At 43.2% G+C, this 72,089-nt stretch overlaps 2 protein-coding genes across 2 annotated transcripts; both read left to right on the top strand.

Annotated features, from left to right (window-relative positions):
* Nucleotides 1-7,677: 7,677 nt before the first annotated feature.
* atp6ap2 (ATPase H+ transporting accessory protein 2) lies at nt 7,678-13,243 on the top strand. The gene is made up of 9 exons (XM_036546074.1): nt 7,678-7,774; nt 8,761-8,891; nt 9,064-9,192; nt 9,991-10,086; nt 10,470-10,607; nt 11,568-11,621; nt 12,340-12,489; nt 12,605-12,724; nt 12,992-13,243. The coding sequence occupies exons 1-9, from the start codon at nt 7,699-7,701 to the stop codon at nt 13,184-13,186; spliced, it is 1,089 nt and encodes a 362-aa protein (XP_036401967.1). The 5' UTR covers nt 7,678-7,698; the 3' UTR covers nt 13,187-13,243.
* A 19,939-nt stretch (nt 13,244-33,182) lies between these two features.
* impg2a (interphotoreceptor matrix proteoglycan 2a) lies at nt 33,183-61,249 on the top strand. The gene is made up of 16 exons (XM_036545516.1): nt 33,183-33,356; nt 41,859-41,872; nt 42,004-42,119; nt 43,970-44,136; nt 46,153-46,209; nt 46,668-46,829; nt 47,908-47,966; nt 49,306-49,556; nt 51,115-51,176; nt 53,066-53,348; nt 53,885-54,975; nt 55,384-55,603; nt 57,033-57,243; nt 58,323-58,511; nt 60,350-60,551; nt 61,166-61,249. Exons 1-16 carry the CDS (start codon nt 33,183-33,185, stop codon nt 61,247-61,249), a joined length of 3,342 nt encoding a protein of 1,113 aa, XP_036401409.1.
* Nucleotides 61,250-72,089: the final 10,840 nt, after the last annotated feature.

Here is a 72,089-nt window from a genome sequence, read left to right as displayed (position 1 = left end):
TGTGCTGCCGTATTTAAAAATGTGGACGAGCCGTTGGTTTCCATGGAATAGCAGACACCACTGGAATTGCACGACTTTCCTGTGGCAGTCTGTGCCTAGTTCCTCCATTAATTTCACTCCCCGTCGCCCTTGTTAGTATTCGCGTACCTTCAGCTCACCGTTACACGAAATGGCAGCTTATTTGTGTTTGTCGTGCGAGAGCACCATCCCATTCTACTTGTCTTTATTACTAGCTCAGGATGAACTTGGCTCTACGTAGGCCACAGGTTAGTCAAATAAAATGCTTTTGGCTCAGAGGGTGGCAAGTGCGCAAATAGTTTGTTTTAGCCCATAGGCACATATAGCGCACGCTTCAGCAAGTTCCGTCTTCTCTCATATAACGAAGTCACGTTAATTAATTCCGATGATTGATGCTTGATTAATTTGACCGTGTTGGCTGTTACGTGCATAGGCCCGCTGCACCCGGACTAGTAATGACTTTCAGTTGATTTAGGCCCCTTAAGTCGGCCAACGTCTACACAGCAGCTGCGTGTTAGATGATTTTTGCCGGACTGAGAACAGGAATGAAGGCCGTGGGCTGAGACTGCAAAAACGCTTGTGAAGTCCTTGCAGTGTTCCCTTGCTGCCGACCTGATTATTCCCTGATTATTAAACTGTAAGATTTGGGTTGTATTTTATTCTTAATAAATAAACAACTTCAATTAAACATTATTTTTTTTATTGATAACTGATATTGACAATGGCAATGACAATAATAGGCCTAATAAAATCGCCTTTGTGAAGGCTACATAGAGTAGCTACAAAATATTTAGAAACATAGGCTATAATGGAGAGTGTGAAATCATTTACAGACATTTCTAATTAATTCTACATGGTTGCATCAACAGGAATACAATACTAATGTTTGGACGTCAAATTGCTGAAGAGAACGGGGTAAATCAATGTTTATCTAATAGTTTAAATAACTGCGTTAACTAATACTGTTTACCAGGCTTGTTAATACTTCCTGGTGGTAGCCCGTAGAAATCCCCCTTCCCCCCAGCGCCCCCATCCCCCGCAATCAAATTAGGGGGAAACACTTTAACTTGTATCTTAACCATCTGGCTATAAATCAGGTGTGTTCACAATACGTCTTACTAATACGTTCACAATAATCGAATCATTGCTTTCAGTCCTGCGGACACGTTGGACTTTTACATTATAACCATTGACCGAGCCGATGTTATTCATTTCTGTCAAAGCTGCACATTATTTTAAACAGACGAAACAAACTCTGCTGTTTAAATGCGTATTTAAAGAGCATCAGAAAAAAAGAGACTAATCTACTGAAATAATAAAAATGGTTTGATTGTGTTGGTGCGTGCATACGGAGGAGTTAATACTCGGTAATCCAAATCAAAATACAGAACAAAGGGTTCGAATTAATTAACTGCAACGTCATTATGACCTAAGGATACAAATCGAAGACAGACCGAGTACTGTTAATATTATCAAACGAATAAAGTACAACATAAAAAGAAAATCGCAGTATATCTGTGAACCATCAGAAAATGCATGGCGTAGGTTTTGGTGGTTCAGTGGTTAATTTGTTCTGACATGGCCGGACCCCCTCTCACCCCACCCCGACCCATATTGTATTGAAAGCCGGGGGCGGGGAGTGGTTGGCGGTACATTTCCCAGGAGAAGAACGCAAAAAAAGCTGCTGTAAGCCGTCCATCAGCGGCAGATCCCGGTCTGCCAGTGTTAATGTGCGATCAACGCGAAATCCCCAGCGGCAGGCGCGATCCATCCTTTCCGCAACGCAATGCTCGCGCTAAGACCGGACAAAGGAGTGACTGATGTGTGTGTGCGTGTGTGTGTGTGCGCGCCCGCCCGTGTTCGTGTGTCTCTAGGTGCGCCTGCAGACGAAGCAGAAACCATTTTAAGGAGGTTTTTTTTCCACAGTACGAGGAAACGAGCGGATATTTTTGTTGCTCAGCGCTCGCGCCAACACTTTTGATGACCAAAATGTGATGGGAATATAATGAAAGTGCAATTGCTCCCCCCGCCCCATTGAGTCGGGCACTAGCAACTTAACTCGTAAACAGCCCGGTCAATGCGATCCACTCATTTAAGACACCTGTGGCATACTGAGTGTTGGAAAGGAGCCTATTGTACAAATATTAGCCTACTGGCTAATCTCTGCTTGTAGGGACTTGCATTTTTATTAAAAACAAAACCCGCCGACCGCCTTTGTTGTGCTGTGTAAGAAGTAAAACCGTGTTAGTCAATCGTATAGGCTACTTATGAAGCAGGAATTGACCGGCAGAGCCCACGAGTCCTCAAGCAATTTTTGGACAGTCCACACAGATTTCCGAGTTGAACAACTTCAGGAAGGAGTTTCGCATTCTATATTCCATCGTTTATTTCCATCTGCCCTGAAATAAATACCTGAAATAATATATCTGCGAGACATTTTTAATTGTTCAGCTCGGAAATATACTATCTACACGTTCATTTTAACCAGCTGGTTTGTGTCGTCAGTTTGCTAAACATCCTTCTTGCATCATGACACCTGCATTATGTATTCATGCAGCGTACGTTAAGAAATGCGGGAATGTGGTTGCAACACTTTCGTAATTATGTTAGGCCTGCTGTGAAACTAAAGACAAACCCCACTTTTGAGTGTAGTTTGAGTCTGGGCCCATCTCTTTCAAATGCAAAGACAAATATGGATCGTGTTAATGGATTCATCTATCTGACTCCAGCTAGGCAACTGCTGATATGCGAAATTCTCTGCCATTTTATCCACAAATAAACACCGAACAAGTTATTTAACATGCTAAATTTAAAACGACTCGATATTATGGTTTGTGCACTGTAGTCTATACAGTCTCAAACGCAAAGAACAGGGCTCACCCGGTCCGCAATTAGCTGACTGCTAAATGAGAACCCATAGGCTGACAGGCCACTTGTTTCGAGGGTGTGTTAATTCCTCTCGGTCTACAGCTCGCCTTCGACCCGAGAGGAAATGAGTCTCATTCCTCCGCTCTGATGCGGCATGCCGATCGAGACAAGCCGCAGAAGACGCTTTCAGCCCGTGCTTCACTCTCCTGCACGACTAATGAACAAGGGGAATATCGCGGTCACCAAAATGAAACAAAGTAAACTAATCAGAATCTAATGTTAATAGTCACTTCGTTTGCGCCAGTGTTCCTAATAGCCTGAGTATACTGATTAAATGTTAAATGTCCCTAGCATTACAGGAGTGTGTCTAGATTTAGAGCAATCAAGAATAGGTAAATTGCTATTATATGAGCAGATTACGCAACGATGCGTTTATGTGTGGGCGCCATAAACAGGTCAGTACTACCATCTTATTGACATGTATGCGGTTGATAAGGAAGAGGGCATCACACCTTTTATGGAATACACACTCACCGAACCTAAGTCTTGAAAAACATAAAATGCCATCTGTCCAATATGATATTGCGTTCGATATCCATGTCCAAATTAATTAGGAACTAGCATAACGTGTATATTATTCAGACTGAAGTCAGTATAGCCTACACATGGTATCTAAAACAAAATACAAAATACAGCCTTTTCCCGACAAGAAAGTAGGCAACGGTGTATTCAGCAGAGTACGAAAATCACTTGGAGGGGCTAATTCGAATAGGGGGTTAGGTGTCCATTGAAAAATGATACCTTCTAAAGACACAGTTACACAGCTACTTCGTTCTGAGAGGGTGATTTGGTTTAACCAAAGATAGACCCTAACTCCGAAAACGTTATTATAAGGATCCCGTGCCCCGTGTACGGTCCAGCCGAAACAGAGAAAAACGAAACTCGCTGTACCCTCGCGTCCAAGTTGCCGACCTACGCCTCTTACACCGTGATCGTATATCCCCATCCAGTGGACATAATCGGTAATGCAGTTGACGAACCACAAAGTACGCGGAGTTATCCGGAGTCGTTGAAATTCCTCACCTGGCTTGTAGAGGCCGTTCCTTCGATTTCGCTTTTTTGTTCTTCTTCAGAGACTGAAGTAATTGACGCGAGACTTCTTAAAGTTTACACTGTTTACTGATGTTAAGAAAATATGAACATTACAGATACTATTCGCGAGAAATCCATGTAGTCACGGTCAAAGACTGTTGCGCTCTGCGCTTACCGTGTGACGTCAGAAATCTGCTTACGTTTCAAAGTATGCAATATCAAACTGAATATGCAATATTACAGAACACAACAACTATCATGTACTTCAGAATCATAGGCTACAAATGCTCTAAATATTAAAAAATAAAATAACCACTTATTTCCATTGTGGCTCTAACATGGCTAGTTGAAGGGTAGCCGGATTTGATGCGTCAGACAGATTGTGTAAACAATAAAGCGTAACTTTTAAGACTTGCTAAATTACATTACATTATTGTCATCTGGCAGACGCTCTTATCTAGAGCGACTTTCACAGTGCATGTAATTAAGTGGCATGAAAAGCTGCGCGACCAGGACACCAGTAACCACACACACATGTGCATGAGCTAGCGCAAACATAGTGCTGATATCACAGATATGTGCCTAGACTGACATGTAAGTGCTAAGCAGTATGCACAGCTTAAGACCTATATCAATCCAAATGTAATGCTAACACATACTACATGCATAAAAGTAAACCTCCACATACCCCATTACATACAAATCTGAAATACACTCCCACATATATAACTGCACATAAGAGAGACAAAAGATCACGCTTGGGTAAATCTGGTGGCTGCTTTCACACCTTTTTTTTTTTTTTTTTAAATTGTAATTCATTTTGTATTATGAATACATAATTTCTGCGATGAGCATGTCAGGCGCATGGAGTCTTCTGTGAGTTAAAATAAAAGCAGACACATCTGCAGCAGGTGCACACTGGATCTGGTCACACTGATCCCTCACCTCACAGTCTCTGCTTGGAGTAAATAACAGTTTTACAGCTAAGCCCCTCCATAATCTGTTTTGGGCATCGATCTCTTTGAGGCATGACAAGATTTGCTTGTTTCCAGGCTGTTATGCTCATTTCTCTCTGTTTTAAAATTCACGCTACAATTCACTTCAGTTAAATTCAATTTTTAGTTTATTACACTCCATATGGACATTATGTTGTCCTTTCACAGACATGAATTTTGTAGCATAAAACATAAAATGCATCACACAATACACAAACGGAACATACGTTAATAAATAAAAATGGTCATATTCTCATAGCAGCTGGGACACAAGAATTGCTTTTAGTTTTGGTTTTGATCTTTCATCCAAAAATCTTCCAGTAATTATTCTGCTCCAACAGTACTTCAATGAATGGGATGAGCGCCGTCATATTAAATGTTGTACATACTGTAAACTGACTACAGGCCACTGATAATCCCCATAGGTTTATATAAGTCTCGATAGTTGTTGTTATATCTCATTGTTAGTCTGTTTAATTATGCTCTAGTCTGTTTAATTATGCTCTAGTATGTCTTGTCCTGAACACAAAAAAACCAAAACTGCAGATCAAAATAGGCTCTGAAGTAATGTGACATACAGTATAATGTCACATTTCAAATGACAAATTACAGGACATGATGTGTTCTACATGTTCTTATCCCAGAAGACTTACATAGGTTTTACATATGTCCCTTTTGTAAAGGTGGAAGTTAGACATGTAGTGAATGTAGACTACGATCGAAAATAAAACAATCAAGCGTACATCATCAGAGTCCCATTAGCAATAAACACTTAGAATGCTCTGACCAACTGCCAAACCACTGTGGTACACTATTGCCAACAAGTGAAGTAGCAAGGTCTCACATATCTTTCTACTGAAGGTGTTGCTTTGCTCCTTATCAGCATCCCCTTGGTGTGTTTGGCTACGTTCCACTACAGACTGAAGACGCACCTCTTCAGACTGCACCTAGGCTACCATTACAGCACTTATATCTATATTTTTTTGTGTAGTACTTTAAGGTGGTGTTATTATTGCACTTTAAAACTATTTGCTCAAATTTAGACTATTGTCGCACTTGGTATATAGTATGGCACCAGTTGTTGTAGCGATGTAACGTATTTGTACATGTTTCAACTAAGTCTTTCTTCTTCTGTGGGTATCGCTGTTCATGTAGCCTTATTTGCACTTCTCTGCTTATGCTTTGTAAGTTGCTCTGGATGAGCAGCTCTGCCAAATGACTAAATGTAAATGTAAAGGTTGATTTGACTGTTTTCCCTGGACACATCTGCTTGCTTGACAAATTTGTCTTGCTTGCATTACTGTGTCCTTCCTCAACATACATTTGCTTCCTCTATCTTTAGTTACAGTAGATATTTTCCTACAGAAAAAGTGCTCAATCTGCTATATCAAATCGATGCTAAAATCTTGAGTGAACATAAGGCCATAGATACAGACACTCACCCACTTATTTTTCATAGCTTGCAGTTCAGGAAGAATTCTTAGCAGACCTCATGGATGAAGATCTAATTGAGGGAGAAAATAGCTCACTTTTACAAAATACATAGACATGCCTACAGTATTGTTGTATCAGTGACAACAAGCTCAGGGGGATATAACAGAGATGCACATCTCCTTTTTCGGAGACATATTTTTACATATTTTCGTAAACCAGACGTTTGAAGACCCCCCGCACCTCCACACAAGACAGGAGGTCAGTATCTCTGGATTATGGTTTTCAAACATTTCATAGTATCATAGTACCACTAACACGACAGTCACTTTCCAAGCGCATGATAACAAAACTAGCAGTGACTGTAGTTATTAAGCTGGCCGACTGTGTTCGTTAACGTGGTTGTGTGTGTGGCCGTAACCGTACAGCACATCTTACCTCAGCGTGATTCAATAACGCTAATGTCAATCTCTGCCGAGTTGTATCTGTGCGAATAATTTGCGGAAACTGCATTCAAAAATACAACTAGCCTTACACATATTAAGTACACTCTTTCTATTACCTAAAGTCTGTACTTAAACAAAAAAGCTAGAATTATATAGCAGTTTGTTTCGTTGAACGTCTGGGTGCACAACGCGGCGCTAGAAAACCAACCTTGCATCGGGCTGTGACTGCTTGGAAAAAATGCTGCACGCGGGCGGCGGGTGTGCCAGCTTGGTCACGTGTCACTTTGGGCGTTTTTTTTTTCCCCCGTTCGCAACACTGCGCTGCTGCAGCAATCTTTATACCATCTACATAACTATCCTGATCATTGGGCTTTGCTATTTTAGACGATCTCAACTTTTAAAGATCTGGGGATTTGTGCACCATCTGCGCGATAATTGAAGAAAAACAAATGATTCCACAGTCATACTGGGCGTATTTAGGACATAACGCTGTGGTGGTGTTGCGCTACGTCTGCGCGGATTCATGTGAGTTCGTATGAAATGGTGGTACGTGAAGCGGCTGAAATGGTGAATACGGTAAATGGGATGAAGCTGGGAAAAGTTCACCTCATTTACCCATTTATCGGCTAGGTCGGATTCTCGTCGCATCGGCGTCTGCGCAGCCTCCAAACATCATTACATGCTTTTATTGGTTAACATTTCTGTAGGTGCGTCACACCGGGTATTCATTATTGGCTGATTTGATGTCAATCTAGACTGGGGGCGGATCCAGCAGAGCTCTCTGTGGTCTGCGCCTACCCATAATGCCTTGTTGCTGTACTGTCAGGTGATCCGGTCGAAGGAGAGAGATGAGCTACGGTGGAAGTCAAAGAAGAATGTGTCGTCCATTGGCGTTATTCGTTGTTTGCGCTGCTTTTGCAGCAGGTGAGGAACAATTGAAAATCACAGTGTTTATGCTAACATTACTTTGATTAGTAAACCGGGCAGCTAGCTGTCTGATGCAGAGTGTTGAATTATGTGTGAAGCTCGCTAATGCTAGTGCGATGTAACGTTAAGTTAGTCTGATGTGATGGCGACGAGCTAACTAGCTAGCTAGTTTACCAGCTGTACTGTAATATGATAGCGATATGTTCACTAATTAGCAAGACATAACTAGCTAGCTAGTTGAATAGAGAGTAAGGCAGATCTGTCTTTAAAATCTCCAGCGTAAACCACTGGTTAGATTTGCGTTGTGGAGAGATAATCTAGCTGCCTTGTGGTTGCGGTTATAGCTAAGAAGCTAGCAAACGTTCGCTACGTCAACTAAACAGTATCAAAATTTAGGAAGCTACTGTTAGCAGTTTGAAGGTGAAGAGTATAAAATACGTTGTCTGGCGTAATATGGTCTTTATATAGCGGCTTCAAAACGCACTTCCTTATCCTATTCCAGGCCGGTGAAGACGGTGTCATGTGACAGGTCTTGTGAGAGCAGTTTAATCATTCCTCTTCTTTTGGACACAGAGGAACTGGCACATTATAGGAGCAGTGTCAGACGTGTAAACGCAATTAACATTTAACATACAATGATTAGGTTTGGGGCTTAACTGACATTTTCTGGTTTCAATTAACACCTTAGTGAGATAGTTGCACTGGTCATCTCTCGAGCCCTCCGTGGGCACACGACATGATACGGAATGCTCAAGCGCCAGCAACGAGAGCCCCGTGTCTTTTAACACACACACACACTTGCGCTCGCAGTTAAACCGATGAAAAGGTTGGTGAGAGAAAAATCCAACCGGTTGTGTAAGTTAAAAATTGTAAACAAGCGATTGTAAAACAATTAAATAAGGGAGTGTTACCAGTGAAAGAATTGGTGTTTGAGTTAAACAAATTTGCAACAAATTCTATTTCCAAATTTTGTTTTTTTGCAGGAGTTCTTGGGGACCGTCTGACAGTGTTGAAGGCACCCCAGTATGTGACCTTTCAAGAGGGAGACTGGCCTGTTTCTGGGGAGAAGGTCCCCGACCTGGTGGCCCTGACCATGGGGTTTTCCGTGGAGGATGTATGTGATTCACATCACTTTTGTCTTGCAACATTATACAGCCAAATGTAATACAGTCAAAGTTGCATGAAAGCTCTGAGTGAAGTATGTAGATACTGCTGAATGACTGCTGTAATGTACTCACACAGTGTGTGCGTGTGTGTGTGTGTGCGCGCGTGTGTGCGCTGTGCAGGAGCTCGGCTGGCCCGGCCTACAGGCAGGCTCTCTGTTCCAGCGACCTCAGGCCAGCATCCTGGTGGTGGTGAGAGGCGTGGACAGCCTGGATCTGCCCCAGAGCTCAGTGTCCTACCCGCTGGAGAATGTGAGTAACTCTGTCCGTTTGCACTGCCCGCTGTTGACCAGGATGGAGCCCCATCACTGGCTCTCCCCTTTGCCCACTCCACAACACATGTAACACACATGTTTGTGATGTGTATTATTATTAGATTAGATCAGATTCAACTTTATTGTCATTGTGCAGAGTACAGATTCAAAGCCAATGAAATGCAGTTAGCATCTAACCAGAAGTGCAAAAGAATAGCATTATTTACAGATAAGTGTAGGTAAAAGTAAGTACTACAGCATAAGTGATGCTATGTCTTACAGTATGTACAGTGTTATAGACAGTGGAGAGGAACATATGTACAGATTATTATATGTATAATATATTAAATATGTTATACATAGAAGTGAAGTGGACAGAATTGGAAAAGGGAGTGTATATACAAGGGTTGTATGTACTGTATAGACAAGATATGTACAGTTGGTTGTATGTACAATGTAAATAATAGTAATCTGAACAACTGAGACAGTGAAGTAATGAGTGCAGTTATCTAGTAGAAGGGGAATTTAGTTTTGATACAAGTATGTTGATATACTTCTCTTGTATCAGAAGTCGCTCTGAATAAGAGCGATCTGCTAAGTGAATGTAATGTAATGTGTGTTTATGACTTAAAGATATAATGGAGACAAGCGTATTCAAAGCACTTTTACATCTGAAGACTTTGACCTTGAAAATGGCTGTACGCCATTCGCGCTCATCTATTGAGGCGTTCTTCCCGTATTTGCCTGTTGCGAAGGATGAGGCTCACTTCCTGTTTCCTGTGCTGCTGTCTTTCAGCCAGTGCCGTTCACCCTGGACAGTGTGGCCAACACCATGCACACGCTCTTCCAGGAGGACACGCCTGTGGTCCTGCAGCTGGCACCCAGCGAAGAGGTAGGCTGAGAAGCTCCAGGGGTGGGTCTGTTGCTAATGGGACGGGCGTGGCATTTGATTGCATAGCTTTGATGATCGGTTGGTGTTTCTGTTCAAAGACGCTTGCAAAATTAGGTGGTCTTCAGCAAAAACGACAACAAGGCAATTCTGGAATTTACTAATTAATTTGCCAGATTAATCGCTCATCTGTGATGTTTAAAAAAAGTCCATGTTGATCAGAGATTTGGCTTGGGATTTTGTTAGTGGTGCTTCTCTAAGAGGTAGAGGATGTCAGTTCCATATAGCTAGGTGTATGCCCAAAATGTGCCTGAAACACCTCAGGTCCCAGTTTGCACCATGGTGCCAACGTGCTGTTCACCATCACCCTGTCCCCTTTGGTGCAGAGGCTGTACATGGTGGGGAAGGCCAACACGGTGTTCGAGGACCTCCCCGTCACCCTGCAGCAGATCCAGGGACGCCTGACTCAGGACGGCTCTATCCTCAAGTCCCTGCCCCACAGCTCCCTCAGGCGGAACAATGAGGTGAGGTGAAATACCCAGCCGCCCATCCGGCACGTGTCCTTGGTAACCCTCTTCCTCAGAAGGTTGTTCCAAATAATCAGTCTAACAGGACTTATTATTCATCCTAATCAGAATTACAGTCTGGTTAGACTGAATAATCAGTTTGGCTAGATTCAGTCACTCCAGTTGTGTTGAGTCCTTGGGGACAGGTCTCAGTCAAGTTGCAGTCAGTGACCCTTGACATGATGTCCATTTGAAATCGATTTGACACCGTAGGGGGACATCTTGGTTATTTAAATTATATCATCTGCAGTCCAGAGTGTGTTTTTGAAGCTAACTATGGCATAGTCTGCCTTGTCCAGGAGTAACAACAGATTCTGGCTACATGTACTCACTGGGAAATGATGACACTGCGCAGTACTGTTGTGACCTCTGGGCAGCTGCTTTCATTCAGCTGCGATGAGCAGAGACGTGCTCTGCAACCACATCAGTCTCATTGAGGCCTGTATTTGCCATCTGTCTGGGAGAAGTACACTTGCACACCGGAGAGGGAAGTCCTCAGAAGTGTATCTTTTAAGTCCGAATGTAACTGTTGTTAAAAAATGTTATACAAAAATAAATTGATACATAATTTAAATTGAGAAAGGTGTGTAGTTTAAATGTGGGATCTGTGTGATATGTTTTGTCATTCTACCCTCTTTGACTTTGGGCAAAAGGGAAATTTTAGAAGAGCTGAGCTTGTTGGGACACCTGATGGTTTCTGTTTGAGAGTGATCATAGATCATAGATCACGTGGTTTAGTTCCAAACGCCCGTGTGAGGTTTTTGTTTTCCCACTTGTATTAGACTGATATTACTTAGCAGTTGTCTCACGAGCAGGCTTCAAGCTGCCTTCCATCTGGGTAGCTTTTACTATGATGGCGCATATGGACACATGACTTGGGGCCCAAATAACCGTTCATCCCATGTCCGCTCTCTGCAGGCTGACCTGCTCTTCCTGTCCGAGTTGCAGGTGCTGCATGACATTGCTGCTTTGGTAAGTTCTCTCATGGTCCAGCACACCTCAGATACACACATACATGGTCTGTGACAACATGTTCGTTTCTCTCAAAGAACGCAAGGTTATGTTTCAGCTTCAGTCAAAACATGCTATTTGGTTAATGTTCTCATAACCTGTGTGTGTGGCTGGATTTGCTCTGCGTTTATTCATGTACCATTGGTGGTGAGGTAAAAGCAGCTGTTTTCTGCTGCAAGGATTAAGGTCCAGACTGAGGATCCCTGAGGATACTATTGAGTTGGTCATTGTGACATTTGAATGTCTGTGCCCTAAAAAACCTGTCTTGCTACTTTTGAAACAAAGTAATACTGAAGTCTGACTGGAACGCCAGACTTGTTGTCTCTGAGCTGGTGTTACTTGCATCCTTAGAGAATTCCTGTGTGAGAATACTTCTGTGAACTTGAAGTATAGGAGATGTAGTCATTGATGCAATGATTCAAATTTAAAACCTTTCAAAATTGTTGAAGGATTCAAATAAGTTCTCTGACAGAAAGTAATAGGTAAATATAAGTGAAAGATGGGACCTCCTACTAGAAGTGCTACATCATCTTCACATGCTTGGAGTTACTGATCACCTGTGGGCTGAGTGACATTTATATTGTGTGTACTGCTTTGTAAATCTCAGTTTTGGTGGTTATCTAAAGGTGTTGACGGTTCAGTGGCGGATACGTGAGGGTGTTGTCTTCTGTTGTTGTAGCTGCTGAGGCACAAGCACCTGGCCAGAGACCACTCCCCTGACCTTTTCTCCCTGGAGCTGGCTGGGCTGGAGGAGATCAGCCGTCGCTACGGCACGGACTCCCCGCAGTTCCGCGACGCCACCCAGATCCTGGCCGGTGTCCTGCAGAAGGTGAGGGGGGAGAAGCGGGGTGAATCAGGGTGTCCCCGTGACACCCACATGCCAGAGTAGTGTGCAGGACTGCTATCCCTCAGGTTTGACCAGTCATATGTCCTGTGCCCTGCAGTTCGCAGACGACATGTCCAGCATCTACAGCAACAACGCGGTGGTGGAGGTAGTGACGGTGAAGAGCTTTGAGGCACCCCTCACCAGGAAGTCCCGCTCCATTCTGGAGTCGAAGCAGATCGTGAGTGCTAAACTAGCCGGGTGAAACCAGACCCCATGTGCTCCTAGCTAGGTTCTCATTGTCTCACTCTAATTTGGTTTGGCATCAACATTTTTGGGGGGTGTTTTTTTTGTGTGCAATTTTTACATGAAAGATCAGTCTGTAAATATTTGAGGTAGCTGAATACCAGAGTCTGTGCATGATGGCAGTTACTACAGTTATTCCTGATGACAGTTCCAGCATCCTGTGACAGAAAGTACCTTAAACTCTCTTGGTTCTCTGTCACAGAGCAACCCCGGGAGCCCTTACAACCTGGCCTACAAGTACAACTTTGAATATGCTGTGGTGTTCAACATCGTGTTGTGGCTGATGATTGTCTTGGCCCTGGCTGTCATCGCCATCGCCTACAACCTGTGGAACATGGACCCGGGCTATGACAGCATCATCTACAGGATGACCAATCAAAAGATCCGCCTGGACTAAGAGCCGACCCCTTTACATTTCCATTGAGTTGTTGTTGCTCTTCTTTGTTGTTGTTGTTGTTGTATTTTCCCCAGCAGCGTGGGTTGCATGAGGCAGCCTTATGTCTTCACAGTTGTCATTCAGCAACCAATCAGATATAAGTTTACATGTAACTGTTAATTTTACAGAAGCATTTATTTTTCTCTTAACGTTGTATATTCTTGCTTTGCATCCGTTGGCATTTCTGTGTATATAATGAAATGTAAGTATGAAAAAGTCTATTCACTCCATGAAAAACTGAGACAAAGCTTTGTGTCTGATCACCAGTGATGCTGGTCCTGGAATGCTTTATAGAGTGTTACATCAGTACCTGCCCTCCAGATATAGCTTTGAACAGCTGCTTTCACTTGAGTCTTGACTGCCTACCGGAACACATGCCAGGGACCATCTTAATGTGGTTAGTCCTCCATTTAAACGTGCACTGAATTACAATATGTAACTTCTGTGAATGGGACGATTTTAGTTTTAATGGATTTTGTAAATGGCAGTTTGTTTTGAATTACTTTCTGTTTGCGGACGTGCAGTACATGAGAAAGGTAAGCCAGAGCTGCCTGCTGTAATGAAGTGTTCGGTCTCTGGGGGAGTTGTACTGAATACGCAACTAACCAATTGCAGAGTGTGAAAATACCAAAGCGTGATTGGTTAGTTTTGTACAAGGCTGTGCTGTTGTGCCAGGATCATTCCTTCTGAGACGTTTTCATTGGAGTTTGTGTGGAGATGATGTGCTTGCAGTATTGGTGCAGGGAGTGACCTTTTCCCAGTCCATGTCAACTATAGGGTAGTCTTAACTGGCAAATTTAAATAAGTTTCTCAAGTGTACTATAGATATCAAAGCCTAATCTTGTCTTGATGTCAGTTAATTTAACATGAATAGTAGATTACTATATACTGGGTACTTGGAAGGAGCTTCACTTCCCATGTGAAAACTGCACAATGTTAGACATCACAGCACAGTTTATGGACCAGTTGATGGAAGTATTGCATGTATACCACCAGAATATTCAGATAATTAGGAATTCCATTCATCAAACATTTTAGGATGGGTTTAAAATGGGAGGATCTCAGCTGCATACACAAGCTTGCTTTTGGACACTCACTTTCTCTTTGATCTCAGCTGGTTGGTACATGACAAATTAAGTTTTTAAATAGTGATCACTGTTGTGACGTATACGCAACTTAAGGGGTCAGATTCATGGTTTGAGTTAAGTCATGAATGTCTGTTTCATCCCCTCTCAACTGAATAACTGGCTCTTTTCATAACGCAGACAGTCCAATTGGATGAACGGTGATATTCTGCAGTGTGCTGTGGGAAATGTAGTTCCTTATGTCTGTAACCCATATGTGGAATTTTAAGTGTATTTATGGTGTAAATGTTTGTACTGGAATATGCAAATATGTTAATTTAAATCCCTATATATAAATACTGAGCTGAAGAGTTAGATTTGTAAAGGAATTTTGTGTTGTGTGTTTTTTTTTTTTTTTTTTTAATTCATAAATTTGTTGGAAGGCCTGTGAGGTGCTTTGTGGTTTGGCAATGAGTAACAAGTTCGAAGCACGGTTACTTTTTTAAAGGACGTGGTTACCTGTTAATTGAGACACACACAGAGAATATTCAAGTAATAAAAAACTAAATTAATTCGCCAAACTGCCAGGTCGGATGATGGCATTCCATTCTTACTTCGATTATGAATAATAAGTGACGTTTACCTGTCAGCACGTTGAAGGTTGGACTGTAAAATGTGATGTGATCAGTATAAAGATGTAAAGAGTAATCCCCTTATGTAATTAGGAATAGTATATGGAGCATATATTGTTTGACCAAATTGTTTCAGGCACCTTCTGTAAAAGTGTACAGAATATGATGGAATTGAAAGTGTTTTTTTTTTCTTTACAAAGTGGTGCATATGTCTGTCTGTGGCCATTACTGCTGATATGCCACAAAATGGGATTTGTGGCACTTTTAAAGTAATAGTTTAATTGAATCACTGCTGTAGTTTCTTCAGTTTGCTGAAATACATTAAACAAAGGGAAAATGTTTGGCTGGATTGTTATACCCTTGAAAACATCAGTTAAAATGTGATGCTGAATATGTAAAAACATTTTTGGCTGAATTGCTTACAAAGGTGAGACACATCTGTGGTGGTGATAGTTTCTCTGCATTTTTGATCATGTACAGCACACAATAAACCACTATTCATTCACCTAGTTTCATGATTTAAATGGCATTATTATGCATCCCTTTTTACCCAGAGCCTGATATTTCCAGAATTTTCCCTTTGGAATTCTAAAAATGCTCTGATTAGTCACTATGTTGAAGACAATGACGCAAGTCCAAGAAATACTTTAAAATAGATGAATAGATGAGAAATGTGTTTAGTATCAGGGTTGAGAGTAATGGACTCATGGTATTGTTCATTTTCCCCACAAAGGGGCGCTGTGTGAATTTTTCAAAGCCAACTAAGGTAAAGGAAACCCTCAGAAATGTAGTGTCAAGCACTTTGTTTAATCATTTGTGTTCTGTCAGTTCTTTTAGTGGTTTTGAATGAATGGACAAATTCCTTCATTTTATGTTCTGCGTTTTTGTTCGGAATGCTGGTGAGTTCTCTTTTATCACATTGTTATTATCATTTCATAGATGCTGTAATCCAGAGCTACTTGCATAGGTTTTACACGTTTTCCATTAGTACAGCTGGATATCTTCTGAGGCAATTATGGGTCATACGTGTAATCAAAGGGTACAGCAGCAGTTCCTCAGCGGAGAATTGAAACAGCAACCTATCATTTACAAACCCTGCTCCTTACCGCTTTTGCACCACACTGTTACCCTGGTGTCCACTATATACCGTGAATTCTGTTTAGCCCCCTGTGCACTAAATGGTTTACTGTAGGGGTGTGGTAATATAACTTGTCACACTTTGGAGAAGCAAAGATACCTTGGTAGCAGTGGAACTGTGACAGTATAGGCATAGATAAAGACATATTGAATGCAGGGAAGAGGGTTATTAAACTATCATGAGATCTGAAGCAGGGATGAGCACCCTGACCCAGTATAGGAGCCAGAACTTCCAAAGGTCATTGCCAAATGATCACTGGCAATTTTTTTCAGATTTTAAGACCCAACACAGTTACAGTGAGAACTGTTAACAGTTTCTTTATTCATCTGAGTATTTATTTGTATACAAAATTTATTTTATTTCAAGCTGGACGTGGGGAAGAGGTGAGGAAATATGCCAAGGGCGTAGGAGACAGTTTGATGTTGGGGGGGGGGGGGTGGGGGGTATGAAATAAGAAGGTATGTGCGTGTAAACACGGCTGTTCAAGTGCTTTGAAGAAGAGCTGCGCACCTCTGTTACTACTAAGCTCATCTGGACATAGGAGATGCACATCTGGGGCACAGTTTGCCCAACATGAAGGTGTGTCCCCCAACATTAGGATGTGTCTCATTAGGCCTATATATAAAAGTAATTTCCTCGTGGAGATGGAAAGTGTATGACACTAATCCACATCAAATGTCACACTTTGACGTAATGATGGCATGCCATCCGATCACAACATAAGACTATTAATTATGGACTACACACAGCAGACAGGTTTTCCCTCACTGTATAGCCACGGAAAACAGGTGCAACGTTGATGAAAATCTGTGGCCTTGAACAACAGGAAAGCATGGAAGTACAGTACATAGCCTACTGTGTGTACGTTTTTGTTGAAGTTTTCTTCACAAAATTGGTCACATAATTATCCCACCGGTATTTAATATTATACTATAATAGTATACTAGCTAGCTAGCTGATACCTCACTAACCTATGACAAAACAGCTGGCTAACTAACGTTAGCTTGTTCAGTAACGATGAGCGAAATAAGTGACAAGCTAACGTTATATATGAAAATTTACAACATACTCAAACAGAATACTGTTCAGTAGTAGGCGACAGAGAATTTGATACCGAAAATAGGGTGTGGCGAGTAGCTCAGAATACTTCCTGCGTCCTTGATTTGCAAAGGCGGTTACCTCGTGAACTCAATGTTTTTTTTTTAGCCCGGCGCTTTTTAAACGACTGTTGTAGCTAGCTGTGTCGTCCCAGTTAATCTGCTGTGTCAACGAGCTGGAGCCCTGAGTTATTTTAGAAAAATAACGGGGGGATGACGGGACAAAAATAGTCCACACAAATATTGGGGAGGACGTGTCCCCCTCCCCCCCCCCGGTCCCTGGTTCTTACGCCCTGACTCAAAATTACGTTCCAGCTCTGCTGATTTTCATCCTTATGGTGATGCAACAGGGGTACCCTGACTGTTCACAAGTCGTGAGTGCTGCAGTTAAGGGATGCTGTTTTGATCGGAAATGAGGTTGTCGAACACATTTGTATTTCATTGAATACAGCGATACAGTCGGCAGGAAGCACATGCATCTCTGTTCTAGTGTCAAAGTTTGAACTACAGAACACCGACAGAAGTTCAGAGTACTGTATGTTTGATGCTGTTGACGGCTGCAGCGTTTTTTCCCACTAGATGGCACACTTCTCCCACATAACTCATCGCAACATAATGGCTGTCGCATGAACAGGGGAATCTGTTATTGACAGGAGATAAACTAACTTAAGGCTGATGTTGCAACGCAGGAATAATATGGTAATACGGGGCACAAGCTGTCATCACTTTTCTGTTTACTCGAACTTTAGAAGCAAAGCTTTCTTTTAATTGGATAACTACAGTGCAAAACCCCGGGTTTGAACCCAGCAGTCGAGGGAGAGTCCGTTGGTCTAATTTGCGCTTTGCACTGTTGTGCCAAGCAAGGTTCTGCTTTAACGGCGGTTCTTGGCACGTCCTGGCTGCCTGTCCGTTTTGATCGCAGTGATGTTGACAATGCTTATGTGCGGATCCATATGTTCACTCAGCTATGGCCCGGCCCCCATGTCTCCCTCAGAGCTGTTTTCTTTTGCCAGCAATTAGGTAGAGACACACTGAAACAAACAGTGCTTTTTGCTTTGACGTGCTGTCTGAGAATGTATGTCTCATGGCAGGATACCACTGTTTCCCTTACCAAGACATACTGCCGCCCAGCCAGCGGCGAAATTCACAGACACGCGACGAACAGAGCGATTCACGGACATACAGCTAGCGTGAAGGCTGACCGAGACGCTGTGAGTTGGAAAAAGTCACCGCAAGCAAAGGGACGTACACCCACTCCACCCCTGTCTCCTTCTTCTGGTGCCACCTGCTAGCATCTGTTCTCTAACGTTCTACCAACATTTCTCATTTTATGCTTCAAAATGATCAGACAGCATGTTTAATGTACTCTGTGTAATCCACGCAATTATCGCCTTTGCCACGCGGAGCAAATACGTGATATTAAGCACGGTGTGATTTTATTGGAGTTCCATTATCATCCAGTGGCGAAGATTATATACATACGCATATTAATGAAGAGGAAGAACGTCAGGTCACAGGCTTAGAGAATGCATTTCGTCCTCCAGCTGATTTCATTAAATAAAAACTCGGTGAAAAGTGACACAACAAAAATAAAAACCAAACTAGATATGATCACCATCCCTCTCAATGTAGGGTAGGTTGTCAAAAGAGCAGTACTTGCTTGGCTTTGCAGTCAGCTTCAAAACAATGAAATTGATGGTGTACACAAGCTTCACATTGATAAGGACAGAAGATTTTTCTCCATGATTCACTGTGTCCTTATGTGATGTTTACCTGATCTTTACATGATCATATATCCGTGGGCTAGTTTTTCATCTGGGTTTAGTACTTCTCGGATCTCTTATGGAAAGCAAGGCCTGCTGGAGTAAGTGGAGAAGGGGGCTCAGGGTCTAGGTTTACAGCATATGATTTGGAATACAAGTACATGATACATATCATTAAAAAATATCATATACATATATTTTTAACCGCAGTCCTGCTTTAACTGCGCTATATAATGGCCTTTATTTACCTAATTTGTGAGTTTAAGCAAAAGCTCGTCCCCTGTTTAGTAATGATTGCCTTTGATTTTCTGGGAATTGGAATGCAAATGTGTGTTTTCTGGTTCACCCCCATTTTACAATTAATGGGGGGACATTCAAAAGAAAATAGCGCTTAAATTACAGGACAAACATGAAGACGTAAAAACAGTCTTAATTAAAGGAGAAAAAACCGCTGGCCCCATGCCTGACCCAGATGAGCGAGTTGTTAACGAAGGGAGTTTTTGCCTTGTAAAAAGCAGTTTAGCGTGCTCATTTGTACTGTAATGGTTTGCTTCACTGGTGCTGCGCGTAGTAGCTGGGGGCGGTCGGCTCTCGCCGCGGCCCATGCACTTGACCCTTTCCACAGCGTGCTCAGCGTTTGAATTGGAAAGATCTCTGTCATTTTCCTGGCTGCAGTCTAAGGTAAATAAACAAACACTTCATTTTACAGATCTATAAAAAGCCCTGCTGAATCTGCTCTCTCTTGCCGCCCTTTTTTTCTGGTTCCTTACTCTCCTTGGGAACGTGTTGCCCAACTTTCCAGAGTGCTCTGTCTGTGGAGCTTACTCTGCTTAGCAAGCAACCATCTGATGTCGGGACCTTTAGGTAACGAGGGCGCTTCAATTGGTCAGTGACCTAATAAGCCACCGCGATTGTTTGATGTGATAGTCTGGGTCAAAGGTCAGGATTGCAATGACTTCTGCCATGATCCAGTTCTTTACCACTCTAGAGAGTGGCTGATTTTTCATTCGCCACTGTATGTTCACTCTTCAAAACGTATGTATCATTCCATTGATACTGTGCATAGCGAAGCCAGGTGCCATGTGTCCAGGTGGATACTCTCTGAGTAACAGTATGGATTTAGTGCTCTGTGCCAGTGTACATACATGGGATTCAACCTTACAGCCCTTTATTAGTCCTGTCAACCCGATGTGCTACATTTCCTCCTTAACATTTTACCAACATGTGCTGAGGACCAGAGTGGGAATTGAGTACTCTTTTAGGTTAGTGCAAAACAGTTATCAGTCATTTTCTGACTGATTCTTTTTGTTGCAGTCAAGGGCAGACCCTTGCATAGTGTACATAATGAAAAAATGACATACATAGCAATATGCGAGCAGTGAAAACCTCGGTTCGAAACTTGCCGGCCCACGTAACATCTAATACACAACGCAGCAATATACCACCCGTTACACCTACCCAGCTATCTGTATATTTATTTTGTCCCTCTAAATGATCTGTATTATTATTATTATTATTTCATTTTTAGTATTTAGTATTTTAGTATCTCTGTACTGCTTCTATTTTGTGTATGGAGAATTTATTGTAAGGTGTGTGACATATAAAATTTATTATTATTATTATTATTATGTCTGTAGCAGTTGCAAGCCATAAAGCATTGGTGCTGATGCACATAATTAGGGAAAGGAGCCCATGCTATGCTGACAAACTGTCAAGCTGCTAGTCTAATCTATTGGCAGTTTGGTAGAGAGTGCCTTTCACACTGGCAAACAGTCCACATTAGTTCACAAGTAAGAGGACTCAAGCTCACTGTCTGAGGCCTTCAACTGCAGTAACCACATCACGTGTCATGGCCGTCTCTGTGAGGTGGTTTAGGGTTACTAAACTGCTTTAATGCAGCAGATAACATAAGACTAGGGGTAACTGCACCATGTCAACTATACCTAGCTATACCTATCTCACCTCAGTTGCAATTTCTGAAATAGAGTCTCTAGCTTTGTTATTCACATTGTTGTAGGTGTGATTCAGAGATCAGGCAGCTACCTCTGTTGCATGAATTCACGTTCAACAGTCAGCTATTGCTAACTATGTCGTTTTCAAAAGGACTAATTAGCAGACAGCATATTGGTGAATTATATGAAGTACTTTTGCTATTAGGGATGAAGCTGTGGATTACAATGGTGATTTACTCGTTAAACATTTATGACAATATTTTACTTAGATGCCTAAGGAAAAGGAGGGATGGGTGGTAAACGCAGAACAACATCAGGTGAAGGTAACTGTAGCCAACCAAAGCCATTTTTCCGCTGTTTACAGCTGTAACACATCTACATGCACTGCTTGCACCTTTTTGGGGCAAATTACCATGAAAATGACCAAACCAGACCATAGCAGGACCGCTAACTGGATCAGCTTTAAAGCAACGCTCGGACTGTTCTGGTCTTAAAAGTCTGTTATCGTTGACTGATACTAGCCAGTGTTCTCTGCTTCGTGTGCAGTCTATCCAGGGCACTTCAGTTCAGCTGGTGCTGTGGTCTGTCTCCTGGTGCCTCATCTGAGCTCCATGTTCGCAAGCCACTAATGAGAACAAGGGTTCACATGGTGACTTGCTCCACCTGTTTTTTTTTTTTTTTTTTTTTACTGGAACATGTGGCCATCTTGCCTGTTTTTCATTACTTTTTATTTTCATTGTTCCCCCCCTCTATGTTTTTAGGTCAACTCATTATATAGGTTTGTTGGTCACCACCCCACAAAGTCATTAATATCTAACAACGTCTTTGTGCAGCTTTAAAGGCTTTGGCTTGACGCGGTGCCGATTCCCAGGAGAGAGATGGAGAAACAGAGCGTCTCAGTGCAATGCTTTTCCCCCTGAGTGTCAGCAGGTAGGGAACCTCCTGACCTGGCCAACAGACCTCGGGCCGGGCCCGGCCTGGGTAAGAAGTGCTACGTCCTCTAATTACCGCAACAGGCTGGGAAAGTCTTGCTCAGGCCTGCTGTGGAAAGTGGGAGCCGGATAACGGTTATCCCCCCTCGCACAGCACGCTCCAGTGTTTTCCTACATTGATTGATGTCATTTATTCACTCCGGAGCACTATATTTCTTCCTTATGAGAAATAAATGGGCTTCCCCAAAGGCAGCCCCTGTTGAAGCTGGTACGCTCTGAACAGCATTTAGAAGCACGTGTCTATCAGCGTCTGCAGACCTGATGTGTTTATACATAAGAACGCGACAGCGTTTACAGTCTGTCCCCTTCAGCTTATATAAGCAGACACTGTAGTTTTTAGCAAGTTCCTTTACTCCCCGCAACCGCTGTCCACGTTAAAGATAAAAACCAGGCTTCGGCACTATTAAATTTCCATCTGATCCAGTTATGCATATTCCGTATCATCTGAAGAATTCCCAGCGGAGGTCTGAAGATTAAGCTTGTCTTATGCAACATGATGAGGAGACCAGCTCGTAATGTGGACACTGCATAATTCATGGCTTCTTCTAATTTATTGTAAATGGGGGGAAGGGGAGGGCACAATTTTGGCAAGAAATAGCTGAATGTGCAAATATTTTTGAAAATGGGACAATTAATATGTTTAAGAGAAAAAAGGAAAGGGAATTTAGTTTGCATCAAGGATGTTTGTCAACAGATATTGAAAGAAAATTGTAAATATTTTGGAGAGGAGACTACGTGTGTGTATCATTTGTTCTGATCCCCTTATGTGCTTGTGTTCAGATGGAGGCTGATGTTGAATGGGCCAATACTGCAGACTCTCCTGCAAGGATGCTGTAAGAAAAAAGGAAGCTTGACGCACCCAATGTCACTTGACGCTGTAGCATAGGAAGAAGGTTACTGTAGTGTACTGTATTGTTAGAGTAGCTATGTTAAAACGACAGATCTGTTTGCATGCGTGTTTGCATTTGTTTGTGTGTGTGCATGTGTGTGTGTGTTTCTGCAGTTGTGAAGTAGAGATGGCACTGTGGCCTTGTGCTCCATACTTCACATTCAGAGAAGAGCTTCATTTTAAGGGGAGTGCAGAATGTTGCATGTTGAAATTGGCTTTCACCCAGCAGGTTGGATATTCTGATGGTACAAGGCCATTCTCAGCGCATCATTGGAGTAATGAGTTCGAGAAGATGAGGGGGAGTGGGGGAGGAGTCCCGGGACCCAGATTACCTCAAGCTGCCAAAGCTCCCCAGAAGCCCATTAGAGCTGTGGCTGATCAGGGCCACACCCAACCCACCTATCTCCACTCCCATCTGCTCTTCCCACCCCCCTGCAGCCTGCCCCACCCCAGTGAGTTCAAACCTCCCACAGTTAGGCTGTCCAGCAGGGCCCTTTGGATCAGCTGCTGACCTCCCAGGCCATGTGTTCTCCTCATTCTTGACATTATGCACCCTTTCTTACGCACCAGGCCTTAGACAGCTGAAAGAGGCTGCTGGACTAGGATGACGGTGAGGATGGAGCTGGATTGTGCACATACTGCGTCAGAACATCAACTGTATCCCAGGAGTACCTGGACTTCTGAGGCTAGAAGGAGACAAGGGAGACTCAAACTGACAAAGGTGAAGGACAACAGAAAGCAGCTCCAACAATACCATCAGAGCCGGGGCATGGTGGATAGAATGGCCACACATACACAGAAGTGGAGAAGCTTTATTGCTACCCTACAAGCCAAACGGCATGAGCAGGGATGAGTGACTAGGATCAGGCACTACGTTAACACCAGTATCAACACTCCCAGCGCAGTGGTGTTGGATCACACAGCTACCACTGCCAACAGATGTATATTTTTCTAAGAGGCAGCTTTAGACCCTGTTTCAGCTTTCACTCAAATGTGGCATGACCCCAGGTCTTCAAACAAAACTGTCGAAAACATCTATACTTGAAACCCCCTAAACTTCGAGGAAAGGTAACACTTCCTGCAATCTGGCTCCCACCCCCTGATGGGAGAGTAGTTGTATTTTGTTGTCTGGTAATCAACTGCAGCAGTCCCTAAAGATAATCTCTCTGACACGCTAGTGGAGTGCAGGGCTCATCTCCGTTCCTCTCCAGCTGCTGTTCATTTAGATTATTTAGGGGAGTGACCTCACACTGGGGAGCTGCCTTTGGAGCTGGCAGCTGCCTGGCTGTGGTGCCGCTCAGGGCTGGAGCTCAACCTAGAGGAGCGTCCCCGGTGTGTCGCCCCCTATGGCCCTGGCCTCAACTGTCCTTGGTGAGATTACTCCTGTCCCGGACTCCCTCTCAAAGCCCTTTAAGCCACTGAGCCAGACTGCAGCACACAGGGGAGCTACCTGCGGGAGGCGTGTCCATGATGCAGCGTGATGCTCCGCCCCCCCTCGCATGCTCCACTTGCGAGGCCTTTCTCCGGGCGCCGCCTTTGGTCTCTCAGGTGCGACTACACAGTTGGAGAGTGGGGAATTCCCGGGGCCACATTCCACCCTCTCTGGTCTGTCAGGGCTAAAGGTAGGATGAAGGGATGCCTCTGGCTGCCTCGTCCCAGCATCCATTCCTGCCTCACCGTTTATGACCTCCTTGCAGCAGTTCCATGGCCCCCCTCGCCTTAAGATGACAGGCAATTAAATTCGCTTAGTCCGTTTCAGATGATTTTGTTTCTGAGATGGGTTTGCTCTGTTTTCAATCTCTTTTGTCGCCTCAGTATTTGCCTCTGTTTATTTTAGCAGCTTGGAGCGCTGGAGCTGTGATATCAATTACCGAGCTGGTGTAGTCTCCCTGGCTGTCGTTGCCCATGGTTACGGTGCCTTGGCTTGGTGCAAGCACGCCATCTTTACTACCCGCCTTGGTGTTACACCCCATACTCCCTCGGCTTCAACTCGTTAACCCCCGACTCGTTAGGTTTCTGCTGATGGTAAACCTTCTTTCCTCCCAGTTGTACAATAACTCTCTGAAATGGGGCACATAAAAAAGCCCAGATTTCGGCTGCCTGGGCACCGTTCCCAGGCTGAGGGTGTGGATGTGATTAGCTGTGTGGGTTCCCTGGCTGCTGCGCTGCTTACAGGAGGTGTCTTCATGTTTTGGGGTATTCTGGGGTATCCCTGCATGCTCTTGACCTCTAAAGTTCAGATATACAGTAGTATTGAATTTAAAAAACTGTACAACTAAACAGTACTCCACAGAGTCAGTATGGATAGCAGCATCAGTCACAATATTTGCAAAAGATTGTTTCACAAAATCCCATTAAGAATAAGTGACATACTTGTGACCCAAAGAACAACCTTGTCACTTTCCACAGATTTACGGCCAGATCATTAGGGCACTTCAAAATTAGAAACAGAATCAGTGTGACCCTTATTTCCCAAGTACATTAATGCACAAGGAATTTGCTTTGGTGGAATGATGCCAGCAGTCACAATACCACACACAATACACAGTTCTTCTTGACACACTCATACACAGACTTACAGGATATCACACATAGTGCAATAGAGAGGTAGTGCAAACAAAATCAAACAGTGTCAACCACAATGAGACAATGGACTGTAATCTTATGTGATTAGTTGTGGTTGAATAGATAACATTTGCTTAGTATGGAGTTAGAAGGTCCGAGGTTCAAATTCCTTTTAAAATCTTATTTTCAGCATCAGCTCCTGTAGTAGATTTAGAGGATGTTTCCTCTCCTACATGGCTGCCCAACTCCTGCTATGCATTTGACCTTTATTTTCAATGGGTGTGTCTTACTTAGTGATAGGGTGTTTGAGCAGCGGGACTGACTCTGAGTGGATGACCGCTCTCAGTGCTTTGTGATAGGCAGATCCTTTGATTTTGGTAAGTAGCCAACAGGCACTTGCCAGTTTTCAAAGAGACAGTGTCAGGTCATGGCTGGATTCCAGCATGCTCTGTATTAGCCTTAAAGGCTATTGTTAGCAAGCAGGCTGGCACTCAGGTTGAATCTTTTCATGACATGACAGAGGCGGCCTCAGGTCTGCGTGTTAGTGCTTGTGGTGTGAGTGGAGTAAAACCTGATGTTCCAAACATTGACGTAGTGGAGATGATCTCTGCTGGTTGTCCCCACAGTGGCCTGGCAGTGTTATGCAGGTATTTCTGTTGCAAGGGCAACAAAAGCCTATTTTTATGTGGATTAAAAGTCAAATGTGGTAACACTTGCAGTTTATGGCCGCCTGTATATAACTCTGGCACACAGCTGAATGCTTCCCATGAGTGGAGATGTCCTCATGAGACCCCTCCTAAATTCTGTACCTTGCTTCAGAGGTCACATGCATGCATGACCTCTGATGCATACTTGCAGACACACACACACACACACACACACACACACACACACACACATGTGCACATACAGCCACACACACACAAGCACAAGCACAGACCACACATACAAACACACACACACACACACACACACACACGCACACACACACACAAGTGCACACGCACAGGGCTGGATGTAGTATTTTCACACAGTGGTTGTGAAGAGCTTGCAGGTGTCGCTGGAGTGCGCTGATCAGCATCTTCAGAGAACATCAGGAGGAACTGGCACAGACAGCTGTTAATTGGAGCTGTGAACATGTGAACAAGAGATGGTGCAAACCCTGTGGTGAACTGATGGCTAACACTGAACCCCTTCTTCCCTAGGGGAAAGGGAAAATCCCATCTCTCTGCTAGAGTTTCTTTGGAATGGCTTTACATGAAGTTGGTGCTGAGGAAGTGTGGAGGCCGAGAGGCCAGGTTGTGTGTGTGTGTGTGTGTGTGTGTGTGTGTGTGTGTTCTACAGGTGGGGGTGGGGGGGTTGAACATGTGTGTTCTAGGGGTGGAGGTGGTGGTGGGGGGTTGAACATGTGTGTGTGTGTGTGTGTGTGTGTGTGTGTGTGTGTGTGTGTGTGCATGTGCATGTGTATGTTGGAGGGGTTATGAGTGTTTGTGTGTTGGGGGAGGGGGGGGGGTGTTGACAGCACTATGTAATGCACTAGATCATAATATACTCCATTTCCCCAAGATGAGCATTTTGCAATGGCAGAAACTAGATACAGCTCAGTTCAAATTCATTGCGCTGGAGTAACTTTACAGGGATTTTGCCTCGTTTTGTATTTTTGTTTCCATGTAGTCTTCCAGATTTTTTTTTGACTGGCCAGTCTTACATTTCTGCTACAGTTTATTTTAATAAGGGACATCTGTTTTTCCAATGTTGTTTTAATAGCCCTGTCCTGATGCCGACCATTAAATAAATAAAAAATGCAGAAAACCCAGCACTGTAGCCTTGCAGATGTGATGGAAGGAATTATAGTCACAGAAAAAAAGAAGAGCAAAAATATGTTTTGCCACTTTGATTGTGAAGTGTGATTAATAAGAAACATTTCTGAGTGTCAGAAAGCTGCATACATTGCTCATATTAAAAAGATAATGCAAAGACGATGCCTAACGCTTTTCATAACTGCCACAACAAATCTATTCATTTTTCACATTCTATTCAAAGCGCCAGTTTTGGAGTTCAAAGACCATAAAGCCTTCAAAAGCCAAGACATATGTTTTGTGTTTTTTTTTTTCACTCTAATGAGCAATTAACAAATACTATGGGGTTGATCAAACAGGATAATGAAAAATGTGGCCAAGTTTAACAAGGGGAATATAACTTGAGTTCATTAGGTTAGTGTGTCAGAATTACTTGTTTTTGTCATAGTGTGGGGTAAAAGCACAAGCATAATTATCTCCTTGCATCATTCCTTTGCATCTTACTCTGTTCTTTAGGACATTTACATTCATATTTACATTTAGTCATTTAGTCAACACTCTTATCCAAAGCGACTTCAAAAATGCACATGAAAAGGTTAAACTGAGAGTGGATATGATACTTCATCATAAATGTCCCAATGTAATGATCGGAGACATTACATATCATATTTGGTTAACTGCCATAGTAGTTGCAAGATGACGTTTGAGGGTATAGCAAATGTATTTGAGGATATGGTATGAATGTTCAGACTTTGGGGCTATTTGAACTAAGATGCAGTTTGAACAGATGAGTTCTCAGTATGGGGTGGAAGACGGACAGTGACCCTGTTGTTCTGACTGTTGTAGGTCGCTCATTCCACTGGGGGGCCACAGAAAGGGACAAGCATAGGATTCTCTGACAAGGGAAAGCGGGTGACCCTGATGTTTACTTGTACAGTTTCACCTTCATTCCTTTGGCAGACGCTCTTATCCAGAGCGACTTACGAAAAGATGTTCCAGCTCTGTTTTGATGAAGTGTCATGGATGACTCCCTGACTCTGACTTTAAAAGCAGGTATTAAAAACAGGTCGTTTTGCGGTTTGTCCGGCAGTTTGGCCTGTTTGATGTTCTGGTCCCCATGAAGTGAGCTCTGTGTGTGGAAATCATGGTTTTTGCTCTAAGTCTTCAACTCTTCAAAATTGTCAAGAGTGCAACTCACTGAAGTCATGACTACAAGAAATTCCAGGGATTATCGAAATTAATTTAAGGGTCATTACAAGTGGAAAGGTGCAGCATGTAATGACTGGGAAGCAGGTCGGCTGGGATCTTTGGCTTGACTTGGGGTCCAGTTCTCCAGAGAGGCAAGTACATCAGCTCAGAAGGTGCTGAGAGCCACCCCCGACCTTCTGCAGCAGAAGGGGACAGTCTTGTACAAAGGGTGAGGACAGCAGAATCCTGGATCTGACTGGGGAGAGGGAAGATGCCAGGCAGACCCTTGATTACCGCCTGTAACGGAGACCTGCAGGTAGGAAGAGAGGAGGTAAAGGCGGAGATAGGGAAGGAGGTGGGATATGCTGCTTCATATGCCCACCATGTACTTACCACTCCAAGTGTATTCACCCAGCTGAAACCGCATGCTGCTTAGATGAAGCAGTTTTGTAGCTAACACACCCTTCATTGGTTACTGAAATAATGCCTGTCTGCATGCAAAACTCAGAATTTATGTTCTGTCTGAATCTGACTGCTCCCTAATCAGTATTTTTCAGTATTTTATTTATGCCAGATTTGCACTAGGGTCTGTGTTTTTCTTTTGCTCAGCATTGTTTTGTCTGTTTGTGTTGTCTGATCATGGGCAGCAGATTACGACATCACCATGTCGTAGGAAGGTAATCACTGGCAGGCTCTCTATCTAATAACCTCTAATGATCGGATGGCACGTAGACCTATAAATGTTTCAAAGGGAAGTCACCGGGTTTTGATCTTTACTGTGCGCATGTAATGTTTTCCCTCAGGGGAAACATATGGATGCCATAGCATCATGTTGCACAACATGTCACGCCTTAATGGTATGGATGGACCCTAATACACTGCAACAGGCCAACCTTGAGCCTCACCCCACTCCTGCAGTATCAGAGAGGTAGCAGGCAACCTTCTTTGAAAGTATATTAGGTCAGTGTGATGTTGAGATGAACATGAATCAAAACTCTCATTGGTTTCCTAATAAAGAAATATTGAAGCATTCCCAGGACTGTTCAATGCACACTGTGTATTTGCAATTGCATTATTTGTGAGTGGAACCTCATTAAAACATGCTTATGACAAGAACACCCGTGTACCTATAGACTACAGATTAGTCAGATGCCTTACAAGATAGTATTGGACATGCTGTGCCATTATTAACAATCTTACGAGGAAGACTTAGTTTGGGTTTTATATTCAGGAGATCAAAAAAGAACAATTACATCTTCATAATTGTATCTCTAATTGTAATTGCATCTTTGGCCAGTAAAAACCACAAAAACTGAGCATGCATGGTATAACAGTACTGTCACCTGTGCTGATGTCCCCCAGCACTAAACCTATGTCACAAGGTGGGCTCATGTGTCATGATCCCTGAGCTGCTTGCTTTTCCACTGTCTGTTTCCCCAGCAGAAGAGAGATCATCACTCTTGTTTTTCATCTCCTACTTCCAAAATAAACCATGTAATAAATCAAGCTCAGACTGAGTGTGTTTACGTTGGTAGAGGGTTGAGCACATTTCTCAGTGTTTTTGTCCCTCTGCATTGCTTTAAGCAGTGTGCTGTTTTTCTGTATCCTGTTTTCAGCATTCAAGCACAGGTGCTTCTGTAGAGATGGTTGAAGGCTTCTACATTACTAGCTTATGAAATATTCTGTACTGAAAGAAAGTAATCAGAGATTTTGGAAAATGAAAATTGATTCATAATAGCAGGCAGTCTTTTCAAATTAGATCCAACTGCCTGGAATTTTTGGTAGGGTGCTGGACTATTGACCAGAAGGTTGATTGGTTCAAATCCCAGTGCAACCTCCATGTTTAACTGCACAAGCTGCAGGAATGTCTTTTTTGACACAGGAAATCTGGGCCAGTGGAAAATAGGCATAAGATATGCTGGATCGGGGAAGCCGTTTCGCGAATAACTGTGTTTCCATTCCTTTAGAAATGGTAGGGGGGCTTGAGGAGTGAGGAGTCTTGCAGAGTTCACACCAGTTGAACTCCGCTGGTCTGTCCCCACATTCCTTGGCTGTGGTGGACTGGTGGGTGGGGCTATGGAAGAGCTAGTGGGGGCGTGGTGCAGGGTTTTGCCCCCTTTGAGTTCCCAGAAGAGGCCCCCTGTGTCTTCTGAGGTTCAATAACAGCTGTCATCCGCTGTCATCTATCAGTCTCTAGTAATGACCAATCTCCTGTGTCTAATGTTTCAAACTAATACTTTCCTTCGCTTTATTACATCTTTACATTTTAACTGGATGCAGTTGAGACAAAATAAGCATCAAAGAAGACCATCTTTCCATTCATAATTGGAAGCACCAGGAGCTAAATGAAAAGTTGATTGCAGACAGAATGGTGACAGATCAAAGTGGTTGGGACTGGTTTGGAGTCACACAGCTGACATGTTGAATTACAGGCCGAGTCAAAGGAAACAAACTTATGCGACAATAACTTTGAAAATTTTATTCTCTAAAAGTACTTCCTATTGACTATGCATTCATTATCTCTTATGACCTCTTGTGACTTATTACCAATGACTAGTAACCCTAAATGAAAATGAAGATGAATGCCAAACATCTTTTATGTTTGTAGCGCCAGTTATGTCTCGTCTCCTGTGTGGATATGTTTTATGTGTCGTGTGTACGGGAAAGAGGGGTCACTTTGAGCAGCTGATTGCCTGGATCAGCCCTGTACCCCTTCTCCAGGAGATCCTGGCTCTGACCCATGGCTCTAGTGGTACAGCACCCTCCTGTCCTCTCCTGGGGCTGAATCATGCATCTACCCAATACCTTTAGGACCATGCTAGTGTAGGGCTGTGTATTTTGCCCACCCAATACACTGGTTCCATCGCAGGGCGTAATGCAGAGCTTCTCATTACATATCTTCTCTCTCTCACTCTCTCTCCCTCTGTCACACACTCACTCTTTCACTCTTTCCTTTTCCACTCTCACACTGTTTTATCCTCTGGTCTTTCTCTTGTCTTTCTGTCTTCTTTCTCACTCAGTCACTTTCTTCCATCCTCTCTCTTTTCTCTGCTGCCCTTTCTGAAAATATCTTTCCCTCACTTTCTGTTGCCACGTGCATCGTTAATAACCCAACTCAGGTCTCAGGTGTAGGAAATCAGCACGTTTACAATCTAATACTTTTATTTTGTGTGATTTTGGAAAAGCTTCTGGTGTAGGAGACACAGAGGTATGGTTTTATAGGACCTGATGGAGGACCAACATTCCTTGAGTTTTATGAGGATTTTGAGGAATTTGCGCTGCTGGCAAAGCTGTACCGCGCTGGATACCCCGGAGATAGCCGAATGACCCATGATGGAGTGAGACGTGTGAGAGCTGGTGGAATGTTGCGCTGGTTCCATGTTCCACAGACATCTGCAGATGTGAGGCTGGTACAAACCAGGTCCAACAGACAAGGCCTGAGGGGAGGAACAGGACTCTGTTTTGGGCCCACATCCAGGGTGGGAAAAGAGGGCCATCTCGCTGGGATCTTTACGAGCTGGATCTTCAGGCCAGCTGCAGAGAGATCTCTTTAGCAGAGCCACTCTTGGGCAGGGACACATGAGACAGTATGCACCTTTCTCATCCTCTTCTTCATCGTCAGGAATAAGTAATGGCCTCGTCCCCTGTCATAACGCTTGCTTTCATAACTGTGCTGAGCAGTTTATGTTTAAAAGCTGCTTTGACCTCAGCTGACTTTACGTTATCTATCTTTGCCATCACGTTCCGGTGTTGGCTGCAACCCATTCATACAGTTAAAGCTCTGCAGGGAAAATTCATTCAAGATGTTGCACGAGTGTGCATCAGTGTGCCCATATCCCTCTTGTGTTGAGTACAATGCCCTGTCCTCAGTCTGTCTGAATTAAGGATGCTTTGTTTTCTCTGTAAGGTTCTGACACATGACTCCATCTATAAAGAGCGTGACAAGCCTATGACATGGAAGTCTGTGCCTCACAGTGACAGTGGGTCAGAAGGTAGAGCAGTTGACTGGGGATTGGACGGTCCCGGGTTCAAATCAAATGTCTGTTCAAATAACAGACATATGTTCAGAAATGAACTCTGGGGCTAGTCCCACAAGTGGGGAAATTGCAACCAAGATGCAAATAGCTAATTACTGACTGATTGACTTATTTCTCATGTCCAATTAAGAAGGAACAACATAAACTCCAACTATGGAGTTAGTGTTTAATATTTAATCCTGTAACAAATTCTGGGCATTATCATTTTCTTAATATCATGTTCCCTTCCCATAGCAGAGCTGCCTAAAGAAGCCCTGAAGCCGAATATAGACTTGAATTACACAAAAAGGATTTATTGCTAAAACATACCAGAAGCACCTGTTTGTATTAAATAAGAGTTGTCTGTTGTCTGTCTCCTTCAAAGGAGGAAACTACTTCATGGACAGAGGGCATGGAATTTTTGGATAGCAGTCTTTGAATGATGTCATTAAAGAATTGCACTGTATCTTCAGTGAGTTGTTCTTTCACCCAGACATATTCTAACACCTGCTGTCGTGTTTTCATGGGTGAGCTCTCTCAGTGGGTCAAAGTCTGCCTCCTGATAGGCCAGAAAGTGAGCTGTCATTTCAACATTCTGCCTTGCCTCCTGCAAGGAGACTCCCACTGTTTTTCTTGTTCATTTATGCGACAGTGTTTATTTTTAAAATCTTAAAAATTCTAACCAACGCTCATGTTTAAACCCACATTAATCACCAAATTATTGGTCCCTTGTGCTGCCATTATTCAATCAAATAGCTACATTGCCCCCTCACCATGCAGTGCTGGCACTAACTTCCTGTATGATATACATTGACCAATAGCAATATCTGCTGAAACCTGCTGTTCCCCTTCATTGCTAGAGATGGCTGTGATGGTGGCTGCTGAGAGGCCGCATGCTGCCATTGGTTCCGCGGAGTTGGCTCGTAAGGAGCTCACTGCGTCTTTTAATGGCTTAGGCCCAGCTGGCGAGGTGTCACGCGATGTGCTGCAGGTGTTCACGTCGTCCTGGGATCAGGAAGACATTAACACCACAGTGGTAGGAGAGGCACTGAGACTTGGGGGGGGCATCAGTTACAGATTGGTATTATACACCCTTTTCATTTCTGAAACAACTGCTGATTTCTGTCTCCACATCAGGGCATCTTTAAATAATTATCGGAGAGCGGTGCGTCTGCCGTCACGCTGATGAAATAAGTGATGGTTCCCAGAATCCCCCATAGCCTGAGCACTTATTTGATTTTATAGTTAATTACTAGGTGCAGGATTGATTTTAAGCAGAGGATTTGCTTTCATCCTTCCCATTAAGTTACCTGGCATACCCACTGCAGAAAGAGTCTTTACTACTCATGTTATGAAGAGGAGAAGTGCGATGTCACTTTCCTGTTGTGAGATGTGAACGTTCTCATGTAATTGGCTCTCCACAGGGCACAGTACAGACAGCACCAGAGAACAAGTCTTTGACCTAGCATGTGGATCAGTGTAATTAGGTTTGCCTGTTTGTATCTGTCAATCACACACTCACATACTGTAAGACACCTCCTTGGAAAAGGGTCCAGCTAAAAGGGTCTGGCCATTTCCCTCCACCATCTGAATGGAATTATTACCTACATCGGGGAACTCTCTACCCCATATACCAATCCTGGCCCTTCTGCCCTTCAGTGTCACACCCTTTTCTTTAGGATCCAGCTGTGATCAAAGCAAAAGTGATTCTGGAGCCTGAGACCACCAACATCATGTAGACTGACTGCGCTGGATGCACGCACTCAGACAGCTGTAGCTCTCCCACAGTGCTTGGTACAATGCTTAAACACATTGGCCTGTGATACCTATGAGAAAGTGGTGGATGGGCTCCTTCCCATCATATGAGAGGAATTATTTATGGAGATTTACAATTGCTTGAATGAATGATGAGAAAAGCAGCAACATATATCCCACCATCTGTTACTCAATGTCAGGATCTGGCAAGGAAGAGAGAAGACCCATATCCATAGACCTCTGTCCATTTAGAATTGCTTGAAACAAAGTTTTTTTCTTTGCTGCAAAGTTTATAAACAAAACCATACATACAAGGCTTACTTATGACAGCTAAAATGCATAGCTGAGGAATTGCGTAAGCCCCATAGTCCAGATATGAATTCATAATTCTGACACAGTTCAGTATGTTCCTATAAAAATAAATGAGGCCATGGGACACTCACACACAGTGAACAGAGCACAATTTTTATAGTGGCCTGTAAATGCCAAGTATCAGGGTTCAGTGTATTTTCGCTCATTTGCCCGATCAAAGAGCCGCACTGCCATGTTCAGTCTATTTTTTCTGCCAGGACCCTAGTGTAGTTGCTGTGAATTATGTGTTGTGTTTACCTCAGCTTGCAGTATAACTGATGGTATTTATGTACGTATTTGAGTGCAACAGCTGAGAGCTGTTGGATTATCTGTGATGTTCTCTATTGTGATGTCACCGATATCTGGGAGTTATGTGGAATTCTGGGTTGCAGGAACTTCAGTGTAAGGATTGGAGCTGGCCAGCCCCAGGACTGAGAAGTGGGACAAAGAGGGAAAGAGAGTGCCAGGTTGCAGCCTAGTCCATGGAGGGCAGAGAGCTGAATTGCCAGCAGGACGCTAAGACGAGCACCGTGGAGGAAAGAAACAGGGGCCAGGATGGAATGGCAGATGTGCTGGACCAGCTCGCATGTTCTTTCATCAACAACCATTTGCGTTGTAAAAATTGATCATACACATGCATAATACTTAACAAGTCGGAAATGCCTCCGATTGATGTTATTTTGTGACTCTGGTGTGAGGGATTTAAATGGTGCAGGAGCCACGAAAGGCAGCCAAATTGTTTCTGGGCAGCAGGGTCTATCCATAACACATCAGGGCTTATGATGAGAGCCCAATCTGTGCAAATTGCTGAGGAACAGTTAAGTCCCATTTTAGGAGCGAGAGAACCAGAAAAATTCCCCTGAAAAATTGGGGGGTTAAGTTCCCAGGGAGAGGATTAGGAGTCTCTTCACATCCAGATTTGCATTCCGACCATTTCAGCATGGATAAACAACTCCGGCATGTTGAGTTTCCACCAGCAATGGAGCCGTTTGACTGGCCTCGTCTTTATTGCACGGCTGGTGCTGCATGCTCTCCTCCTTATACAAACAGTTGTAAAAGAAGCCATCTTGTTCTAGGTACTGGGAGAAGAAATAAAAGGGAACAGATCGTGCAAGATCTGTGCCTTTACAAGACTGTCATGTAACCGATTGCTTTTTATTGAATGCGTCAAAGACAGCAGCAAGGAGCATGGCTGGCAGGAATGGCTGTTGTTTTACAAGGCCCTGTGACACATTTTTTAAAATTTAGTCTTGTATGCCGTAACAAAAACAATAACAAAACAAATGATAAAACTGGGGCTCGTTAATGGGGATGATGCTTTGGAACATGTTCCCCTCCGCAAAGTTTGCAGCTGGCCAAAGAGGGGGCCAGGGGGAACCCCACACATTCTTCATTGTTACGTATTCATATTTATGGAAATTTTTCATAATAAGATACTTGAATTTGGGTCATGGTTTTCCATTCTGGCCGAATGGGTTGCATGATTTATTTTCTGGAGGGAAGAACTGAACATTTTGACAGAACAACAGCAGAGCTGGTACTGCCACTGATGTTCAGCCAAATGTTTGTGTCATTTCATTTTCTGCTTTACATACTGCTGTTCAGGGCAATTCAACCAGAGCAGGAAGATTGATGAGTATGTGCACAAAAAGCACATTCCTTTTGCATTAATTCAGACAAAAACGGCTTAGATTTCCTGTTCATTTTCACCTCAAACGAAAAGCAGCATTTCAGTGGCTCACGTGTGTGCACTGGGTTATGCTGTTGAAGACGTGCTCTCTGTTGTGCGAGACGAGACATAGACCAGGACCAGAACAAACTACTTTCTGGCTTAAAGCTGAATTTGCATTTTTGTGGAAAAGTAGCAGCTGCATCTGCACCTCGGTGTGGGGATTGCCATTGATCTTAAGGCTGGTTTCAGCACCCTTTTATTAGGGGATGGAGGGGGCGCACAGCTGGCATATTTCTGAAATCAATCAGAGCAGCCTGGTGGGGCCAGATGAAAGTCTAGACGGGCATGGCCCACCCAGGGGCAAATGGCAAAAACCCACTGGCTGATCCACTTCATTTCTAGCTATTGTGTTGTGTTGGAAAACAGAGGTAAAAAAAATACAAAACAGTGCTCTGTGTGGTTAAGCAGCATCAATGTTGGAATGTTTTTTTAAAGAAAACGTGAACATAGAGTAACTACTCATTCAGCTTTAATATTTCTAAAACAAGATAATACAAGGTTTGGATATGTATTCTTGTTTTATTTTAGTATGATTTCAGTGGGTGCAGCTGGTGTCTAAGGAGTGGTTTGGTAAGGGGGATCACGTGGGGACAAACAGCCCGGAAATGGCTCAAAATCTCAGTAAAGATGGGAATCAAAGACAACATATGGGCAGCACTCAGGTCTGAGGGGGATTTAAGGCAGAGATTTACTTTTTTTGCCCCTCCATCCTCCAAAACTAGCTGAGGCTCTGAGCAAGGCTGTCTGCTGGAGGTGAATGTCAGGTATTAGCTGGACCCCCGTAGTGTGTTAAGGAGGCTAAATCTCATTACCTGTGTAGGAATGTGCATTTCATTATAAACGGTCCTTAGTGTCTAGACCACTCTGTCAGGGTTTTTTAGAGGTCAAGGGAACATAGAGAATTTATTCTCTGGGCAGTTTTGTATTTCAGATGGGTATTCAAAATGTTTACCTTAGCATTAATAAAGACTGCAAAATGATGGGTTTGTTCAGCTTTTTTAAAGATGAGCTTAAAAGCTTTCAAATACAGACAGTGTTGAATGGCACTTAGGCCAGAGTCAACTGCATTGAGAGGAAAACCCTCGACAACAGAATAATTTACAGAAAAAAAAAGCAATGGCCCTTCTGCCTTTCTGCTGATTTTGAGTTGGTACATGCTGTTTCTTCTGATGTGTCTGCCCAGTGTATAAGCTTGTAGTTGCTTAAATGCACATGAATGATTCTCTCTTGTAGGCTAGGATTTAGGCGTTGTGTGGGGCTTCTCCTTAACCAGCACTGACTGGAACAGAAGTTTGTCCTGGGTGTCTATGACTGTCTACGAGGGGGAAAGCTTTGTGTCATATTGAAATGGCTCAACTAATCTGATCAAGGAACTGGGCTGTGTGATTAGACTGGTTTATAGCTCCCAGATAAGGTTGGACCCCCTGCCCGTCCCTCTGTTATCCTTTCTACCTGCACCAACAAAGGAGGCCTGTGGGTTGGGAGTAGTGTTCCCAGACCCAACATCCCAGTGAGGGGTGGTCATGAAAGGGGAGTGGCAGGATTAAGGGGCCTGAGAGGGGAATTGTGGATCTAGATGATCCTGGATATAGACCTACAAAGGAGGTACCTGTAACACTTTAGAACACTTATCGGAGATAATATTGTGGGTCACTTCCCTGTAGTATTCTTACCAAGTTGTTTTTTCATTCTTACAGAATAATAGAAATTTATCTTTCTTGGGGTTTGTGGATTCATTCAAGTGTTCCTGCAATTGTTCTACAGATGTTTATGTTGTTCATCATATGCCTAGCAAGAATGATGCCTGAATACTGAATCCTGTACAGTTCACAAATGTACACATTAAATTTGGTGCAATAAACAAGATTAAATTTTTGAGTAATGGACACCATGTCCTTGTTTACTGTTTATCCTTTTTATTTTAACTGAAATATTTCCCTGATTATTTCCAATCATAAATGTGTCCTGCAGTGTGCCTGCAGTCAAACGACCCAGGCCTGTAAAACTGCACTTCTGTTATCGTAAAAGTTTTCTCGCCAGCGCGATGTTGTGCAGATGTAAGACTCTACACTGTCTGTTCTCTGTGTTTTCCAGAAAATAATGAGTCTAAAGATTCAAACATTTGGAGTGCAAACACTGACTGATTTCGTCAGTGAAATTGTGTCATTCCGATGGCAACCTTTTACATTGTATACAACCGTAAATCATCGCCACTGTGTACAACATAATTAGAGAGGAGCTGCAAGTTGATGAGATTGTCACTCATGGCAGCAAATCCAAGCAGTGGAGAGCAGTCTTGTTTCGGCCTGGACACTTTGTTTCTGTGTTGGAAAGCTCTGCAGCACTCCTACTACACAGACAGAGGAATCACAGCTCCTGCTCTTGCTAGCCTGCCCGAGCGTGCCTGTCACCATCCGAGAGGTATATTCCACCACACCTTTCAGGGCCGGATGCTCGTTTTTGCTTTAGCTTGTGCGAACACTGAGCACATATCAGTGTCGGGCACATGAGATACCTCTTGACGTCAAGATTCGGATGTGTACCTTGGGCTCCTTTATGAGAAGCATGTGCACACTGGCTATCACAGTGCTGTGTGAGGGTTTGACGCGTAGCGTCTGCCAAATGACAAAATGTAATGGAAACGTCTTCTGTAGGAAGCCCTGTATTAACTTTGCTTTCACTATAAATAGCTCACCTGGCTATTAATTGGATTAGCTGAAAGAGGTGCGGCTGGTCATTGTGTCACAGAACAATAGCACGGAGGCCCAATCTCATTATTCATTTGGAGACTTGGCCCACATTGAGATGTTCCACCATCCTCTTATCACGCCATTCAGTAAGTGCCCAGTATTCTTGATTAGCGGTAATGTAACGGATGCCACACGGTGTCTAAATATGGCTCACTGGCAAGATCCGTTCATTGTTGCGTGGACTCTTAATGTACTTTACCATTCTTTCTTCCGGCCCATTTAAAAGTACATTGGCAGTTTCCTGAATGCCATTTGCTGTTATTTCTCTCACCTGCATTGGCCTAGCTTTGCCTTGCATGATTTCTGGTCAAATATTTGTTCAGTGTTATGATAGAACAAATCATGTTGAACATGAATATAGCTGCGATCATTTTTTTCTTGGCAGTTACCCAGGGAAGCTTGCATTTCCGGAACATTTGACTAACATCCAATCGATGTATTAGTACAAAAATGATTCACCCAACCATCACTACACAATCTTGGCAAAGTGGTTTCTAGGGGTACTGTTGATAGTTATTGTGCGAAGGTTATGGATTTGGAAGTAAAGGATGCCAGGTGTGCTGGATTCCCAGGCCTGAGAATGAGCCAGCCTCATCGATGGTTATATAAGAGTGTGAGGGAGAGAGAGAGAGAGAGAGAGAGAGAGAGGGAGAAAGAGAGGTCATTGTCTAAAGGGAGAGAGAGACAAGCCATTAAGAATAAATGCCATTGGTTTACAGTGAGACAGAGATACAAGTCCGGGGCAGGTTGGAGAATCATTGGTAGTGATTAAAGGTGTGAGAGAGGCAACTTCAAGAATCCCTGGCATTTGTTTAAGGTGAGAGCAAGAGAGACTGGTTAGAAAGCCACTGGTGATGCTTCAACATGCAAGAGACAGACAGGCTAGACAATCACTAGTGATGGCTTAATGTGTGAAAGAGTGAGACAGAGAGACAGTTGAGACAGGAACATGAGAGTGAGTTTTTTCCTCAGAGGTTTTTAACAGTGAGAGAAATGACTATCACAGGTTCAAGGGAAAAATGTGTGTGAGGATGGGCGGAATGCTGTGAAAATAAAACTGTATCACTGAAGAAAGTGAAAGGTAAAAATATAATAGCTACAGACATCTTAGTGTACCCTTGGACTGATAGATATCTGTCACAGGTGAATGGACTGTAGCCAAATTCATCTGACTGCAACAGAGACCACCTCGATAATACTCAGAGTCTTATGCCAGACAGAGATCCCTGCCCCAGCCCCAATCCCTTTGGCACACAAGAGAACCAGGGTGAACCCTAAACACCCTCATGTGTTTAGAGGGAGCTGTGGCCGAATGGTTTAAGTCATTGAATTAAGGTATCAGTCTCTTTACACTTCTGTTCTTTTATGCTTTAAATTTCTCTGGATAAGAGTGCCTGCTAGATGACTGCAACGTAATGCAATGTAATGTCCCCTGGAGGAACAGCCTGATGGAGAGGTCTTTGATATATTTGTTATATATAAACACTCCATTCAGTCTTAAAGGCCTTTCCTGGAGGGAGAAATTTTTGTGAGAGTTACTATCCAGAACAAGACTGTATAGGCTTACAGCTCACTAAAAGCCATAAACTGTAAGCCCACACAGTCTTGGTCTGGATAGTAACTCTCACAAAAATCCTCCCTCTAAGAATGGCTTTTAAGACTGAATTCCACTGTCTCATTCATCACTCATTGTTGTTCCTGTGCTGCACTATATGCACATCTTTTATTTTGATGGTGATCTTACATGTGGCATCTCATATATCACTCTCATAACTTGATCATTGCATAATATGCAATAGGGTATACCTGAATCTTTGAATATTTATAACATGGTCTAATTTACTTTCTGTACTTGCACAATACGGTGCTCAGAATTTTACACTCTATATAGTAAAATGTTTTGATCATGTGCAATGGAGAACTTTTTCCATGAGGGGTTTTTGCAGTATTTTCTTGATAATTCCTTATTTTACTGGTAACATATGCCTGGATTCATAAATTGTGGCATTGTATTTTTTGTCATATATTTGTCATATGTCATATTGTCATATGTTGTGTTATCTTGAAGAAAACAAATTCAATTTGTCATTATTGTTATTTATTATTGTTATTGATGGTTTCATACAAACCATTGACTATAACCATTGACTATGTTGTTTGGAGTAAAAATTCAGTGGTCAGATGGCTGTATGCAGACACACCTTCCGCAGAATATAAATCAAATTTTAACAAAATAAAATGAAATTTAAAGTGCAGACCAGCTGGAATTTTGGAAGGGATGTATACATGCAAACATCATCATATGGATTTCTAAACAGGATTAAAACAATGAAGAATATGCGTGCATTGTGTGAATCATGATTGTTAAATTCTACTACTTTGTCTTGTCATTGATAAATGCATGCTTGCTGTTAAAACTGTTGTGAACATCCACATACTCACATACTTTCTTATGTTAACTTAAGTATGTACTGTGTAGTATTGTAACCTTTTACAGATCTACTCTAAAGGGCTTAGCAAATAGGATTAGAGAGCAAGAAAAAAAATCTTTCGAAATCCCATCTGCCTACCTTAACCAGAAGCTGTCTTCAGGACCACATCAGCAACCCCCTCTTTAACAACGGGATATCCCCTGGAAAATACAATAAACAGCATTGTTATTGTTGTGTTGGCTGAATTCAGGGATATGCAAACTCCTGTAGGGGACAACATACCTTCAACAAGAGAGCTAACAATATACTTTCCAAGCTTGCTGCAATAGACGAAGGACTTAAAATGCTGGACATCTTATGGACAGGTTGTCTGTGCATTCCTGCATTGGTTTTTGCAACAGGACTTTCTGACATGACAGCAGGTATGTATCTATAGCACTGCATATGTTTTTGTAACTGCCTCTACATTGATATGTGTATAGGTCTGATCTCTTTCGTTGTTGTTGTTGTTGTTTCAGATGCAGCCCATGAGGTACTGTCAGATGGTTCAATTTCACAAACTGGGCTCACCAGAACCGCAGAGACGGCCGAAATATTTTTTAGTCAGGCAGATTCTCAAAAAGCACTTCAAACTCTGCCTTACGGGTCATGGGATGAAGACAGAGGCGTGATGTCGCGGAGGAAGCGCAACGTGTTGTTTCCCAGTGGAGTCAAACTTTGTGCGCAAGAAACGGCAGAGCAAGCGATTGCAAATCACCTGGATTACTTCCACCTCAGAGGTGAGCTGTCCCTCTAACGCATGATAGAATGTGACTAGTTATTCAGTTGTTGAACTGGATGGTTGCGAAGCAAGACCATAAATCTCACGGGTCATGAAGTATATATATATATATATACACATTGGAACACATTGGAATCACACACATTTCCGTTAGCTGAGTGCTGAACCGGGTTTAGTTTATGAATTCAGTGATATTTGAATTACTTTTAAATTTCAGAATACATGTGAATAAATATAGTTGGCTGTATTCTGGTTCAATATGCTTTTTATCTGTGGCGATTTGCCTTTGAGTGGGATGCATCTGCCATCTGTGAGATGCAGATGCATCACACCTTAATATTTGAAAGCCAAACCACTGGGATGGGATTGTCACCTGAAACCAGGTCATGTACATATAATATACATATTATATTCAATGTATTCCCCAATAATGCAGTGCGTTAACCCAGATATGTGCTGCTGTAAAAGGCTGAGCAGATGGGTGTGATAGCACAGGTGCAGCTAAGATCCTGATCCTGTAAGCAGAGCGCCACCACAGAGTTGAAGACCAGGCGTTTGCTGGCACATGTGATTCCATTAGAGCACATTTAGAGCCAGAGAGCAGCCTGGTGTCTGGAACGTAAAACCGACAGTCAGCTGCAACGGCCCTTCTCCAGATACCAGACAGAAGCTGTAGGGTGGGCTCTCTCACAAGCCTTGTTTTACACCTCTTATTGATCATCATTGGTGCAGATGTTTTGTGTTTTGTTCAGGGTTGGTGGGTAGAATTTGCAGACAATCCCTATGCAATTGATCAGATCTTGACAAACTGATCCCCTCAATGACCACAAAAATCCCGCTCGCCACTTCCCTTCGGTGTTGGCTGTATTTCTCCTCCACCCCATCTCCCCCTTTCTTTTCCGTCTTTATGATGTCCAAGGGGGGGGGGGGGGGTTAACAGCCTCAGCCCATGGCCAGGGGCAATCCCTTTGCCAGACTCCGAGCCAAAGAAAATACTGCTATAGCCTCATCAAACACAACCATTATGCTTTGATGCTTTGATTGTATGCCAATTCATATCTGCTGAAGTGATATTATTAATCATAGATTAATGCATAGATAGATTGCATAGATTAATGCATAGATTGTTGTTGTTGCAAAGACTGCTTTCCCAAAATGGTCCTGGCTTAAAGCGCACATCTCTACCTTCCTACACATTCAGGCATCTTTCTGGCTTGTCAGTTACTAATATGCACCAGTAAGAGATACCTACAGCAGAACAGGACAATATCAACAGCACTTTTCATGTGCAAAGACATTCACGTGGAATTGATATTTGACATTTGATACAATGATAGAGGAGAACAGGTTGTGCTCTGGGGTGATGGTAAGGCCCTACAGGTGGATATAATGTGATGAAATATAAACCAGGATTTGAAATTGCAGCCTTCAGTGCCATGTGGACTATACTCCCCATCGAGAATGTTTAAACCTGTGGCTGTGGTCTGTGCCCCAGAGGGTGCCACACCTCTTGTCTGTGTCTGACTGTGTTCTTGTTGGTCAGAAGACTGTGTGGGAGAGTCCTGGGTCAACAACTTTTGTTTGATTGTGTTCTCTGGGTAACTGTGTGCCAGTGAGGAGACTGTGTTTAAGCGTCCATCCTGTCTTTGACTGTGTGTGGCTGTGCTCCAGCACATGAGCAGGCTGTGGAAGGCCCAGGTTCCACACTGCTGTTTGACTGTGTTCTGTATCTAACTGTGTTCTGTTTGTGACTGTGCTCCAGCTTATGAGCAGACTGGGTAAAGCCCAGGCTGCACACCCCTCTTTGACTTGGGTCTGCGTGTAACTGTGTTCTGTGTCTGACTGTAGTGTGCCAGGAGACCGTGTGGGAGGCCTTCAAGATCTTCTGGGATCGCCTGCCAGAGGGGGATGAGTATCAGCTGTGGATGTCCATGTGCCGGCAGGGCACAGCAACAGTCCTCGATATTGGCACTAATTTCAGCAAGTCAGAGGAGCACCTGACCCTGGTGCAAAATGTAAGGGGCGGGGGGAGGACAGGGTGGAGGCTGGGAGGGGGGCTGGCCAGATATATATATATATATATATATGCATCCCATCAAGGCTTTTTAAAAGTGGAGTCATATATGGCTGTTTGTGCCTTTTCACAAAATGAGATGTGAGATATTTCCAAGGGTATCATCCCATATGTTTATGTGTTTATGTTTGTGTGTGGGTGTGTGCTACCAGTCAGATGTCTGATACAGTCCACTCTTTCCTTTTTTCCAGAGAATGTCAGTGACAGGATTAACTAGGTAAGACTCATGGTCATTTTCCATTGAATCTAGTGTCACAGAAAGATGCTCAAAGAAATTAATGTGTTGAAACCTCTTGCAGAAAGTTCTCTTGCACACTTTGGTGTCAGCAAACATTCATCAGCACTTTAACAGCCAAGAGAAGAAATCAAAGACAAATTAATCACATATATCTTTATCAAAGATGCACTCTTCACTAAATAAAAATTGGACACAAACTGGCTTCCTCAAGAATGAATCAACAAGGATTTCTTAATTAATATGGAGAAATGTACCTTTCAGAGTAAAACTAGGTTTTTACACGCACACACACACACACACACACACACACACTCCAATTGTGAACTCTTTTATTTCCACCAATACGTCCTTTTTCCCTGTCACTAATCTAACACTAACCTAACCCTATGTCTAACCACAGTGAGCCCTCCAATTCATGGCTGCACCTGTGCAGGTAGGCCCTTTACCTGTGTGACAGTTCTGTAGTGCTCTGCTGTGTGGAATCTAAGCTGTCCAGGTTCTTCGCCATAGATACCTACACCAGTTCTGTAGTCACTATTCTGATTGTTTCTGTAGCTCTGCTGCAATGAACAAATGACTAGAATATGCACCTCCAAATGAAGGCTTTAATTGTAGTAAGTGTTCATTTTGCTCTGAGTGGGAGATGTGCACAGTATTGATGTCAGTGTTACTGTGATGGGTTATATCACCAATATGGCAGAGAAAAAGCTATCTCTTAACCTTAGCATCAGATAAAGCAAGCTCAATATACACCTTGCTTGAAAAATAGCAGTACTTTGTCAGTGAGATCCAGAGCTATTCCTCAAATGCTCCTTACTAAAACAGGAAGTCTCTCTTTTGCAGTCCGCAGGCAACACCAGCTGCTTCAGTGCTTGACACTACCACCACCCAAAAAGGTCTGTGCCTCAAATTCCCCCCACATGGCAGCTTACCTCCTTTGTGGTAGCTGTGTTCCAGCATCCCTGTGTGAGAGCTCATCTGTTCGGCAGGTTTACCTGTCTGACATTTTCCTTTTGAATGTTTATCCACATGACCGGGGACCTTCACAGTACAGCAGTGTTTGTGTATACCTGTTTGCCCCTGTTGTTACACTGATCTGAATACCTTTGTTATTGGAAGTGTTGATGGGGAGTATGCAGGGGGAGCTCTCTCCTCCTGTCTTGGAGCCTCTTGGTTTCTTGTGTGCCATGTGGGGCCTGCTGTCTCCCCAGCACGTGTGGGCTCTTAGAATAGCTTCTAATCCATATTAGTGACATCGCTGGTCTTAGAGCTGGCTTGGTGAGGGACCTGAAGCCGTGGACTTTAATCGGAGTGATTGTCTGACCCAATGGGGCCCCTGTGCCGTCTGAGTGACGGGCCCGAACCTATTGGGTCGTAATCTCGAGCTCGGGCCTTCTGATTGGGCCTGGTGCTACTTGCCTCACGTAATGGAGGCCTGCAGTATGTACGACCTTACAATCAATGTTTCTTCGATATCCTAGCAAGCCTGTACAATCCTCTTTCCCCTTTTGAGTAAAAGATCCTCCATAGCTTATCTCTCATAATATTGCTTTTCTCACTCTCTCTGGATCTCTGTCTGCAGCTGAGATGATTAGTGCCCTTTGGCCCGAGATGTTCACGGAGGTCACCCCAGCGATTGGTGTAGAGGTCACCCAAGACATTGCTGTAGGGCCAATGCAGGAAGTCCCTGCTCAGGTCTCGCCAGATGTCGCATTGGAGGTCACTCTGCAAGCTGCAGCAGACACCACAGCTGATGACAAGATGGAGGACGACATGGTGAGCAAAGAGTGGTGTATGTCTTGGGCAGTGTCCTCAGTGTCTGCAGTTGGTGCATTATGGCACTGTGGTTGACAGGCTTGTATCGGTGTTGGCAGTGTTGTGTTGTGGTAAACGTCAGGGCTTGTACCTGAAAGGTTGCTGGTTCTATTTCCCACTAGACAACTGCTGTTGTACCCTTGGGCAAGGTACGTAGCCACAATTGCCTCAATAAAGATTCAGCTGCTCAAATAAATAATCCACATCATAACTGATAATTCTTACTGGAATACTGTCTCAGTCTGCTGTTAGATGACCATGCAATACTTATTGTAATAAACACAAATGAGATGAGAGACTGATGGGGGGAGTTCATGCTATGCTTATCTGTCACTATCCATTTAAATTATAAATGCAATCTGTGATGATCTTAAAATAGACGATGTCCATGCTAAAAGTGAAATACAATGTGTGTTTAGGTGAGGAATGAGATCCAGGTGGACATCCCGAGGCCAGCCGGGCCACTGAGGGAGCAGGTGGTGGAGCTGAGCATCCAGCTGAGGGGTGAGAGCTACAGCGATACCCTGAAGGATCCCTCCAGCTTCGATTACCAGCGCCTGGCCAAGCAGTTCACTGAAAAGGTAGGGCTGTTATTCTAGTGCCTCTCCTCCTCCTCCTCCTCCTCCTCTTTCTTTTCTGCGCCCCTCCTCTGCTTTCATCCTCCCAAAGCACTGGAAATATGGAACATGCTAAGTGCTCACAGCGAAATGTAAAACGTATGCAAACGGAGAGCTTGCCAGGTTTGGCAGAAGTTGTGAGGACAATTCTGTTTTTATCTGTCTTGGTGTGCCTGTTGTTGTGCTGAAGAGGTTGGTACGGCATGTTTCTCGAGGAGGGGCGGCAGGCCAGTGAGCAGGAAGGGAAGGCCACACTGGAAAACCCGAAACGGCATACAGATCAATGAGTCACCACTGCCATGATGAATCTGGGGGAACTATTGTTCTGGAAAATTCTCTGCATTGGGGGAACAAAATGTACCTCCCCCCAACTGCTGGCAGTGGCTATTGCACATCCTGTGCTTTCCCCTAGCCATGTCTGAGCACAGGTTTATGTTAGAATGGTACACATCTGGAGTGCTTGTGGGGGGGGGGACATGAGGGGGGGGGGGGGGGGGCACGAAGGACAAATCAGCCCCATCGCAGCAGGAGCGGCAGGAAGAGTCAGGACACGGGATGCTCACCTTGCCTCTGCGTCCCCACACCAGTGCTCAATGACAACCCTGCAAAAAAACACACACACACACAAACTAGAGCAGGGGGAGCAACCTGAAATTAATTTCGGCACTAATTTCCACGCTCCCCTGAGCACCGTCTTTCACTCTTGCTGTAAACAGTTTTATGAGGTCTCGGCCCGCCGCGGCACAGACTTGCTCCAGAAAATGCAGTGGCGTTCCCCGGACTGGAGGAGAGATGGGAAGTGTCTGCTGTGCAGGCGAAGTCCTTGCACTCCTCATTGACCCCCGCCCCCACCCAAATGGGGGAATTCCTCTTCTTCTTGTGCAGATATCTTGGCCATTATCCTTTGTGTGCATACATCTGGCCAAGAGGAGGCAGTTGTTTTGCTCCCTCTGCTCCACTGAATCACTGGGATGGGTCAAGTGAGAAACAAATGGTGTTTGTACGTCTAACCTTTTTTCCTTTTCGTTTCCCATTCGAACAGGTTGAAGATGCATTTGAAAGACTGCCGGGTTTTAAAAGTGCTACGGTTCTTGAATTCAGGTTGGCCTTGACACCATCTCAATGGTAGACACTAATCATGCACAGTATGGTGGTAGATAAAAAACTGCATCAATTTATTGACATAAATTCAAAAGCACTTTTTTATTCTCATTTTATTTCTTTTTTAAATCCATACAGACATCAGAAGGATGCCAAAGGGTGAGTATCTTCACTGTGTGACTTTTACATCTTGGAGGACAGATCCTTGTCTGTCATCAAATCTTTTACAAAGTTAGAGCTTAAACAATGCTAATGACAGGGATTATCGTAAAGATCCACTCTCGCATCCTGAAGCACAGATCTGAGGTCTTGAAAACCTGGCAACAGAAAAGCAAAGACAGTGTCAAATTACACTTGATCCTGATACTGCAAATCCATCCAGCTGGCTAGAGTTTTGTTCCCAGTTCAGTTGTATCACCCTGCTGTGAAAACCTGTGAAACACAGTTTGCCTCACACATTTAAATTGATGAGGAGCTATTGCAAATTTACTCAGCTGAGAGAGGCAGCTCTTCCATCACCTTCCCCCTCCACACACTTTAATGGCTTCTTGTTAGAGCCTTGACTTTAGGTGATTGAGTCCTCCGACAATCACTTTCTGACGTGGGCTTGATCTCGACTGTGACTGCACCATGTTTATCCTATGGAATGCTCCGTAGTGTGGGCGTGTGCCCCAGTCCATCCCAGCCTTCAGGGTCTTCCTGTTAATGGCTTTACAGCGGTCAGTCACCCTGCAAATGGGATAAGGGCTCTGCTGACAGAGCGGCCAGCTGCTGCCTGAGGTGGGATTACCAGGAGCGGTTTATGACCAGATCAATTTTCTCTCCTGTCAACCATGCGCAGCATCAGAGCAGCCCCTCCCTGGGCGGACCCCGCCGTGGCTCAGTGCGCGTTTGCGAGCCGAGTGAGGCTTTGGAGCCACCTGCGCTTCCTTCACCCCGTTTGCGGCATAAGTCAAACGAAGCCTCTTACGGCGCAACGCCGTCCGGTCCGCCTCGTGGAATTAGCACTAAAACCAGGAAAAGAATTGGGGTGACAGACGGCAAAAACTGATCAGGTCATAAACTCACCAGGTTATCTCACAGCTGGCCAGCTTAGAAATGAGAAGTATTTGGGTCAGGGCACGCTTTCCCAATGCTGATTTCCAGTCTTCATAGTTTGCACGAAGTCATGCTTATTAAGGATTTATTTTGCTAAAACCATTATTTGGTTAGAGGGCTAAATCACCTGTTAGACACCCAGGTCTATTTTATGAGTAAACAGACACCTATATGACTGCTGGTACCCAGCCATGGCTGACTTGCTATTAAATGCCTCTGCTCTCCCTTGGTTATTATTCAGGGGTAACAATGTTGTGGTCCACTATGCTGTGACTGTTGAGGTTGATGGGGGAATCAGCAAGGAGACCATGGACTACATCAATCTGCAGTCCAACATGGTGGGCAATTCATACCCCGAGCTGGATGAGCGCCCCACTGTGGTCTACACCATCACAGACTTCCGCAACTACATCACAGAGGCCCTGCATAAAGAGAACTTCCTTGGCAACACCACACTGGCTGTGGACCCAGACTCTTTGCAGCTGGAGAATGGTATGGGCTCACTGACTCTGTTGGATTGGCTCTTTGGAATAGACAAGTTAAGATGAAGTTATTGGATTGTCTTTTTGGCGTGCCGTTTAACATGCAGCAATTGGATTGACCTTGTTGAATAACGTTTAAGATACAGATATTGGACTGGCTCTGTGAATCACTGGGACAGTTATTAGATTGGCGCTGTGGAATAGTATTTAGGATACAGTTATTAGATTGGCTCTGTGGGGCACTGCCTATAATCCAGTTATTTGATTGGCTCTGTGGTGTGGTGTTTACGACACAGTTATTGGATTGCCTCTGTGCGCAATTGTTTAGGACAAAGCTGTTGTGTAGGGGGCAAAGTGTGGGATTACGGTCAAACTCATGTAGTAGTCGGGACAGAAGTGTGAATTAGTGGTTAGCATTAACTGTCTGGTGTGGTGGGCAGGGGTATGGAGAAAAGAATGTAGCAGACATGTATAAAATTGTCTGGACCAAAAATGTATACTTGAGGTGAGGTCTATGAGCTGCAGATCAAACAAAACGTTTCACCTGATCTGCCCCAATAAAATCTAATAGCATGACTGGCTCCCAGAACATGTTTTCATTCTCAGTATATACAACAGAAGCTTACTTTCCAGTCTGGGTAATATTAAACACCCTTAGTGCATTAATTTAATTATCTCTGGCAAGGTTATTTGTGAGGGGAACCAAGTGAGTATAATTGCTGCACTTTGTCACACAGTCGAGGAAGGATGTTGAACTTTTTTATTTATTATTCAGTGAAACATGTGAGGATATGATTTAATTGCTCTTGGTTGCCTGGGTGGTTTGGGGTGGGAAAAACCAATAACATTTTTTTAATAACAATACTATACTGTGTATTTGGCCAGAAGAAATGTAAGTAACAAATTTAAACTGGACAGTTTTGTGTAGAAATGAATGTCTTTCCAGTCAGGTGAACCTGCATTCACTTCTTGCCAAGAGAATTTGAATCCAGTTTAAACTGAAATTTGCTGGAGCTGAAGTGCATTTAGTTCATCGCAATATATTTCATACAATTATTCAATCAACGAGTCCAGTCAACCAGTCAATCAATCAAACAGCCAGTCAGCTAATCAATCAAATTCAATGAATCAAATTGCATTTAATGTTGTGCTAAGAGCATAGGACTTTTCATGGAGCCTTTTGTATTGTGCATTACAGAGAAACAATGCAAATGATAAGAAATTATGATGTGTGCAATTCATGAATTCAGGGGTTATTTTCATGCTAAACTTGAATGCAGATGCCATTATTTAGATTTGCGTAACTTTTTAACGCGATATTCCTCCAGCTGTAATGTCCCGCAATGACAGAAATAACGGCTAACCAGGCAGAGAACCATTGAGAATCTGCGTCAGGTCAATAGGACTCCTGTTTCACTGTGGAATAGATTACTCATATCAGCATGGTCCTGTTATGTTGGTTGCATTCTGTCTGCAATGGGACAGGACCCATTTTTATCTCTTGTATATCTTATGATGGCGAGTAAGGACTTATGTGACCGTGTCTCTCTCTGTCCTGTGTTTGGCAGTTGAGACTTTGCTGTCTCCAGAAGCCTCCAAACCCACAGGCACACCAGGAGATGACAGCATGGTGAGTGAGTGGGCGTCGCAGGGCTTTCAGCTGACTGAACTCCGCACCTGGCTCACACCAGTGCATTCAAGAGTCAATACTGCCTCACACTTTATTGAGATTTCATTGTGGGATTTGAGATATGGCACAGTTGAATGGCACATAAGCGTTTAATATTATATGGCGCGCACCATAAGCTGTTGCTTTCAAGGCTCACAGCTGTGAAGCATTCCCCACTGTCTGTAAAAAAACGGTCCCAAGGCTATTTTCTGCAAACTATTTTCAAGGCCGGGCCATTTGTGCCACATTAAGTGGATTCTGTTTTTGTACAATCTCTGCGAAATATTAAATTAAATCAGGCCCTAAGTTTAAATATAAAACAAATTTACTGCGGAGAATGATTCACCCTTCCTCCCTGAAGAAGCTGTAATTAGAAAGACACATTTGAATACCACGGTTTGGAAGAGAAGTAATAGCTTGAGAATTTATGCACTCTGCTTACCATTGCTGGGCTCTCTTTTTCACATTGCTTATTAAACTGATTTACAGTCTTGTTTTGGCTAGTGTATGCTGCCTGGGTTTGTATGAGGGAACCTGCTCTCTCTCACTTTCAGGTGAATGGCCTGCTTACTTGCAAATACACATGGTGGTTATTGGCTGCTAAAGAACGTAATGTCCTGACTTATGTTGAGTTCAAAACTGGGCAGGTTTCAGAAAGCGAAGATATATTTTCTTTCTGTGGATGTAGTAAAAAGCTTTGTTTAAGTTATTTGAGACATGTATGGGGGAAGAAAAACCTTTTCCTTTTGCCTTTTAACAAATACAGCTCATAGGAATGAACAAGTATGTAACTGTGACTGTAGCTGACATAGCTGTAAGTGTGCTGAGTGATTACAAGAGAAGCCTGCATGGTCTGTGGTTAGCTTTATGGCTAGTGGGGAAAAGGTGCTAACAGGATGGAGGGTGTATGCCCGTGCATATTTCTGCTTCATCCCTGTGAGCTGCTGGGAAAGCAGGATATGGCCAATGATGCTGTCTACTCTGGCATGGATTCACTGGGTAATGTTTCAAGGATGAGAACAGCACAAGACGTCAGTATTTCTAAATTGTGTGTTATAACAGTACATAATTATGTGCGTAGATTTTCTCTTCTTCTGTGGCTCTGTGTGTAGATTTGAATGACTTCTTGATTGTATTTCAGATCTTGCTTATTATGAATATATGTATCAGTTTGGACTTGTTTACATGGAATTTTGGCATTATTTTATTTCTGGAATTCTTATTTATTAATATTGCATTTATTTGTATACTTTCTATATATTTCTGGATGTCTGGGTTTGTGTGCACCACTGGTGCCTGTGCGTGCATGTGTGTATGAATGTGTGTGTGTGTGTGTGTGTGTGTGTGTGTATACGTTTGTGTGTATGTAAATGTGTGCGTGTTTATGTTTGTGTGTGTGTGAGCGTGTATACATGTATGTGCATATGTGTTTGTGTGTGTTTGTTTTTCTGGGAAGTGAGGGAGGAATAGAAGGAGGGCTTAGAAGATTAGCATGCTGCTTGGCATCGCAATACGTGTCTATTCCTGGTCACATTGTTCAAAAATAAACTCTCCTGCATGGACAAACTAAGGACTTTGATAATGATAGTGACACATATCAAAAGCATTTAATTAGTGTCATTTAAAGAAATGTAATGTAATTTAATGATAATATGTAATTTTACACTCTTTACTGTATATATAAAAATGTTTAATTAGTATATGTACATCATATCCTTGGATATGTTGATGGATCTGAGAACAGACAAAGTTTTTAAATATTAATTCTATGGTGCCACATGGTCATGGTCTTCAGGTCAGGAGATGTTATGCCTTCTTAGCCTGCTGTCTCTCTCTTTCTTTTGTCCCAGGACAATGTTCTTGCAGCAGAGAAACCAAACCTGCCTGAACAGGAGCTGGCTGACGATGACATCTTCAACAGCGGCTTCAGCAAGGATGACTTCCTGTTTGACCCCTTCCGCCCCGATGACCCCTGGGTGGGGTCACAGAGTGTGCTGGCTGGCGAGAATGACGTCATCATCCTGGACGAAAGCCCAACTCTGCCTCCTCCTGAGCTTCCTGTGAGGACCTTTGACACGGAGCTCAAGGCCACCCCGAAATCAGACTATATCACTCCTGTGCCCAGTGCTGATGGTGAGGGTCTTACACATGCACAAAATGCATACCCACACACATTTATACCTTCAAGCATGCATACACACATACACAGGCTTGCAGAGTTTGATAATTCCCATATAAAACCTTCTGAATTTTCTTTTCTGTGTCAGATAATGGAGACTTTGAGGAAGAGGAATTCTTTTTCAGCAACACTGTGGATACTAAGGCAACACCTGCAGATGGCCCGCAGAGTGATAATGTGGCTGTAGAAGTAGTTGCTGCTGTGACCCCAGGACCTGTTGTCACTGAGAGCTCTTGGACTGCAGGCCCGGCAGAAGCACCTGGTGGTCAGGATGAGAACTCCATGGTCGAATTGTTTGACATGGGATCTGGATCTGGTTTCTCTGGAGGTGAACAAGAAACAAATGTCTTGCCCCAGTTACCCATAACAACCATTGTGGGAAACAGTGAGCAAATTCCAGAGGAGGAAATCACGCAAGAGGTACATATAAAGTTGATGGAGGAGAAGAAAGAAGAGGACGAGACTAAAATGTTCACTCAATCTCCTGCAGTTTTGGTTGTGGATGGTCCCCTGTTCAAGGACTACTTTGATTCCACACTACAATCAGAGGACAAGATAGAGGGGGAAGACCCTAATTCACTTGCTGACTATCGAGAAGCTGAACCGTCCATTATCACTGTCTTTCACGATGATATCACAACCAATGCTGCCATCTCGGAGACACCAACAGCCCCAGTCAGCATTACCTCTTTGCCTGTTGCACCTGAACACCTGGACATGAGCTTGTATCTGGAGCCCGATGCTGGGCAGGCTGTCACAGCAGCTCCCCCATACCTGGATATGGAGGCAAAGGAGTCCGCTATAAATGTAGATTCACCAGTCATTAACCCTTTTGAGGATGGCCCTCTGTACCTGGAGCCCACTGAGGAAGATGAGGGAGGGGTCCAGATTTTGGAGGAAGAGGAAGTGGTAGAGCCCTTGGCAACAGAAGCCCCAGCTATCAAGATCTCAGAAGAGGATCTAGCTGAGGATGAGGTCATTGTGGTCACCGTGATGACGGGGAGGCCACTGGAGGCCGAGACCCTAGGCACCGCCGCCCCTACACTGCTCTCTCCCGAGAGGGAATCACCTTTCACTCGAGTCTCTGACTTTGTGCCTGAAGATGACATCCCCCTGCATCCCCCATCCTCCTCAGAAGACACAACAGCCTTCGCCTTTCCTGGTGATGCCTCTTATGCTGCAACAGAACCCTTGTCACCCAAGGAAGTGCCTGGGGCATCTCCACCATCAGACGATTTGCATCTGACCCCTGTCCTTACTGCCACACCTCCATTTTATCATCCGACTTTCAGACCCACGGAGGACCTGCAAGGTGCCGTCACAGACTCAGACCAGTCCTTCGACGTGTTCCACTATGGTGGGCCAGGCCTCACAGGGGGGGCGGGCAGCAGTGGGTATCCTTCGGGCATTGCCCACGGGACTGACCTGGCCAGTATTGCCAAGCCAAACAACGGATCTTTGCCTGGGAGGGCGCTCATGGTGTTCTTCAAGCTTAGAGTCACCAACATGATGTTCTCCGAGGACCTTTTCAACAAGAGCTCACCTGAGTACAAAGCTCTGGAGCAGAGATTTCTGGAATTGGTAAGCTCTACTGTATATGCCATTTATTCTATGATAACACTACCTTCCATGGACACAAATCAACAGAAACATTGTCTCTGACTGTAACTGTTGTTACTGACAAAGATTATGTTCCTGTCACAAGTATAGATTGTATAACCCGGAATATTATACTACATTATTTGCTTAGCAGATGATCTTACCCAGAAAGACTTATGTTACGTATGTACCATTCATTTTATACAGCTGGATATTTATTAAAGCAATTAAGGTGCTCAATAGAAGAGGTGCCCCACTGGGGAATCTGAGCCCTGGTGTTTTCCTGCACACTACGCTGCAGCCCCATGTGGATGTACTGAACCTGTAATTCTTCACAAATGTGTCTCTTCTATTGAAAAAACAACAAGGATCTCTGTCTCATCATTACAGCTCGTACCTTACCTGCAGTCCAATCTCAGCAACTTTGAGAACCTGGAGATCCTGAACTTCAGGAACGGCAGCATCGTAGTGAACAGCAGGATGAAATTTGGAAAGCCCGTTCCCCATGGCGTCACCAGTGCGGTGTATCTCATCTTGGAAGACTTCTGCAACACGGCCTACCAGACCATGAACCTTGCCATTGACAAGTACTCTTTGGATGTGGAGTCAGGTATTTACTGGAGTCACTATTTATACTGTGCATAAATAATTATATTCTTCATAATTATATCAAATTATACTGAATGTGATGAAGGTTTATTTAACATTAGCACTCTGATTGGTCTGTAGTAAAAACCAACCCATCAATCAGTCACACTATATTTGTTTGAAATCCTGGTGAACACACGGAAAACTGAAAGATTAAAATTTGATGCAGGTTCATTTTTATTATTGGTCATGAATGCCTTGTACTGTAGAAACATTTGGCATGTAGGAGAGAAAGGCTAAAAAAATCATGGCTGATAATTAATCAAAATATGGTCTCCGTTACTATCATTAGTAAAATTAAACAGAATTGATCAAGGGAAATCATGAAAGCTGTGAGCATTTAACCCCTCCTGATGAGCTGAAAGTGACTTGACCTAGCAGCCAAAAATTTTTTACAGTCCTGACCAATGAAGTGAACCAGAATGCCATATAAAAACAGCTCAGAGGGAGTGCGATTAATTAGCATTACAGTTCACTAAGTAATCCCTAAATAATGATATGAATCAAATTTGATTTGCACTTGGTTTATTTAATAAGACAAAGTGCATGACCTGGGAGATGTGTCCATAAATCGTGTCAGAATAACTGCTGATCCTTATTTATATCCATTGACGGTTCCTGTTGAGGCTGACTTTTATGAACCGCCTGAGCCAGTCACATGTTGCATAGTGAGCGGTTGTACATAAAAATATCAGAAAGGTATTGCGTGCAAAAGCAGACTGAGGAAATTATTGACAATGACAGTGTCAAAAGAGCAGCAATAGCATGCCCTGCTCTAGGAACTGATTTGTGAAAAAAGCTGGCACTTCACCTTGAGCATTCTTATCACACAGCTAACTGGTTCAGGCAGTTTAACAAAACCACAGGTATCTGAGCCAAATGATTCCATGGACCTGCTCACAGCTGTGAGTCACAGATATCAACGTGAAGTAATGGACGAACTCTGTTTACACCCTTTCCTTTCAGATATAAATTCAGCTCATTTGAAAGAGATTGCATTACACACTGAGCTGTCAGAATACGACTGTCATCAATAAAACCATTTGGATACACAACCAACACAGACCAAAACAGAAAAACTGACACTGAACTTGCTGGTTTCGTGTCTTACTTAGGAGTTATTTATGAAAGCATTTTTTTCTGTTCACCACAGCTTAATTCCCATCTCTGAGTCTCAATATTCCATCACTCTTCACGAATACATTATCTCTTGTTTTTAAGACACACGCACGAAGGATTCAGCACTCCCACGCACACTGGCACATCTTCCAGCTTTTCCATACAACCCACTCAAAACAAATAAACAAACCGATGGCTAAATGAGAAGACCTGACGAGGAAAGCTACAAAGATGTCATAACGAGTGCTTCCTGTTGTGTGTGCCGTCACCAGGGGAACAGGCGGACCCCTGCAAGTTCCAAGCCTGTAACGAGTTCTCGGAGTGCTCAGTGAACCGCTGGTCGGGTGAGGCAGAGTGCGTGTGTAACGCTGGCTACTTCAGCGTGGACGGCCTGCCCTGCCAGAGCATCTGTGAGCTGCGGCAGGACTTCTGCATGAATGATGGGAAGTGCGACATCATACCCGGCAAGGGGGCCATCTGCAGGTGGGCGGCAGGGATCGCGTGGCCTGTGCGGGGTTTCTGGGACAGGGCTCTTTTAATGCTGCTGCAGGACATCTGTGTCAGTAATGTCACGCGCTGTGGAGAAAGAAGCTTCAACACACACACACAAGACCAGGGCACATAGTGTAGCTGCCCACATGGGATTATTTTAGTCAACTTCAAAAAAGCCTTCAAAGATGGTGGCAAATTCCGTTAGGGGAAAACATGCTCTGTTTTTTCTCCAAAACTCCAAATAAACATTGCTTTGAATGGAAAACAATATGAATTTCATTTATGTTTTTTTACACTTTCATTGTAATGAAGACGCGATCCCCACCTACACATGATCTCTGGTCTCTAACATTTGTTCTCCAGCTAAAGCAGAGTAAATGTGAAACAGATGCATACATAATTGCATGCATATATGCAAACACAATGGCATACAATATCAAAGCCACTTGGCATTTATGTTTGTACGAGCAATATGCTGTTGTTAAAAATGGTTAAACAGTGGTTATATGGTCCATGTGTGTGCAAGGTGAGCACAGTCCTGATAAACAAGTGTGTGGCGTGTATAAAATATATGTACTTTGCTACTGGTTGCATGGTTGTATGTGCTATGTAGGTTAGATTCGAGACTGATAACTGTGTGTGCTGTGTTGAATTGTGTTGTATGTTGGTGGTTGTGTGTGCTGTATTAAATTGTGTCCTGTGCTGATATTTGTGCAAGCTGTGTGTGTATTAGATACGTTCTGTGCTGATGTTGTGTTGTATGGGTTGTATGGAGTCTGTGTGTGTGAATTGTATTCTGTACTAAGGGCTGTTTGAGCTGTGTGAGTGTGAGTTGTGCTCTGTGCTGAGGGTTGTATGAGCTGTGTTCTGTGCTGAGGGGTGTATTAACTCTGTGTGTGTGAATATTATTCTGTACTAATGCCTGTATGAGCTGTATGTGTATGATTTGTGTTCTTTTCCAATGTTTGTGTGAGATGTGTCTGCATGAGTTGAATTCTTGGCTGCTAGCGGTGGTAGAGTTTTGTACTTGCCATATGGTGCTCTGTTTTGACAGTGGTGTGTCTCCTCAGGTGTCGGGTCGGGGAAAACTGGTGGTACCGTGGAGAGCACTGTGAGGAGTACGTGTCAGAGCCGCTGGTGGTGGGCATCGCCATCGCCTCAGTGGTCGGCTTCCTGCTCGTGGCCTCTGGTGTCATCTTCTTTCTGGCCAGGACTCTGCGTGACCAGTATGACAAGGACGAGACCGAGGATCCCATTCGGTGAGAGATCAGGCTGAGCAGATCAAATGCATGGAGTGCTCCACTTTGATTCAGATACTGGTTACTTGGGTTTTTTCTCTCTTGGGATTTCTTAACAGGCTGGGAGGGTATTGCATGGTACATCTTGTGTACTTTCTAAGCAGCAACATTCTTCACTAATGCTCTAAATATGATACAGTGTGAGACTGATTCATGAACAGTACAGTTACAGTTTTTTTTCTGACAAAAATATCCTGTACAGTAAAACACCTGAAAATCCTTTAGCATCTATTTGTGGCATTTGCTAATGCTGAAGAGGGCTGTCCAGTAATATAATATATCCAAAGGCATTGGCTCTACCCAAATGAATGCTATTACATGTGTTTTGATGTGCAAGGTCAGCTTGTAGATGTGTGGTACCTGCACTGTTTCCAGCAACACATACCAGCTTAAACAACCTAAATGTGGGTAGACTGAGTGTAGACAGAGATGTAAACAACTTTGCTCAAATATTTATTATAATATGGGCGCATGCACACTATTAACATGACACCCAGTCAAACACGTGTTTGACAGCTCCAAGCTCATACAGATCCGGGACCAGATTCAGAAGCAGGCTCAGCAGTCATTTCATGTCTGATTAATGACACTGGACATGTTTATCGGAAAAATTTCAAAACATTGCTGATTATGTTTAAAATTGTAATTGAGGGAGTCTCCACAGGGACTGTGGACTGATGAACGCTGTCGCTGTGGAAGACTGCTGTTCAGCCTCCTCGGATCTGACTTGCTGTCGGGGGGGGTGTAGCCAGTGGCACTTCTGTGAGGAATTGTGGCTGATGAAAACTGATGCGTCTATTTCTCTGTCTGCAATGATGACTTTCTTGGACTCGCACCCCTTAGATGTAGCATTACTGTTTGAGTGCTGAAGAAAATAGTGTTGAGTAGTCCTTAGGAGTTGCAAGTTCAAGTCCAAGCTGAGACATGGCTGTTCTACCCCGCAGATACCAGGGCATCGTTACTAATGTTGCACAGCTGTGCATGGGTGTTGAGTAAATATACATTTCTCTGAATAAAGCTGTCTGCTTAAATAAGTATAATTAATGCAACACTATATACAATGCTCTGGGTCTCAGATGACTCTATATAATGAGATTTTCAGAGTGTTAGAGAGAGTGAAAAGCTCAATGGGACAGTAGCAGATGCTGTAATGCGGGATGTTTTAACATGTGTCATGGACAAAACACCGTTTTAACATGTGTCATGGACAAAACACTAGGGACTGTATGCTTTAACAGGCTTTAAACAGGAGCCAGAAAGTTATAGAGCACCATGCAAGTATCTCACCCGGTAAGCTGCATCACTACTGCCTGCACCACTGTCTCCATGGCTCTATGTCTCACCCAGATGGCTATTTACAGACCTAACCAGTTTATTCTCATGAATGAAGGAACTTGAATTATTTGAATGAAGAAGTACCTTAACAGGGGTCACAAAATACATAAATAAAATATATGTGTTGTTGAATGGTTAAGTGTGTGTGTGCGTGTGTGTGTGTGTATATGCAGTTTAGAGAAAAGTGTGTGGAGGACTTACTCTGCATTCTCTAAGTGGTCTTTGATATTGTTGGACTGGATAAAGGCAAGCAGCATCTCTTGTGTTAACGAGGGAGTTACAGTTAAGCTGGGTGATTTAATTACCAGATCTGCTTGTTATTTATCAACAGAGCGTGACCATGAGCGTAAAGAGCTTTCTTGGCTTTGCACGGCACTTGCTGCACTCCATTTTCTCATCGCTGGTATTTGGCAACAGCCGTAACCTACTTTTGACACCCCCCCATCCCACCTTCTGTCACTCAGCCGTGGGGACAGCATGCCGTCCATGGAGAGGGCCACCAAGTACAACCCCATGTACGAGAGTGACATCACCACAGGGTACAGCCACTACTACAGGCGCTACCCGGAGCTGCCCTGCCACAGCAGCACCAGCGCCGAGGCCTCCACCGACTTCAGCAGCGAGGAGATCCGCCACATCTACGAGAACAGCGAGCTCACCAAGGAGGTGCACAGCGCTCTATCCCACCATGCGCCATGCGCCATGCGCCATGCAGAGCTTCAGCACACAGCATGCTCTTTAAGAGCACGCATTGGGCTAATGTCTACTTTTTATATATGAGAATTTGCAATGTTTTTTGGTTGCATTGTGCATAGTTTTTAGTGTGACGGAAATAACTTCTTTGAACTATGAACTTGACTACATGGAAATGTAACATTGTAATATGCTGAAATATGTTGTTAGGCGGAAGAAGATATTGCAAACACAAATACTACAGTATATATTAATGCAAATCAGGAATATACTGCAACACAAAAATATATTGATTGAGCTAATTATTCTCATTAGCTGGAATATATTTCTCCCTATATTAATTTTTTTGTATGGATGGTAGAACGGCCTCTTCTAACTGCATCACCTGCCAGCTCACCCTGGGGTCACTGTCCTGCATCTTCATGCTGCTCTGCTTTGTTCTGTTAATCCTCTGTAGGCCCAGGGGCAGACACAGCAGCGGGTGGTCAGTTTGGACACACTGCTGTGGAACTGCTCAGGTCTGCCATTCCCGCATTACATAACTGTCTCCCTCTCACCTCTCCTTCTCCTCCTCCGTCTCCTTGCAGGAAATTGAAGATCGGTTACGGATCATCGAGCTGTACGCCAAGGACCGGCAGTTTGCAGACTTCATGAGGCAGCACCAAGCGTGAGTGCGATGGTTCTTATTGGTTACTAATGATTCCAGGAAAACAGCAGGTCAAACTCACCTGACACTGTAAACCTCCCATGGGATTACATACACATGGAGGGCAAGCTGCCAGTCAGGATCTCAGATCGCCTCTTTCTGCTCGCTGTGAGCAGAGATAGCAAAACAGATCAGTTAAAATAGCAAATGTCCCTTCTGTTAATTGTGGGCAGGGATAGCAAAGCTCCTGTCTCTCGGTTGACGGTGGGTTGGTTGGCACAGCGAATCTCCTCATTCTCTGGTAATTGTGAGTAAGAATAGTAAAGCTCTTTGGTCAATGTGAGTTGAGATAGCATGATGGAAAGAGATTTCCTTCACGCACCTTGCGGGTGAGGAAGCAGTTTATACTCAGAGCACCTCAGGGTTAATGCTCATAGGACTCAGGAGTCACCTGAATTCAACTTATGAAACGTTTCTATTAGACTCATGACCACCATTATTAAGTATTAAGCAAGAGAAATGAATTACACAGATTAGTGTTTTATGCTGGTTACTGTATACCCCTTGTAATGTGAAATTCTACAGAGAGCTCCTGTCTACTTCTACCCCTGGGAATACATAACACCTGACATTTTCTGGAAGTCTTCTGCTCATTCCTAACTGAAGCCTATTATCTGTCATGGCTCTGAAAAAACATCGGCCCACAGACTCAGACAGGAGTCTCAGCTGTGGCTGTCTTTATGCTGCTACAGGTGTAGGGTTCCGTGAGGTCGATTTTCCCACCAGCTGTGAACACAGAAGACTGATTATGTGCCAGAGTAAGAGGACAGAGGGGTTTGGGTAGATTTCTGAGAGGGATGACCCCAAACTGCAGATCAAATAAAATCCCGTCCAAATGTAACCCTCTCCCACCATGGGAAGGAATGGGCCTTGAACCCAGAGAGAGGAGGGAGAGAGAGGACACAGAGGGAGAAAAAGGGAGGCGAGGCACAGGGGATCTGGAAGCACTTCACACACAGCATCAAACCAGACTCTGATTTGTCAAAGAGACAAAGAGACATTATTGGGAAAAAAATCCTTCAGATTTATTTTTGCTGTGACTGCTAGCGGTTTTAGCTGTTCACATGCTTAATTCCTCTGGTTTTGCATGCCGCTTTTCTGGTGTGCAGCATTCTAGAACTAATTGGCTGCTCTTGTGTGTAAACAGGGTCCTAGACATTCGACGTGAGAGCTCCTCAACATAGACCCACAGGAGGCAATCATTCACCGTGGGCCACAAGGTACCTCTCTCTACTTTCTCAAAGTAGTGCGGTCATTCCAGCAGCTCCAGTGGTTATTGTGTTTTTTGTAGCTCAATGAGCCCCCTATGGGGAAGCCTCAGTGTATCTCACACAGCTCACTCTTTGCTTTCAGACCCGCGCCTTTGTCTTTGAAGAGAGAGCAAGGAAAAAGGAAGACTTCCTTTGGCGTCATTGCCTCATATTGCCATGACATTTAGCTTGCACACTTCAGACTGTTTTCTTTGCAGGTTTTATTTTTGCCCCATGAGAGGCATGAGACTACATGTGATTCCACTGGTGTTGTGTCTGATTCGTTGCTGGATGTTGAGAGCAAAGCAAGGTTTTGTTCATTTTCAATTGTGTTTGTTGTACAACCAATTTTATTTTCTATTGCATTGGAACGTTCCTGTTCTTGTGTACTTCAAGTCAGTCAGTTCTGGTAATTACACTGTTCCACAGACGCAGGGAGAGACACAGGGAACAGACATTCGCCAGTCCCATGTCTGGATTTCAGCTTGTAGATGGGGAGGTGGGCATTCTTAAGGCCCTGCCCATCCCGCCCACTTTTTCCTCATTTGTCAGTGCCTTCACCCGGTCCAAAAAACTGTGATGAGGTGGAACAGACACACCTTACACCAGGGAATGGTGTATCTGTGGCAGAACCCCAAGGGTTCCCTGTGAGTTTTGGGAGGGCCCTCTAGCTGCAAGAACAATTTCACAATCTGGAATCTTCTTGTCCATTTTTCCATAGAAGCACTGGCTTTTTCTGTGCTGTAGGAGCATGTCATTGTCATCTGAAATCATTTTGATAATTATTAGATATATGATGTGTAATAAAGCTGATCAGTCAGATTTGGTGATGTAAAGAAAGGAAGAAATATACTGTCCCTGATGTGATGTGTAGATATTTCTAGAATTTTGTGTTGGATGGAGATTTAATGTACCAGAGGCATTGCTACTCAAGGAATAATTTGAACGGAATGGTCATATTACACACATGCACACACACAAACATACACACACACATTACATTTAACCCCTTGTCCAAGTCAACAAAAATGTGTAAAAACAGAGAAAATATCTTAGGGTTGCACAACATTTAGTATTTGGAAGTACTTGGAAGTTCCTATTTAGGATTTATACATATTCTGTGCAAAATGATGGATCTTTCCTTTTCCAGGTGTGATTGTCTTTGGTTACAGATTTAAACTGTGTTTGCTTTTTCTCTTCCTGCATTTCTGTCTGGACTCTAACATTTCAGGGGTCAGAAGCATTAAGAGGTTGAGGACTAATTGCAGAACCAATTGACCATATGACCAAAATGGGGTTTCGTGGTATAGTGGTCTAAACTCACAGTTTATACCCATGTCCATGCTGTTGAAATTGGCCCAAAACAGTTTTCAGTTTCAATTTATGTTTACATTTACATTTTTCATTCATTTGTTTATTGTACAGTTCCAAAACAAGTGTGTCTAAAGTCCAATTCAATTATTCTATCAATACAAACAGATTTTTCATCTGTATAAACAACTGGACAAAATGGCATACTGTTGAACAGAATAGTTATGCTTGTAAATATATTCATGAGGGAGTACAATTTATGTGTAACATGTCATTGATGGTATTCATCTAATACATTTAAAGAACCAATGTCTTTCATTGTACATAAATGGTCATTTTTTAAATAAAGCAATACTTTGATATTTTTTATAATATCACATTATGCTTGTATTCTAGTTATTTTATGTTCAGTTGCATTGCGATCTTGTGTTTTTATTCTAATAGAATATTCATTGCAACTGATATTTGATGATGTTTGCATTAATGTTTGCTGAATGGAGGGATACCATCATAGGCGGAGTTTTCGGGGAGGCAGGGGGGCATTGCCCAGTCGCTTTAATGTCACATTTAGTCTAAAATTGGTCCAAAATTAATCTAATTACATGCTTTATGATTAATTAATCTAAATTAATCGCATATATAATATTTGCCGTGAGAAACATTTAAAAATATTTTAAAATACTAGCTTTAGCTTGTTAGCAAGCCTACCTTTTATCTAGCCCGTCCATGTATGCTAAAAACGAGCTCGGTAGCCTGTAGTGGGCTATGATTAAAAGTGGCTTGCTTGCCTACTGTATAGCTAGCCTTTACGCGTATGATAAAAAGTAGCTGGCGAGTCTGCTATCGGGTATGAAAGTAGCTAGCTAGCCTTTTCGTGTATGATAAAAGCAGGACGCTAGCTAGCTAACTAACCTGCAGTCAAGAAACTGTTTATGTGTTGCTTGACAACACGTGTAAATGTAATCCTCAAGGAAGTATTTTTGTCGGCGGAGCCGAGTAAACGACAAAAAAACATAATTTGTTGTCTCAAATTATCGTTACTTCATAAACAGTCTTGTTTGTAGAACTGGTGTATAAAAGCAATATCACAGTCGAAGTCGTGCTGTTATACTGAATATCAGCACGGCTGTGATTCGGTCGTAGGTATGAGGTTGCAAGCCGAGTCTTGAAGATAATCACAGCCGTGCTGATATTCAGTATAACAGCACGACTATATAATTAATTAATCTAAATTAACGCGTTATTTTGACAACCATACAGTAATGCAATAAAATAAAATGATTTTAAGAAATAAATCTGAATTCTATTATATTTGGTTTTGTAATAAATTCATTTTTGAGCCTTCACATTGAGGACGACATAACAGCAAACCCATCACCTGAGACGCGGGACGCAAAAATGGCGTTTACTTCTATACTAGGTAGGACACTGGTTATTATTATTATTTTATCTATCTATATCTATATATATATATATATATATATATATATATATATTTTTTTTTTTTTAAGCCTACTGTAACAACAGGCGACACTGTTGCTGAGCATTTTCTAATTGTGTGCGTGTGTGCGCACAATAAGTTGCATATGAGTGAGTATGCATATTTCATAGTTTTCAATTTAACATGAAATTAGTTCGTGTGTACACTAAATGTTTTAAAAGGGTACATGGGAAATGAAAGCATAACAGTATAATATAAACAAATTGATATTTCACTTTTAACAGACTTTAACTTTATGGTTAGTGCGCGTCATTTGTGTGTGTAGCAGAGCTGAAGTGATTAGCTCGTGTGAGTCCTGCGCTCATGTGTGAAAGACAAATACCCTACGTAAGCCGATGTGTGATATAGTACAAAGTGGTCAGAAACTGATTTGATGCGCTGTGTTGTTTGGCTTTATGGCAAGCTTGGCACTATTGTCTTCTGTTTCTGTATGTTTATGCGTAACACGCCACGCAACAGTTGGACTGTGTACTGACGTCAGTTAAAAAATGTTTCCGCAAATGTCAAACTCCGCCTATGGATACTATGCATCTAGCCTTAGCTAGTGTGGTAAATCGGACCCAGAGCGCATTGAGATGCACTTCTTCACCCCTTCCAATGCCTACTGAACACAGTCCAGATTACTGCCAAGTCTGACACCCCCCTTCCTTTGTAGCAGATTCATGCCTCTCTTGATTTGACAGCTGCTGAAAAAGAACCCAACAAGAGTGTCCTTATGTTGAACTTAGATTGTCACATCGCATATAATTAAAATACCATTCCATGTACAGACCTGTACAATTGCCATGGGTTTAATTCCGTGTTAACTTCTAAACACACACACACATACACACACACGTACATACATACTCTCTCTCTTGCTCTTTGATGTTTGTGTTATTGGCAGTTTCTGTTTAAAGTTGATATCGATTTATTGATTGGGTTTGATCGCTTTGCCTATTCAGCACTTAGGGTGACACTGATGTAACTGGGATTCTGACACTTACTACTGTGGTGTTGGAATAACATTGACTTTTCACTCAAACCTTAGGTTGCTGATTACCTTTCAGTATTGGCTTTCCTATTTCTGTCTTCTGTCACGTCTTGAACCAAGCCTGGTAATCTGAAACTACAGCCGGTCTTATGTAACCCGCACAGATCCACTGATCCTTATATTATCTGAATGGATCGAGACTAAGCCATCCAGATAATTTAAAAATCAGTGGATTGATGCAACGTTAACTCATAAACTCTTCAAGGACTAGCTTTGTTTCTGGAATACCAGCTTTGATTTGCACAAACAGGAGATAAAAATAGGAGAAAAAAGCCTTTAAGTGACTAGCCTTTTCTTTCCAAGAGCTGTTGTCAGAACATGGGAAATGAAAACTACCTGGAAACATTGCAGTGGAGGCAATTAGCTGATTACCCACAGATAGCCCTTAATTGACTGATTGTCGCTGTGAAATTCTGAAACAACCTAGAGCTTGTCCCATGGCAAGTATGGTGCAGGATGTGTTACCTTCACTGTTGCAGCGATAGGTGAAGAAATATCCTCATTTTTGACTCTACTGCTGAATGGACTCCACGTTAGGTCATGTTGTGTTTTCAATTATAATTCACTTATTGTATATAATTTGTCTGGATTTCAAGTACTCCAGGCATTCCCCCTGTCCTCAAAGAGCTGTAGAATCTGGCCTTTTTCAGTGGGTGATTTTCAAGGTTATGCAACAGTGGTTCGCTGTGTGTAAAATGGTGAAAGGCTGAGAGCTGACGTGCTGTTGACAAGGCTGTTTCCTGCTGGAAGGAAACATGGTGGTACAGACAATTCATGCCCTCAGGAGAGATGCTTCCTCACGGACCCTCAAATCATGTCACAGTGCTGTCTAGGTCAAACTAATGCGAGTAAGAAGTAAAATTTCAATATAAACTGCAGATTACTTCAGTGTATTTAGTTTTTTTTTGCCAAGCCCTCCCTTACTTAAAGAGACAGTGGCAAACCTATGCCAGTTCTTTGTCAAACTTTTAAATGATTCTGAAAGTGAATTTTTTGAGATTGGAGTTTTGCTGTCTTTGTAGGGGAATAACACAAAGAGGTGATAGGGGTATAAAAGTGTAAGGTGTTGGAGAGGGAAGTGCAGCTGGTTTGGGTTTTGGGTGCAACTGGTCTTTGGTGATGGGGGACTGAAGCTTCAAGAATGAGAGGAGTTACCATGTGCTGTCAATCACAGATTCATATGAACTTTGCTCTCCATGGCAAAATATGATTTGTAGAGTGGGTTGCTGCTGTTGTAGGACTGGTTTATTTATTTATTTATGTAATAGTTTTATTACTGACCTTTTCTATTATTGTAGCACATTTAGGTGCTTATTTTCAGTATGGAACAGATATATACCAGAACTTTTGTCTCAGATGTAGTCTGGTGTTTAGCAAATCTGTACTGATGTTCATGTGGCCTTCTTGTATGGATTTATGTAGTTTTGCTTGGACGTTGCTGTGGATGAAAGCAACTGCCAATTGTATAAATACAAATGACAGCAAATGAGAGGTCAGCTCATGTTATACTCATGTAGCCTCCTTCTCTGGTCTTTGGTGGGGGGGTGTAGAAGGTGCTTGGAAAGAGGGAAGGAGGGAGGGTGTTGGAATAGAACGGCCATAGCATCCTGATCTGGAAAGTGGAAAGCTTTCCCAGTTTAAATCACTAGCCTCTGGGAACTGCTGTCAGATCCTTTCCCCCAAGATTTGCATTGCCTCAGATTATCATGTACATTATGTAATATTGTTTTTGAAGATTATACATAAGGAATAGACATGTATACCTGTTCCAGATCATTGAAATTGTATTACAGACCTTTGATCACTCACCTGGGAGATACAGTTTACAGGATTACCAAATGTGACTCCCAGTTCAGAAATAATAAATAGTACTAAATCTCTGTTGCTGCCTCCCAGAGATGAAGGATATAAAAGATGTATAAAGAATCTACAACCAGGAGCACTCCTTTGATGCAATTTAAATTGCAGTTATTAATGGAAAGGCAGTAGCAAGCAGTGTAGTATATGGGCAGTGGACCCTGGATCTGAAGTTTGTGCGTGTGAGCCCAATTCAAGAACCTACTTTCTGTGCATGAGTAACAGACTTTACTTCCACTGCTCCAGTTACAATGCTCCTGTAGAGCTGCACAATGGTACTACAGAATGCACAAAAACTGCAAGCTACTCTGAATGCGTCTGCTAAGCATATCCTTTTTATGAAGGAAATGTGATCATGCTTCGTAAGACATGGACTTAAATCTTCAAAAATTGCAATAACTGCGCCCTCAGAGAAGACTAACTACAACCTGATTCTCTCAAAAACGCTCCACTTCAGCACCCGACCGCTTGGTTAGTGTGGTCTAACTGGAATGGCCCTCTACACACGGAAGGGGAAATCAGACTTATGCAGCGGTTAAGCTTTCACCACACTGTTATTTTTTCAATTTTCATACTTCTCTTGCATGGGATAAGGAAGGTAGAATATAAGCTGCTTTGTGGAAATATTGAATGCATTACTTACAGCCAAATAGAATGGTAATGCCATCTCATCTAAAAGATAAACTCTTACTCTGAGATTCATGTTCCCTGTGTCTGAAAGTCATTTAGTGTATATTTATATGGTTTCATGTTGGATTGATTTTAGTATGTAGAAAAAATTATATTGACCAAAATTTGAGCATTCCTCCCATAACCCACATGACTAAAATTTTTCATTCATCCACCAAGAGCATGTCTTGACTCCTCACATGTCTTTTTTTCCCACTCCCAGAGCTGCCTAGTATTTACCAGATGAAACTTACTGTCAAAACTATGGCATTTCATTACAATGACAGACATGTTGGGGAAATGTTTGGGCCTGACAATGGCGCAGCTCATGACTCATGTCCAATACCGTCTGCATATTACCATATTTTCAAATATTTGATACTCTGTTTACCTTTAGATACACAAGCCAGGGGAAGATAAGGATTCAAATAGCAGTTTCCGTGTTTCCTTGTTGAGCTCACTGATGCTGTGAGGTGAATATTTAATTTTGCATTTCTGGATTTAGTATTCACCCTTGTGAATTTCCCATCCTCCTGCTCATATCCTCATGTAACGCCTGTGCTCTGCCACTGGGGGGCTCTGTGAGTTTGCATGCTCTGAGGTGCTACTGTACCAGGGGTGACATAAAGGCCTGCAGGTGAGAAACATTGGGGGTTGGCAGGGTGGTCAGAGTATGATTTTCAAACCTACCTGTAACTGGTTTTAATTGAATATATTCTCCTAAGGGCTCCCCCACCTCTGGTTTTAAATGCTGACCGATGACCCCCTCAAAGCCTTTTGCTATGAAACATGTTAACCTGTAACCTTTTTCATGATGGCTGCTTCAAACAGCACATGATATTGAGGCCTACCATTACATCTATGGTTTTGATTGCTGGATCAGAGTAAACACCAGGCGATGAGATGGACACAACTAGATTGTCAAGCAGAACACGTATGCTGTTGAAATGCTTATGAAGGATATATGAAGAAATCAGGAAAAATATTACAACGAGTATTTTGAACTTTGATATTATTCAGGGACAATATAGCACACTTAATTTATATCATATTTAAAAAAGAAAATTACACCAAATCTGTGAAAAACCTGACCCTGAATGTGGACAGGGTAAAATGTCATGCATTCAGATTCGGTGTGAGTGGGGTCTGTAGATGGCTTGGACCAATCTGCTGGTGTGGAAGTTGAGATCAGTCATTCAAGAGAGGCTGTCTCTCCATCCAGTTGCTCTCGTGCTGAGTTATGCAATTGCCCTGACATTGTCATTTGATTCTGAAACACTGGGCTCCAGACAGTCAGTACAGATGACTTGAATGTTTCCCATAAAGCCCCATGTTGAGTTTTGGCTTTGAGGGGCAACTGTGAAATCCACGCTTCAGAGCGGATGTGTTATGGCCTGCCTCTGATCTCTGTCCATTTCGCTCCATCCGGTGCCAAAGACGGTAGACGTTTGATAGTGTGCGATTGGCCTCAGGCGCACAGCTACCAAAGCTCTGTAAATCTCCAGCAACACTCTGCAGGATGGGGCTTAGCAGTTACCTTTTCTAGTGTTTTCTTTCTGAGTAATGTATCGGGGTCATATTTTTAAGCGTTTTGCGGTTTGCCAGATTGCGGAAGGAGTGGGCTTTGCAAACCCCGCACCCCCCCCAACCCGTCTGCAGCCCTCCTGCCACCCCTCTCTCTCCCACTCACTCCCTCTCTCTCCCTCTTCATCTCTGTGTGAAATGGAGCGGAGCATAGTTAGGCTCGCTGTAATGCTTCCCGTGTGTTTCCCATGTGAGCACGTGGCCGGCGGACTCTCCATTCCCCTCACATGTACTGGGAGCTCCATGCTGATTCCAGTTTGGAGCAAGCTCATGTCCTCCATTGCACAACCTCACCAGCAAAGCCCTGAATTAAAACCCCCCCAGACATCTGCGTCTCCCGTACCTGCCGTTGTCTCCTCTCTCTGCCGCGTAATGAGATGTGCACGAAGGCTGGTCTTGATTGAAGCGGAACCCTGAGTGGCGCTCGGCTGAAGCTTTGCGTGTAATCCAGACAGAACGCATTCTGGGCTAATTTTTCTCACTCTCTCTGTTTTGCTGTGGAACAGGTTGGAAGAAACACTGTAGTCCCCAGATTGCATTGTGAAGAGATCACTTGTGAAGGAAAGAAATGTCCTGTTTTTAGACATGGGAATGAGGTGTTAAAGAATGTGTTTATTTCTGTGTTCAGTGGATTGTTAGATTTGGGTCCAGTCCCTGGTCTGTAGCAGTGAGGACAGGATATATAGGCCTGCCTGGACCTTGAAGCAGATCAACAGAAGTATAGTAATACTCCACTGTATCTGAGCCAAGCCTGCTCCCCCGACATCAGCATAGGACTGATTTACTGCTAACTTACTGTGTTCACTTACCACATGTGAAGAAGTCAAAACTTAAGTTTTGTGGTCAGGGGTTCGAGGTTACAGACCTGAAACCACACAGCGTTCAAGTGAGGGGACTACAGACTTTGTAACATGTTGGAAGTTTAAATTAGCCTAACCTAGCACTGAGCATACGTATGTACCTTTACAGTAAGAAATGCTGAATTCCTGTAAAAGAAAAATATTTTGATTGAGAATTACAGTATATTATTTTCTGAAGTTGTGCTTTTTAAAAAAAGAAAAAAATGACTTCATTTTTTTATAGATGGAAAATGATATTGGTACCAGTTTAATGTCAAGTTGCTCGGAGTCCACGATAATGGAAACCTAATGTCCCTGTTTAAAAATGGGCACCCCACCGACTGTGCTAACTGACTGCAGATACACTTTCTCCATTGAAGTTGGTTTAATTGGAAAACCACACAGGGGCCGTAGGGCTGATCAGGGACTACCGAGTGTGGGCTAATGGTAGTGGCAGACACCCAAACGCAGAGCACCAAAGTGTGTTTCTCTCTTGGTGCACTTTTAAGCATTCCAGTTTTCCATGCCTTTGCTCATTAAATTTGGGTGGGGGCAGGGGAGTAGGTGTGCCTTCTCGGTAAATACCACATATTGCAAAAGTACTGATTTTGTTAAAAGGGTTTTTTGCCCACACTTACTGTATGCAGCAGGATGTTGCTACAATGTTGTATTTATGTTGTTTCCCTACAAAATCCGTCGCTCCTGTTTGAGGGGTAATTGTTTTGTGATCACTTTATTGCCTCAGATGTTTTTGAAATGTT

Source organism: Megalops cyprinoides, chromosome 14 (genome assembly GCF_013368585.1).
Source record: "Megalops cyprinoides isolate fMegCyp1 chromosome 14, fMegCyp1.pri, whole genome shotgun sequence".
NCBI lineage: Eukaryota > Metazoa > Chordata > Actinopteri > Elopiformes > Megalopidae > Megalops > Megalops cyprinoides.
Note: the sequence above shows the minus strand (reverse complement) of the source record. Positions and strands in the feature narration are given on the sequence as shown.

Coding starts and splice junctions, on each gene's coding strand:
- impg2a (XM_036545516.1), top strand. CDS start 33,183: ATGGCTGTGATGGTGGCTGCTGAGAGGCCGCATGCTGCCATTGGTTCC. Junction 53,349..53,884: donor TCCTGTGCCCAGTGCTGATG/GTGAGGGTCTTA, acceptor AATCTCCTGCAG/TTTTGGTTGTGGATGGTCCC. Junction 58,512..60,349: donor GAGACCGAGGATCCCATTCG/GTGAGAGATCAG, acceptor TCTGTCACTCAG/CCGTGGGGACAGCATGCCGT.
- atp6ap2 (XM_036546074.1), top strand. CDS start 7,699: ATGAGCTACGGTGGAAGTCAAAGAAGAATGTGTCGTCCATTGGCGTTA. Junction 8,892..9,063: donor TGGGGTTTTCCGTGGAGGAT/GTATGTGATTCA, acceptor TGCGCTGTGCAG/GAGCTCGGCTGGCCCGGCCT. Junction 11,622..12,339: donor TGCATGACATTGCTGCTTTG/GTAAGTTCTCTC, acceptor CTGTTGTTGTAG/CTGCTGAGGCACAAGCACCT.